Raw genomic sequence first — 67,175 nt, forward strand, 5'->3', positions numbered from 1 at the left:
TGTGTGTTTTTATATGGGCACAGGGAGGGTAGTGTGTGTTTTTATATGGGCACAGGGAGGGTAGTGTGTGTTTTTATATGGGCACAGAGAGGGTAGTGTGTGTTTTTATATGGGCACAGGGAGGGTAGTGTGTGTTTTTATATGGGCACAGGGAGGGTAGTGTGTGTTTTTATATGGGCACAGGGAGGGTAGTGTGTGTTTTTATATGGGCACAGGGAGGGTAGTGTGTGTTTTTATATGGGCACAGGGAGGGTAGTGTGTGTTTTTATATGGGCACAGGGAGGGTAGTGTGTGTTTTTATATGGGCACAGGGAGGGTAGTGTGTGTTTTTATATGGGCACAGGGAGGGTAGTGTGTGTTTTTATATGGGCACAGGGAGGGTAGTGTGTGTTTTTATATGGGCACAGGGAGGGTAGTGTGTGTTTTTATATGGGCACAGGGAGGGTAGTGTGTGTTTTTATATGGGCACAGGGAGGGTAGTGTGTGTTTTTATATGGGCACAGAGAGGGTAGTGTGTGTTTTTATATGGGCACAGGGAGGGTAGTGTGTGTTTTTATATGGGCACAGGGAGGGTAGTGTGTGTTTTTATATGGGCACAGGGAGGGTAGTGTGTGTTTTTATATGGGCACAGGGAGGGTAGTGTGTGTTTTTATATGGGCACAGGGAGGGTAGTGTGTGTTTTTATATGGGCACAGGGAGGGTAGTGTGTTTTTATATGGGCACAGGGAGGGTAGTGTGTGTTTTTATATGGGCACAGGGAGGGTAGTGTGTGTTTTTATATGGGCACAGGGAGGGTAGTGTGTGTTTTTATATGGGCACAGAGAGGGTAGTGTGTGTTTTTATATGGGCACAGGGAGGGTAGTGTGTGTTTTTATATGGGCACAGAGAGGGTAGTGTGTGCTTTTATATGGGCACAGGGAGGGTAGTGTGTGTTTTTATATGGGCACAGGGAGGGTAGTGCGTTTTTTTCATGATTTACATTCGCCATTTTGCAGGTTTTACTATATAATGTCTTCCATAAAGCCACATTTCTAGAGGTGGAAAAAGTACTCAATTGTCATACATGAGTAAAAGTAAAGATACCTTAATGTAAAATGACTCAAGTGAAAGTCACCCAGTAAAGTACTACTTGAGTAAAAGTCTAAAAGTATTTGGTTTTAAATATACTTAAGTATCGAAAGTATAAATCATTTCAAGTTCTTTATATTAGGCAAACCAGACGAGACAATCTTAAAACATTTTTTATTGATGGATAGCCAGGGGCACACTCAGACATAATTTACAAACTGAAGCATGTGTTTAGTGAGTCTGCCAGATCAGAGGCAGTAGGGATGACCAGGGATGTTCTCTTGATAAGTGTGTGAATTGGACCATTTTCTTGTCAAAATGTAACGAGTACTTTTGGGTTTCAGGGAAAATGTATGGAGTAAAAAGTACATTGTCTTCTTTACGAATGTAGTGAAGTGTTGTGTCTTTGGCTTTGCCGGATTAAGTGATATGACATGCTATTCTATAGAATAATTTCTCCATAATTAATATCACCTGATTGAGCTAATCATGTAAATGTAATTAACTAGAGAGTCGGGCACCACAAAATAATATTTATAGAGCTGTTATCTTCCGAATAAACTCTTAAAGACCTAGTAATATTTTACATCAATAGCAGTCAATATTAAACCTCATCTTAATTCAGTCTCATCTCAAAGTTGAAAATTCTTGGTTATCTGCGCGAACCCTGGCTAACATTTTGAATCAGCAATACAACATTGGGTTAAATGATTTATTTACTAAATACCTAACTAATCACACAGAATTACACATACACATAATTAAATCATAACTTGATTACAAATTACGTCATAAAGGAAAACATCCCTAGTGGGCGGAACAGATATGACAGCTTGTTACACAAAGGAAAAGGGCTGGGTTTGAGTGAAAGAGCGGGAAGACTGAGGGACACAGGGAGAAGCTGTGCTATCGTAAATACAGTATCTGATGCATTCTAAATTACCGCCCATTTGGAAAATGAAAATGCAATAAATATTTACTCTGAGCTGCGCTTCAGTAGGTTGGTGGTAGATGGAAGGCCGTGTTGCCAAACCGAGTCCTTTGAAGAATGTCTCTGGTTGTCAATTGGATACGTTGCAGTAATGTCGTTGGGTGATAGACGGATTACGTCGTTGGGTGATAAACGGGATACTCTGTCTGTTATTCCTAACCCTCGTTGCATCTGCTGTTGCTAACTCAACGGCTAGGAGGTATCACTTCTGTAGTGAATAAGAGTTCAAAGTTCATACCATTCGCAACCAAAGCTCACGCTGATGTTGGCTTCGTTCTGTAGTTATTATCTGAACCATTCTGACATATAGATCTAGTGTCAAAATTGTGAAATCTGAAAATCTAAATTCCCCCCAGCTGATCATTGTCTGCAGCCAGTGCCACAAAACCATGTGGTAGTGGAAATGTCGATATCCACGTTTATAACCACATGTTTGCTACAGTTATTGTTATTTATGGTGGTAATCATTATTTTTGGAGTTCATTTTATAAGGGTGGAGGGTGTGTAAATAATTTTACAGTACAAGGTGAGGGTCATGTGAACATATTTTTACGCTGGGGGTTGTTTTAAAAAAAAGTTGTATTTACTGGAATTATCCACAGACAGTTGGAGAGCTGAGGCTAGGTTTACTTACTGGAATACACACTAAGACCTTTGACCTTTTTGGTCTAAGCTGTTGCAAAATAAACTGTACTAGCTACGAGTGGTTTTTCAAAGTATAAATCATTTTCATAAAATAAAGCTGATAGATAATTCTCAGTCACAGGCTCGGATTTAAAAAACGTATATATATATATATATATTTGTAGAAGTATGGCAAGTTTTTGGACATTTTGTGAGTGTGTGTTTGTTTCTCATTGTAGGTCATTGATCTTCTTTTATTTGACTTTAGGTTAACCAGTGACGGCAAGCTTTTAGTCATACCTTCCCCCTTGTCCTTCCTACCTTCTCCATATAAACATGCACCCTTCTGCAGATTGTTTTACTTTTTGACCTGTGAGCCACCATGGAGTTGTCTGTTCTCTGGGGTTTGTCTGTAGCACTGCTGATATGTCCTCTTTATATGGGTGAGTGTCTTGACATGGCTTTTATATTCAAACTGCTGTTGTTGGCTTTTCTTACCTTTCAGAAACATTTGTCCCATATGCTCCTGTATTCTGGATAGTATAAACAATGGATGGAAAATAAAATGTATGTACTCAACATAAACAGGAAGGATTTGTTTTTAACCACTTGTGTTGTTTCTGATAGGATTCACCGTCAGTCCTTTTTAACTGGGTGTTCATCAACGTGAGGCTTTATGTTTGGGGTGATTGTATTAACATTGTTGAATATCATAATATTCAACATAAAGTATAATTAGGGTCTTAAATTTCACTCGTGTACCTACACACACACGTTCAGCTTTGACTCCATCCATTAGGGTTCTGTGTACTATTAAGAATTCTGGGTTGGTAAAACTCGGATGTGTTCTGGTATTCTAGCCAGAACCCCAACATGGCCGAGGCCATTCATACAGGCATGTATGTGTAAAAATAAATGGACCTTTCCCCACACTGACCCCACAGGTGTAGGTGTTCTGTGTGAAGTCACCTGTAATGAGGAGAGAATGGGCATGGAAGGAGGTAGTTACACTCTCACTAAGAAGCTTGAGTACGGCAGCATTATGATATACCACTGTCCAGAAGGGTACTATCCACATCCTGCTTTAACTCGCTCGTGCCTGAAAAGCGGAACTTGGAAGCCACCACCAAAAAGAAGACCTCCTCAACAGTGCAAAAGTAAGTGACGATGCCTGATATCTTCCACGGAGACAGTATTTGAAATAAGAGAAATGCTACGGAAACAGGACCATCCATTTTGTTTTCTTCTTCTTTAGTGATCGAATGCCCCAACCCCTTGGTTTTAGAAAGTGGTTCTGTCTTGCCTGTACAATCGCAATATTTTGTCAACAATAAGACCACGTATGAGTGTTATTCGGGATACTCACTGCGCGGCTCAGCCTCCCGTGTGTGCCAAGCCAATGGGAAGTGGAGTGGGGGCACACCCATATGCAGCCGTGACTGTGAGTAGAAAACTGTCAACTGTCTCTCCGTCTTTCACCTCAGGACCCTCTGGTCGGAATGACACATTATAAATGGCGTTCAGTGCCACAGCCTACACAATAACTACCTATGCAGCATGCTATACTCTCCCTGCCTCCCTGACACCCTCCCTCTCTATTTCTCTCTGACTTTCTCCCACCGTTCTCTTACAGCAGGAAGTGAAGATCGCTGTGCTGACCCTGGGATTCCAGCAGGTGCTAGGAGGTCTGGTTCCAGTTTTGGCATTGACGACATATTGTCTTACCGCTGTGACGACAACTTACATTTGTTGGGGTCAAAGACACGTGTATGTCAAGAGAGTGGCCAATGGACTGGGACTGAGCCTAAATGTTACTGTAAGGCCCAGAAAGACACCCAAAACAATAACAGTTTTCCAAGCAACACAACGCAGTCACGACTAGTCCATTGCTCAAAGATGCCAAAAGATTGTCATGTACAGTCCACTGTGAAAAATAGAGATTTATCCTGTGGTTGTCTGGTTCTTTTGTTCTTGTTGCAGACAAGCACACGTATGACACTGCGCTGGAGGTCACGGAGGCCTTCGGCAGTGCTATCAGAGAGAGCCTTCAGATGGCAGCGCCCGTTGGTAGGTCTTCATAACACCTAATATATCATCAATTGTTTATTTGTTGAAGTCTTTATTCCATTTTCATTATCACCATAACTTCATCGGTATACAGTGCATTCAGAAAGTATTCAGACCCCTTGACGTTTTCCACATTTTGTTACGTTATAACCTTAATCTAAAATAGATTAAATTGTTTTTCCTCATTAATACACCGAATACACCATAATGACAGAGAAAAAACAGTTTACAGATTTTTTTCAAATGTATTACACGTAAAAAACTGAAATATCACATCATTATTCAGACTCTTTACTCAGTACTTTGTTGAAGCACCTTTGGCAGCGATTACAGCCTTGAGTCTTCTTGGGTATTACACTACAAACTTGGCACGACTGTATTTGGGGAGTTTCACCCATTCTTCTCTGCAGAGCTTCTCAAGCTCTGTGAGGTTGGAGGTGGAGCGTCTCTGCACAGCTATTTTCAGGGCTCTCCAGAGATGTTAGATCAGGTTCAAGTCCGGGCTCTGGCTGGGCCACTCAAGGATATTCAGAGACTTGTCCCGAAGCCACTTCTGCATTGTCTTGGCTGTGTGCTTAGGGTCATTGTCCTGTTGGAAGGTGAACCTTCGCCCCAGTTTAAGTTCCTGAGCGCTCTGGATCATGTTTTTTTTTATCAAGGATCACTCTGTACTTTGCTCCGTTCATCTTTCCCTCGATCTTAACTAGTCTCCCAGTCCCTGCCACTGAAAAACATCCCCACAGCATGATGCTGCCACACCATGCTTCACCGTGACAGTTGGCATTCAGGCCAAAGAGTTCAATCTTGGTTTCATCAGACCAGATCAGATTCTTGTTTCTCATGGTCTAAGAGTCTTTAGGTGCCTTTTGGCCAATTCCAAGCGGGCTGTGCCTTTCGATAGAGTGGCTTCCGTGGCTTCCGTCTGGCCACTCTATCATAAAGGCCTGATTGGTGAAGTGCTGCAGAGATGGTTGTCCTTCTGGAAGGTTCTCCCATCTCCACAGAGCTCTGTCAGAGTGACCATCAGGTTCTTGGTCACCTCCCTGATCAAGACTCTTCTCCCCCGATTGCTCAGTTTGGGCGGGCGGCCAGCTCTAGGGAGAGTCTTGGTGGTTCCAAACTTCTTCCATTTAAGAAAGCCACCGTGTTCTTGGGGACCTTCAATGCTGCAGACATTTTTTGGTACCCTTCCCCAGATCTGTGCCTCAGCACAATCCTGTCTCAGAGCTCTTCGGACAATTCCCGTCGACCTCATGGCTTGGTTTTTGCTCTGACATGCACGGTCAACTGTGGCACCTGATATAGACAGTAGTGTGCCTTTCCAAATCATGTCCAGTCAATTGAATTTACCACAGGAGGACTCCAATCAAGTTGTAAAAACATCTCAAGGATGATTAACGGAAACAGGATGCACCGGAGCTCAATTTCGAGTCTCATAGCAAAGGGTCTGAAGTCGGAAGTTTACATACACTTAGGTTGGAGTCATTAAAACTTGTTTTTCAACCACTCCATACATTTCTTGTTAACAAACTATAGTTTTGGCAAGTTGGTTAGGACATCTACTTTGTGCATGACACAAGTCATTTTTCCAATAATTGTTTACAGACAGATTATTTCACTTATAATTCACTGTATCACAATTCCAGTGCGTCAGAAGTTTACATACACTAAGTTGACCCTGCCTTTTAAAAAGCTTGGAAAATTCCAGAAAATTATGTCATGGCTTCAGAAGCTTTTGATAGCACAAATTACATAACTTTAGTCAATTGGAGGTGTACTTGTGGATGCATTTCAAGGTGTACCTTCAAACTCAGTGCCTCTTTGCTTGACATCATGGGAAAATCTAAAGAAATCAGCCAAGACCTCAGAAACTAAATTGTAGACCTCCACAAGTCTGGTTCATCCTTGGGAACAATTTCCAAACGCCCGAAGGTACCACGTTCATCTGTACCAACAATAGTATGCAAGTATAAACACCATGGGACCATGCAGCCGTCATACCGCTCAGGAAGGAAAAACGAGTCCTATATCCACATAACCTGAAAGGCCGCTCAGCAAGGAAGAAGCCACTGCTCCAAAACCGCCATAAAAATGACAGACTACGGTTTGCAACTGCACATGGGGACAAAGATCGTACCTTTTGGAGAAATGTCCTCTGGTCTGATGTAACAAAAATAGAACTGTTTGGCCATAATGGCCATCGTTATGTTTGGAGGAAAAGTGGGAGGCTTGCAAGCCTAAGAACACCATCCCAACCATGAAGCACGGGGGTGGCAGCATCATTTTGTAGGTGTGCTTTGCTGCAGGAGGGACTGGTGCACTTCACAAAATACATGTCTTCATGAGGAGGTAAACATCTCAAGACATCAGTCAGGAAGTTAAAGTTTGGTCACAAATGGGTCTTCCAAATGGACAAAGGCCCCAAGCATACTTCCAAAGTTGTGGCAAAATGGCTTAAGGACAACAAAGTCAAGGTATTGGAGTGGCCATCACAAAGCCCGGACCTCAATCCTATAGAGAATTTGTGGGCAGAATTGGAAAAGGAAAGCGAGCAAAGAGAACTACAAACCTGACTTCGTTACACCAGCTCTGTCAGGGGGAATGGGCCAAAATTCACCCAACTTATTGTGGGAAGGTTGTGGAAGGCTACCCAAGTTAAACAATTTAAAGGCAATGCTACCAGATACACTCAATTAGTATGTAAACCTCTGACCCACTGGGAATGTGATGAAAGAAATAAAAGCTGAAATAAATCACTCTCTACTATTATTCTGACATCTCACATTCTTAAAATAAAGGTGGTGACCCTAACTGACCTAAGATAGGGAATTTTTACTCTGATTAAATGTCAGGAATTGTGAAAAACTGACTTCAACTGTAAATAAGATATTTCTGTTTTTTATTTTTAATACATTTGCAACCATTTCTAAAAACCTGTTTTTGCTTTGTTATTATGTGTGTAGATTGATGAGAACTGTTTTTATTTAATCCATTTTAGAATAAGGCTGTAACATAACAAATTGTGGAAAGAAATGAAGGGGTCTGAATACTTTCCGAATGCACTGTGTTTGCTAAACATTTCACATATCCTCAAATATCCTCCTTTTCCACCTGTGATTGTCAAAGTAATATATCCTGCCGGTGCCTTTCAGATGACACCGATCAGGAAGGAAAGAAGATCACAATAGATAAAGGTGGAAAGCTTAACATATACATTGCTATGGACATCTCTGACAGCATTGCGGAGGAAGACTTTAACAGTGCAAGAAATGCTGTCAAGAAACTGATCACAAAGGTATGTCACGAGTCACTCACAAAGTATGTTATGTAGCTGATAGAAATGTCTGACAATGTGGAATCAGTTATTGATTTACCACAGTATTCCTCTCACATTCTTTGACAGATCATTAAACATTATCCTGTTTTGTGTCTTCACCTTTCACAGGTTAGCTCCTTTTCAGTCAGCCCAAATTACGAAATAATTTTCTTCGCCTCTGACGTATTAGAGGTTGTCAACATAATAGATTTTTCTGGAGATAAAAGAAAACCACTTGTGGATGTCTTGGCTGAATTGAACAACTTTAAATATGATGGTGGGCAAAACATTTACCATATACTGTATGTACTTACATCATCATTGCCCAAACAATACACTTATCCAGTGGCTAGGTCAAATGTAATGTGACAAACAGTGTGTTTATGTGTGTGCGCATATACTTTTTTCACAGCTAGAGATAATGTTGGGACCAATCTCAACCTTGCATTTAAAACCATCCTGGAACGCATGGCTATCCAAAAAAAACGAAATGAAATGCTATTCATGGAGATCCACCATGTCCTCATCTTCTTCACAGATGGTACTGTATTGCTATTATTCATGTATATTTGTATGGAAAGTATTTGAATGTATTGCAGTTCGTAGCTTCTTTTTTTTAAAAAGCTTTTGTTCACCTTTGGTCAGCTCAGTAATAATCCCTTGAATCTCTTTACTTGCAGGTGCTTACAACATGGGGGGTAGCCCTGAAAACACAATGGCCAAAATTAGGGAATCGGTGTACATGAATAACAAGACAAAACGGGAAAAATATCTTGGTGAGGTCAAAACTTTTGAGTGGTCATAACATTTAACAACAACCTGACATTCTACTCTCAACTATTCTCCTCCTTTTGAAGGCCCTCAGATCAATTTACTCCAAAAATATTTTAGGAACTGTCACAATCGTTGGAATAAATGGACCAAGGCGCAGCGTGCGCAGAGTTCCACATGTTTTAATAAATGAAACTCACCAAAAACAATACCGAACAAACAAAACGTGAAGTAAATGCAGTGTTCACAGGCACTACACAAAAACAAGATCCCACAAACAACAGGTGGGAAAAGGCTGCCTAAATATGATCCCCAATCAGAGACAACGATAAACAGCTGCCTCTGATTGGGAACCATACCAGGCCAACAAAGAAATAGAAAACATAGATTGCCCACCCTAGTCACACCCTGACCTAACCAAATAGAGAATTAAAAGGATCTCTAAGGTCAGGGTGTGACAGGAACTGTCAGGATCTTAACTTACTGTTCCGAGTTAAAAATAGTAGAATACACAAGGTGGAATTTGTTTGTGCATCAGCAGTTTGTCTTGTTATGTCAGTCACTGATAGTCAATTAGCCCACTCCCAATAAAGTTGCCCATCCCTGGTGGCTTTCTAGCTATAGACTGAGCAAGGCCAAACACACACACACACACACACACACACACACACACACCAGTTTGCCCAGGAATAAATCAACCATTTCTGAACAAAGATTTGTGGCACTCAGCACTCAGTACAATATTCAAATTCAAGCCAGCTATTGTCTCAAGTAGGTTATCGTTCTTGATTCATCTCATGCCTAATGTTTTTGCCACTTCCTCTTGTTGTTGTTTTTAGATGTTTATGTTTTTGGTGTCGGAAGTGACATTTTTGATGAAGATATCATGCCACTAGTGACAAAAAGGAACGGCGAGAGGCATTATTTTAAACTAAAGAATGTTATTGATTTGGAAAGAACCTTTGATGATATAATTGGTAAGAGTCCTAATTAAACAACAATATAGAAGAATGTGTAGATTTCTATGCGTCTCTGCATGGATATTATTCTGTATTTTAGTGTCTTTGTATCAGTGTGTTGAGTCACCTCTCTCCTCCACATAGATGAAAGCGAGGTTGTGGGTGTTTGCGGACTCCATAAAAACTATGATGACAATACCCCAAGCACCATACGTCAAAGATACCCCTGGATGGCACGGATTGACAACACAGTAACAACACAGTGCCTGATTTTCACCCTTGATTATTTCATCAATGACCCAGTGGCCTTTCTGTGGCCTTCATGTTCAGATTTGATTTAGTGTGCACTGTCATTACCAATACATGACAGATATACTAACTTACAATTGATTCGATTTCATTTAAATGATAATATTTAAGTCAGAATTTGATTTGATCGCTAACAGTATACAGTAGACCTCGCCTGTCATTTAAGTCCTGAATTCAATCATCACTCGTAGTGTGTTTCTGCAAAGCAATGTTTCAGGTTATTTGTGCTATGGGAGTGATAAATGGCTGACACACACCTCCCATACTCTATCTCATCCCAGTGCACAAAAAAAATGAAATCTTGTTGACATTTAAATTAGATATTGATGCAAATGCCTGCCTGTTGTCATTTACTGTATGTATGTTCAACCTCTCTCTCCTGATACCATAGCATGAGGATGGAAAAGCTAGTAAATGCATGGGGTCTCTGGTCACTCGCCGCTTCATCTTGACTGCTGCTCACTGCTTCAAGTTCGATGACATGGCAGACAATATCCGTATTACAATGGGGGAAAATAAAGGTATAACCAGCCCCCCCCCCCTCCCCCTTCAAAAACATTTGCACTTACACCTAAACAATTTTTTGTTGAATAATCTTGTTTTTTTAAGTGATTATCATTACCAGGAAATATGTCCGCATGCCACATTTACTTGAACAAGTAACCTGGTGATATTGTAAGTTGTAAGCAACATGTTTGTTGAATTACACTCTAGTCCTGCCTCTTAACAGTTATAAAGGGAGCATCACGTATAATATTACATCCTGATTATAATATCAACGGTAAAAAGAATGACGGGATAAACGAGTTCTATGATTACGACGTAGCTCTCATCAAACTGAAGAATGATGTAGATGTCTCTATCCACATAAGGTAAGACTTCTGATATTATGCTGAAGGTAACCAGATTGAATGTGATGACACAGCCCTTCAGATCTGAATCTAAATCATCTCTGTAGTAACGTGTGAAGCACACGTTGTTTCCTTGACGCGTTCTTGCTTCACTGTGTTCCTCAGACCAATTTGCATCCCTTGCACAAAGGAAACAAGTGGCGCTTTAAGACTGGTAGGAGAGGCTATCACCTGCAAGCAACAAGGTACAGTTACAGCACACATAGCCTATCCACCAAGATACAAGGTTCATCTAGGCACTGTATGTTGCCTTGCCTCATATATTGTTATCCTTGCAGAACAGCTATTGTTCAAAAATTCAGTTGAAGAAGTCAGTTTCATTTCATATGATAAAAAGGAACAAATGGATCAACGTAGCGATGCCAAACTAAAGCTTCAGGATCAGGTGAGTGCTTGTATGATGTCTGACCACACACACACACACACCAATGGATGATGCCCGTATGTGCGCCTCTCATATATTTTTTCTCTTTAGTTGAGGGACAATTGTATCGAAATGGCTGTTACTGAGGTAGAAGGCATAACACCACTTAATCTAAAGGATATTGTGACTGATAACTTCCTGTGCACGGGTGGGAAACAACCTACTAGAGATAATGTTGCCTGCAAAGGTATGTTAACAGTTCATGGAACATTAGATGAGGAACTCACTGTTTGTTTATATCTGTTCTCAATGTAATGCGAACCTTGTGATTTGAATTAGTATTATTGTAATAGAAGTATTGTAACTTGTTAAAGATGAAAAGGGTTCTCTATTACTTTGTCCTACCTTTTCATTTGTTTGCATGTGTGTACTTGTGTGTGCAGGTGACTCCGGTGGAGCTGTGTTTATGGACTATGATAAACACCGCACCATCCAGGTGAGACATTCTGGCCATATCTACAGTACATACAGCAGAGAAACAGGCTCTAGCAAAGTGGCAACTTTCTATCTACTTTCCACATACCTTTTGTGCTTTTTTCTACAATGATTATTCCATATTTATTTCTGTAAAATGTATTTGCAAACCTCTGGGGTCTTCGTAATCTACAGGTGATTAGTACTGTACTGACACCTCTTCCATTGTTCATAGGTTGGTGTAATCAGCTGGGGAACCAAGGACCTGTGCCCTGGTGGTAACAGTGATATCAAACAGGAGTCTAGTGAAAAGTCCAGAGATTTCCACATCAACCTCTTTAAAGTTGTGCCGTTTCTGAAGAAGTATTTGGGGAATGATACAGAAGATTATCAACCTCTTGAGTTTTTAGAGAATTGAAGAGTTTCATTCCAAAACACTCTATTTTCAGAAATGTTGGTTAAGTATATTTTCTGTTTAAAGAACTTGTACAAGAGATTGGTGTGTTTTTTCACTCTAAATATGGCATGGGGTTGTTCAATGACAGGTATTTGTTTCAAATCGATCACTTGATGGTTTCATTTCAGAGAAACAAATGATCATGTTTTTTTGGCAAAACTTTTTTTTGTTACACAGTCAAATGTAAACACAAGAACTGTACAAATGAAACATTTGTAACATCAATATAAAAATGAAAAAAAAGATTCAAAACAGTAATATGAGATCTATATGTAAAACATTTACATTTGACATTTAGTGGATGCTCATATCCATAGTGACTCAGTCATCTTAAGATAGCTAGGTGAGACAACCACATTGCATAGTCAAATTGAGTAAACAAACATTCCATTCCAACTAAACAATGGATATACAATCTATTAATAAAAAATATCTGATAACAGTAATATTTTACACACACACACACACACGAAAGTACCCATACGCAATCATTTCTAGTGAAAAAAACACAAATGTGAAAAATGTGTATACAACGTTTAAGAAATAGAGACCGTGATAAAGATGTCTTAACAAAAGTTGATTTACAATCATGTATCTACTGCACTGAACAGACATGCCTTACAAAAATAGGTTGTTGAATCGAACTCTAGTTATCAATGAAAGTGTTCTTAACTAATGATAATTAATAAACTCATTACCTGAAAGAATTTCCTTTCTGTAGTCCATCCATGTATAATGCCTGGTTTTAAAGCCTCTTGGTCTTTTCTCATTTGAAAAAAAGTCCGTCCTCCACCCTCTCTCTCTCTCGCTCGCTCTTCTGTCCTCTCTCCTCCATGACCCAGAAACCAATCAGTGTTTGAGTAGTATGAGGCCTTTTCTCTTTTGGGAATAGTCCGTCCTCTCTCCTCCATGACCCAGAAACCAATCAGTTGTTGAATGGTCGAGGAGTGTGTCAATTCGTTGTTAATATTGAGTTACCTGACCTTTTGCCGTCAGAACAGCCTCAATTCATCGGGACATGGACTCGACAAGGTGTCGAAAGCGTTCCACAGGGTTGTTGACTCCAATTGCTTCCCACACTTGTGTCAAGTTAGCTGAATGTTGTTGAGCGTGAAAACCCAGCAGTGTTTCAGTTCTTGACACTCTCAAACCAAGGCAAATAAATATTTTGTCTTGCCCATTCACCGTCTGAATGCACACATAGACAATCCATGTCTTCTCCACTTCATCTATACTGATTGAAGTGGAGGTAGGGGATCATAGCTTTCACCTGGTCAGTTTGTCATGGAACGAGCAGGTGTTCCTAATGTTTTGTGCACTCAGTGTATACGATCAAAGACCGAGACGTCACAGTGGCCATTTAATAAGCAGAACTATTTATTGAGGAATTGGCTATTGATGATATCTGCGTTTTCTGGGAAAAAGAAGGTGAGAATCTGTCTCACTTGTTCTTTGAATGTAAATTTGTGTCCGAATTTTGGGAAAACCTTGCAAAGTACTTATTTACCATTATGAATACTGCCTATAATTTTAACATAAAATATATAATATGTTACTATTGCAATGATAACAAAACCACTGAAATGATTGTTAATTTTTTAATTCTTGTTGCCAAATACTTTATACACAAACAAAAATTCCAAAATTCTATACCAAAATTACACATTTTTCTGATTGAATTTAATTATCTTATTAAAACACTAACCCTAGTGAATAACAAAAATAATAACATCTTCATGAATCATTATAATAAGATATTTTCAGAGTGAATATAATTGCACTTCAATTGTTTATTTTTTGTATTTTATTAATGTATTTTGTATGTTTGAGCATTGTTAATAACTGTGTTTGGTTTGCTAGACATGTTTGATGTAGCAATGTAAGTTGATTTTTGTATTATGAATAATAAAAAATAAAAATAAAAAACTATTTATTGAGGAATCTTTTCTCTGTTGCTCCTTCCTTGCTGCCATAGAAACGGGAAAGCCGATCTGATTAATGCTAACGTAAACAAACAGGCGAGCTAACGTTAACCAGCTAGCTACCTCAGTGGCACAAAATATCCTTGCAATATTAATTGAGGAATATCATATTGGACATGTCTTCTGTCTCACAGATGAAAGAAAAGTAAGTTACATTAGCTAGCTACAGGAACGCAAACCTTTCAGCTGACGTTACGTTAACTAGCTACGTCTAGCAATCAAGCAAGCCAGCTAGCAAACGTTAGCAGGATATCAAGCAGGCCAACTTTGTTATCGCTAACGTTAGCTAGCTAATCGCATTAGCTAAAAAAAACTGGGAGAATCCATGTTTCCACATAATTTCAACCTCAAAACATCTATATAATGACGTTGAATCAACGTAGAAAACTGATTAGATTTGCAAAAAGTCAAACATTTAAGTGAATTTCGTCTTTTCACCCAACTTTGACCTAAATCTTATGATATAACGTTAGTGACCTGTTTTGTCGAATTCACATTCAACGAAATGTAAGTCAACACTAAGTTAGACGTTGAAATTACGTCTGTGCCCAGTAGGTAAGTTAACTAACGTTATTTGACTGATTTTCTATATACGCCCAGCAACACAAACGTTAGCTAGGCTAAATTCTGGAGTAAAAATTGTTGCCTTGCTTCAAAACAAATAACTTTACTCTGTCTCTTATTAACAGCTCTGAGACCAGTAAATGGTTAGATGCACACTACGATCCAGTGGCCAATCTCTATACTTTTTCATCTTGCATTGGTAAGATTTCACCTTAGCTACCACCAATTTCTCATTTCTGTCACTAGTCTTGTTAAATATACATTTGCTCAAGTTTTGTGGATATATATTTATTAACAAATGGCTATTTCCTCAGACAATGAATTTACCCGGGCCTGTGTATTTATTTTACAGCTCTTGCAGACCTGCATGGGGATGGTGAGAATAAGGTAAGAATAATGTTGCTACACTTGCTATCAGCGATTTCTTAATCTGCCACTAATCCTTTTTCTCATAGGAAGAAGCTCTTTATGCATGTTTTTTGGTTGACTCCTTTTGTTCTGTGGGTGCGTGTACGTGTGGTGTTTGATTAGTATGCCTTTGATTTCTGTGTACAAGATGAACATTCTCCTTCTTTCTGTTCTAGTTGGTGGTGGGGGACCTGGGAACTGGTTCATGCAACATGAAGCTGAAGGTGTACCGTGGAACTGGCCTGATGAGTGAGAACACGTTGCTCGATCTGCCCACTGGCTTGGTTTCTTTCCTCATGGACCAGCATGAGCCACGCACGCCTGCCATCGCTGTGGCTTCCGGCCCCTTCATCTATGTCTATAAAAACTTGCGGCCCTATTTCAAGTTCACTCTCCCTCCGTTAGAGGTCAATGCTCTGGAACAGGACGTCTGGAACCAGGCAAGGGAGGTGAGTGGAGCTGCAAAGATTTCAGCAAATAAAAAACCAAAAAATATATATAATTTCCCTCTATACTGTTAGAGCAACAACTTTTGAGATGTTTTCAATTTTTGACTTGCTGTACTTTTTTTTATCTGAATTGGCGGGTTTTATGCACCAGCCAAGCTTCTGGGAGAGCACCATGATTCTCTTCTGATTGGCCTGCTGTACTAACCCTTCTCTTTTCACAAGGACATGATTGACCCATTGAGCTTGAAGGAAATGTTGGAGGGCATCCGGTACGTTCCTGCTAATAGCATGCGTCGAGTTATGTTCCCAATTGACTGTTGATTTTATTTAATTGCCTATGCTTGATTTTCTGACCGTCTTACAAAGATATATATGAAACCATTCAAAAGACTGTACCATGATCAAAACTGGTTACTCTGACAAAATGGCATTATGATCATGGATTATGATCAGGGTCATGGTAATAATTAGTGCTACTCTCCTGCCTTCACCTAGAGACAAAGCTGATGTTCCACTCTCCGTCAGATCTTTGAGGTAACAACTCAGTTATATAAGTAACTGCGGCTGTTTGTGTGAGTGAAGTGTCATCACCAATGATCCCTTCTATTTGTCAAGGTTCCTCATGTTGGACCCACAAGACACGGAGGCTTTTGTGAACCTTCATAAGGCGCAGCCAATACGAAGACAGGTAGCCTTCCTCACAGCAGTGATTGACTTGAGCAATGTGACACACACACACACACACACACAGTCAACTGTTTGTATGTGCTCTTAGACTGTTATTACATGCATCGGCACCCTGAAGAAGAACATGGCTGATGAGGATGCAGTCAGCTGTCTGGTTATTGGCACTGAGAGTAAAGATGTCTATATCCTGGACCCTGAGGCCTTCACCATCCTCTCGAAGGTCTGTTCAATGCATAAAGAGTCATTTACAATGAAGGCTCAATCATTGGTTCGATGTGATCTGGGAGGAAGAGCATGACAGTGGCTAGTGTAAGAGGGGCTTTTGCTTCAATTCCATACGGAGATTTGTATGAGACTTAACTTTTTTGTTGTTGAATTATCCAGATCCAGTCATGTTGTTGAATTCATATGGTTTACTCTCCCATTCCCTCTGTTGACATCCATATTCTTGTTGCCACAGATGTCCGTCCCCAGTGCTCCCACTCAAATGGATGTGACTGGTCAGTTTGATGTGGAGTTCCGGATCACTGTGGCCTGTCGCAATGGGAATATCTACATCCTCCGCAGGTATGGCAACCACTAACCAAAATATACCTTTGTCTCTATCCTTTACAGACAGACTGTACAGTATGTTGCCTGTAAAAATAAATCTGGCAATGTTTTCTTAGAACCCAATTAATACAGTCCCATTTGACCACATTATTGCTGGGATAAGCCTTTTATATATCCTGTGCACATGCCAGCAAGTTTAGGAGTGGGAGCATAGCTGCGAGAAGTAAGGGTGCTGCAGCACCCCCTGAAAAGTCTACAGAATATAATAATATATACAATACATTTAAAAAAAATCCTCACAAAAGTAGTGCACTGGGCCTTTACTAGTCCAATATTAGTGGAAGGATATAGCTGTCTGTAGCACGGGTCAGTTCTTATTTTTCCCTACACTTTGAGTATCTTCATTATGATACCAATAGAAAATAATAGCAATATATATTTTCAAAACATGTGAGTCTCGTGTTCATATTTCACAACCTCCGCAGGTTTTTGGAGTTGCTTATACGTAATCGAGCAATATAATAGGCCTACACTTGATTTAGGCTACATTGTTGCATGCTAAATGTTTCTGATCGATGATAGATGACCCAACTAATAGATGAGCTACCACCTCTACTTATTTGTCCAGCCAGAGAATTAACCAAATATACACATAGATTGATTAAGACAAGTCACAGGCTTTTTGGTTGGGAGTAGGCTTAGGGTACTAAGTGACTACAAGTGAAAAGCAAAATAATCCCCTTGTTAATTAAACTACATACAGTGACATGCTGGCAAAATGTTCTGCTCAGTGTTATTAAATGAGCCAACTAGACCAGAGGATCATGAGCAGCACTCACCTCAACTTAGCTAACATTTCAACAGTCTAATTGTAGCCTAATATCCAAAGAGAGAGAGAGAGATTTAGTGAAAAGAAAAATGTGACAAATATTTATCAAGAGTCCCCACACTTGTCTCAAAACAGTGCTAAAATTGTTGAACACGCGTTGGGTTTGCCTACTTTATTCTGATATTTTCGTCATTCAGTTATATTTATTCCCACACTAATTCTTTCTGGATCCATCCAGTAGTGGTTAGAAAACAGTGCATGTGGTGGGCAGACAAAGTTTACAACTGCCAGGATAGTGGTAACGGGCGCTGCCTAGCAACCATCAAGAGCGTAATGCATGCCAATTCCACCTCAGCATTACTAAGTTGTAGGCAGAACTTTACCTCAATCATGACTAGGTCGGTTTGCGGAAATAAAAGTTTTGGCTTTGATACCGACAACATTTTTGAGATATAAAGAAAAGGTGGGAAAATGTCTGGGTTTGAAAGTTGTATATGTTTTGAGGATGAAATCACACATTGGCCTGTCATAGGGATGACCCTCCCCCAAAACTTGAAGTTTAAACGTATTACATCTGGCCTGAGTGTATTATTGCCAGCCAATGTTTCTTTTCAGAGGATTCAGAGGAAATCGCTGGATATCATTTTGTTGTGCTCTGTGTTTGCAGGGACTCCCCCAAGCCCAAGTACTGTATTGAGCTGTCTTCTCACCCTGTGGGGCTGGTGAGGATGGGGAAGAGTGTGGTGGTGGGATGTGCCCAGGAGACCCTGCAGGGCTTCACACAGAAGGTAGGTAGCACCCTCTCTCACCTACACTCAGTCAATTCAGTAGAAACTGCAGCTGTGTGACGTGATAGTTGGAAGAGGCCTGTGTGTGTGTCTTGTCCTGTCCTCTGTGTCCAGGGGAAGAAGCTGTGGACGGCTTGCCTGCCAGCCCCTGTCACTACCATGGGCGTGATGGACCTCCCCACCAGGGGCTTCCAGGCTGTGTTAGTGGGCCTGGCTAACTGTGAGGTCCACCTCTACAGAGACAAAAACCTCATCAGCACCATCAAGACTCCGGTAAGACACCATGGCTAGACAGGCCAATAGGTTACCAATAGGTTAGTAGCTACTTGATTCTGATGAAACACTCTTTAGAAACAAATTCCCATGCTTATTTCCTGCTTGTTTTAGACTTGGCACACAAAAGAGATGTGGGAATGTTTTTGGAAAGATGATTTAGGTTTGCTAGGTTTGTACCCCACTGCCATGATTAGTTGTGACTGTCAGTTCTCTGTGTTCCAGGATGTAGTGACCAGCATTTGTTTTGGGAGATATGGACGAGAAGACGGAACCCTTATAATGACCACCAAAGGTACGGATCACCTGTTCATTTAGGATAGAATCTTGGGATTGGAAGTATTATTTAAAAGAGAGTCCTCTAGTCTAGGATGCTCAGTACAATGGACAGATGTTGAAATGAAGTCCCCTGCCTGATTTCAGCGTGTGTCCCTGTGTTTTGTAGGAGGTGGTCTGATAGTAAAGATCCTGAAGAGGACAGCTGTGTTTGATGACAGGGACTCTGCCCCAGGTCCCCCTCTGGCACAAAGCATCCGCCTCAATATCCCCAAGAAGACCAAGCTGTACGTGGACCAAACCATGAGGGAACGGGAGAATGCTGTGGGTACGTATGTCCAACCAGAACTAAACAATGGTTTGCTTGTTTCTCTGCAGTTTTTGGAGAGAGTTTTGGGTTTCTTGGGTTTGTGGGTCAATTTGTGTAATGTTCGGTTTGGGCCGTGTGCTTTCCAGCAATGCACAGGGCCTTCCAGATGGACCTGAGTCGTCTGCGTCTGGCTGCAGCGAGGGCCTACGTTAAAGCCCTGGAGTCCAGCCTTACACCCATGTCCTCCAGCCTGTCTGAGCCTCTCAAGATGAACGCAGTGGTGAGTCTGGTGTCTGAGGGAACGTCAGTGTCTCCAGTAGAATCACAGCCACGGTTTAGCGCACAGTCAGAACTCCTGGTTGGGTCTCTCTCGTCCTGTCTGTGTTTTAGGTGCAGGGCCTGGGCCCGTCCTTCAAGCTAACTCTGAACATCCAGAACACAGCCGCATGCCGTCCTGTCATGCACTTGGCCATCAGCTTTCTGTATGATGAGAGCCTGTATAGTATGAGGACAGCCTTCTTTAAGGTGACCTTTCTTTTTAACCCATCATATATCATCACATGACCAGTGATATTTACTGTACACCTCACTAATGTCGCTGGTATATCTCACTAGTCACCCCCAAAGCCAATTCCTCCTTTGGCCGCCTTTCCTTCCAGTTCTCTGCTGCCAATGACTGGAACGAACTGCAAAAATCACTGACGCTGGAAACTCATATCTCCCTCACTAGCTTTAAGCACCAGCTGTCAGAGCAGCTCACACATCACTGCACCTGTACATAGCCCATCTGTAAACAGCCCATCTATCTACCTACCTCATCCCCATACTGTATTTATTTATTTATCTTGCTATTTTGCAACCCAGTATCTCTACTTGCACATTCATCTTCTGCACATCAATCACTCTAGTGTTTAATTGGTATATTGTAATTACTTCGCTACCGTGGCCTATTTATTGCCTTACCTTCCTTATCTTACCTCATTTGCACACACTGTATATAGTCAATAATACAGTAGAAAAAGTATGTTTATTCCATGTGTAACTCTGTGTTATGTGTCAAACTGCTTTGCTTTCTTGGCCAGGTCGCAGTTGTAAATGAGAACTTGTTCTCAACTAGCCTACCTGGTTAAATAAAGGTGAAATAAATCAAATAAAATGTTTTGTTCACTTTGGCTAATTGCCTGAATATTATTGAATGTGTTCACTCTCCACAGATCCCCCTACTGGTTCCTGGGCTCAACTATCCTATTGACACATTTGTGGAGTGCCTGAGTGATAAAGGAATCTCTGACATCATTAAAGTATGCATTTCATTTCTCTGTTACTCTATTTTTCTTCACTGTGTAGCCATTTCAGTGCCTCCTTGAACATAAAACCAATGTGAAAGTAGAAGGTAAGCTGTTGTTGACACGCGTTGTGTAATTCCAGGTGTTTGTGCTGCGAGAGGGCAAGAGTGCACCCCTGCTGACTGCCCATATCAACATGCCCGTCAGTGAGGGACTGGCACTCAACTGAGAGAGGGAGAGCGAGCGAGCAGCATCTTTAGGCCCTGGGCTGGCCTCTATGCTCTCACCCTGTGCTTCTAGCCCCCTCTAGTGGCAGGGCTGACTCGAGGTGACTGGGACGTTAACAGGATCAGCTTGTGTTGGCCCCAGAGGTGGTTAAAAGCCATGTGTAGCATACGTACGGTAGGACAGGAAGTAGGGCTATTTGTCCTTAGAGAGAACTCCATAGAGAGAAATGGGTTTATGATTGTATCACAGGATTTAAAATCCAAACGTAAGTGAACTTGTAAGCTGTGTGTTGGTGGATAGAGATGTCAGGACAATTATCGTAATTATGAATACAAGTGTATAAAGTCATTATATATATATATATCTCAGCATTATTTATTGCTCTTTAAAGTTTGTTAAATAATTGCCGGGAAAAAAACAGATGTGCTGCTAATTTTTTAATGTTCAGATCATTCATTGCACTTTATTTTCAAAAATGAAAGCTAACAAAAATCCATACATTCCTGAGTTGTGCAGCAGTATCCAGAAAGAGTTGGCTTTTCAAACAAATGTATTTAATAAAACCTTTAAATGACTTTTATTTTCACTCCACATTTCAAGGCGCTTTTTGTTATTTAGGTTAGAATCTGTTTTTTTTATTCTCTTCAAACTAAGGCTTTACATTATTGACTTGTGTCAGAATATAAATCCAACAGCTTGTTTCAAAAATAAAAATCACTGATCACTGTTTTTTTTATTCTCTTCAAATTAAGGCTTTACATTATTGACTTGTGTCAGAATATAAATCCAACAGCTTGTTTCAAAAATAAAAATCACTGATCACTGTTTTTTTAAATATTTTTATAAAATGAAAGTCAAGCACAGGCAACATTCAAAAGCATTTGTGTTCTCCTCTACCTGTTTTAGAACCACAACTTTGTCACATTTAAGACCATATTCTATGGCCGTTGGAGTCGGGGTGACGCCACCAACACAAGCAGTAGCAGGCCAAGGCCATCCATCTGTCTAGGCAAACATGGTGAGGGAGATCCACTAAAGGAAAGAGAGCAAGGACTTCAACACCTCATAACACATTTAACAGCTTAAAGTAGTCACACTTCGATGACACCACTAAAACATTGATAAAGGAACTGTTGTGTCTGGGCTCAAAAGCAGTGTTTGATGTTAACACTCCACAAGCTGCTCTCCCTGAAAATAAGAAGGCTGTGTTTCTGATGGTGGTGACATACCTGGAAGAAGCTGAAGGAAACCACCCCATCTACATCAGTGTCCATTTCTTTAAAGGTCTCTGGGATGGCGGACAGAGAGCGGTTTGTTCAGTCTACTGGTGTTAGTAGCATTATGACATGTATCACTGCTGTATTCAAGGTGAAGTCCACTCACTGAACATGGTCTCCAGACGGATGAGACAGTTGACAAAGTTATCAAAGTCCACATTCAGGTCTTCCTTTGCGTAGCGTAGGATGATGAGTTGGAACAAGTGGTTGGTCAACTTGAAGCCTGATGTAGAGAAAGGGAGAGTGTGTGAACAGCAACTAGTCTTGTCAGCCAAACAGTTTTAGGCTTTTTGCCTGCTTACACATAGGGGTAGCTTGTCATGGTAGTACTAGGTAGAGACTTGTCTCCTGTTGGATAAAGTGACCAGAGGCAGAGCTGGTCATGTTATTGTGCACTTAAAAGGGCTCTAGTCAATACATATTGCGGATGTTCAACGTTACAGTTTGATTGAAATTGAAAGGCAATGTTCTCACGTTAGAGGAGACTGCATTCACATAAACACACTGTAAACTCTGCGCTTTATACATTTTGTGAGGATACTACTAGAACAGGAATAAAATGGTACCAGCTGATTCCAGTGCCATCCGCATTTCATAGGAGCTCATGGTGCCAGATTTATCCAGGTCAAACTTCCTGAACACAGTCTGAAGTGGTAGAGAAGAGTGGAGAGGGGTTATTTACAAATGTTGGCAACAGCAAGCATGGTGTGGAAATCATACCCAACAATAGCTTGAAAATCTCAGAGGTCTATTTAGAAGAGTAGGACATGTTTGACTCACCAGGTACCGTTTGATCTTCTCCCACAGCACATGGAACTCTGTCAAGCCCAGCTTCCCAGTGCCGGTGGTCTGTCAAATCAATGTCAAGGACAGACAGAGGAATAAAGAGGAAGCACAGTGATAGTTGACACACATCAGGGTGGGTATAAAGAAGGTGTAGTTAAGGATACATCCATGAGAGTTATCATGCAACGACACGCCTCCTTGCCAAAGCCGTCTGTCTTCAGGTCCTTATCTGTGACATAAAAAGTGACAGTGAACACACCATACAAGTGTTACCTCACATGCCTTTCCCTTTAACCAAAAGAGATGCCAGTATAACAGACTCACGCTTGCTGATGATTCTGTTTAGGATGGTCTGAAGCTTGGTGGCACTGATCTCCATTTCCTGTGAGAATAAAATAAAGTAAGAAAGGACTACAAGTACCATGTATCCCACCAAAAATGTAGTTTTCTCTCACCGCTCCAGCAAGCTGTCTGAAGAGACCCTTGAAGCCTGCATCAATCTGGCTCTCGTCCAGCTCTACCTGCAGCAGACACACACAGACAGTTTAGTTGTCTGTCACCTGTACAACTGTGGTATACTGATTAGTCAATAGATTAATATTGGTTTGAATTAGTTCAAAATCATTTCTCACCTCCTCAGGCAGATCAGCTGTGATGTCATCATCCAATTCCCTGTTAGGAGAGGATCAAGTCTTTAGCCAGTTTCATTGGCTTGAGCTTTTCATATGTCTCTCTCTCCCTCTGTCCTACCCAACCCACCCCACCACCATTCACTCACTGGGAGTCAGCTGGCTTTTCAGAGAACACCCTGAGCACAAAGTCTCCGTCCTTCTGGGGCTCAAAGGTGGAGGGGATGACGATATACTCTCCCTGGGGCAGGCAGAAGCGGGTGCTGACCTCTCTCAGATTGATGAAGAGCTCTGACCGGGCACTGGAGCCGTGGGTCAGGAAGAAGTCCCTCTTTAGATGCACCCCGGCCCGACCCGTAAACTGTCCAGGAGAGAGGAGGAGAGGAAAGGAACAGTGAAAGGAAAGAAGGAAAGAGGATGATAGGAGATAGTACAGAAATGAGAGGACCAATATTTGAGGGTAGAGATTGCTGTTATGGTCTCATGAAGAGATGGACTCCTAGCATTACCAGAATGTGTCATACCTCTTCTGGAACCTAGAAGAGAGAAAGAAAGGTATTTAAGTCACAGCATTCTTACAGATTCTTAACTTCACTGTTACCAAATACAAACAATTACTGAAGTAAATATCTTGCCTCATAGATGGTGAATCCAATGGTCTCCATGTCTTTCCCCTCACGCCGTTGCCGACGACGATCCTTCTGCATCAGCGCCACCAGGAAGCTGCAACCTGATTGGCCATCTGTGTCTGGGTGCTGAAGGGCCACTTTGAATTGAGGGTTGAGCCAGAACGTTGCTGTAGAGAAGATGGGAAAACATAAAAACCCTAATCTATTACTCCTTGTACCCCTTCTCTCAATTCATTATCCTAATGTACCTGGGTAGTTCCTGCAGCCCCCTGCAGTGCTGCCTCTCCTCCACTCTCCAGGGTAGAGCGTTGAGCTCCACTTCTTCACTTGGCTGGCCTGCAGGGCGTCTGCTGTCAGATTACAGATCTCCAAACGGCTAAACTCACGCAGAAAGTCACGGAAGGACATCCTGTGTGGGGGGGTTTATGGGAGAGGCAGAGAGACTGGTTTTGAGGGTACTATTGGCTTAATATTGTGTTAGTATTAAAATATAAAATATTTAAAAACTCTTGACAAACTACTTACCAGAACTCGCCATCTTCGCTACGGTTGTACAATCTAGCTCTGACCGATGGGTCAACTCCAGCCCACTCTCTTGAACTGAAACCACAAAGAAAGACTGACACATCTCTTAAAATACATGTCACCAGCCCAAGTTGACTCAAGACTGAACTTTTCCTGAACTAACTCTTACCCAATTTTCCTCCACCTCATTCCCCTCTAGTTATCTCACCTCTTATCTCTCCCTCCCCCTCTTCTCTCACTTGTCACTCCAGGCTCCGGTCCACTCCACCTCTCCCCAGGGGTTCCTGATCCGCAGGAGCTTGGTGGGACTTCCTTTAAACTCCACCTAGCCAATAAGAATGAGTTGCTGTCTGTGATATAACTATATGTGTATTGTTAATCAAAACTTTCATTATCCAGGTCATTCTCTCACCTCCTCCACACCTGTCACAGAGTAGGCATGGCCTTTCACCAGCTTCTTGAATGTCATCGCCTCCATCTCGAAAACACCAGAGATCTGAAAGAATTAGAGAATTATTTTTTCTATATCGCACAAAGAAGTTGTTTCTTAAAGAAAAGTGTGTGTGTGTTTGTGTGGTATGTGTGTGTTTATGTAGAAGGCCAGCATCCCGGAGTCGCCTCTTTACTGTTGACGTTGAGACTGGTGTTTTGCAGGTACTGTTTAATGAAGATGCCAATTGAGGACTTGTTGAGGCATCTGTTTCTCAAACTAGACACTCTAATGTACTTGTCCTCTTGCTCAGTTTTGCACCGGGGCCTCCCATTTCTCTTTCTATTCTGGTTAGAGCCAGTTTCCTCTGTTCTGTGAAGGGAGTAGTATGCAGCGTTGTACGAGATCTTCAGTTTCTTGGCAATTTCTCGCATGGAATAAATACCCTTAATTTCTCAGAACAAGAATAGGCTGACAAGTTTCAGAAGAAAGTTCTTTGTTTCTGGCCATTTTGAGCCTGTAATCGAACCCACAAATGCTGATGCTCCAGATACTCAATAGTCTAAAGAAGGCCAGTTTTATTGCTTCTTTAATCAGAACAACAGTTTTCAGCTGTGTTAACATCATTGTTAACATCATTTTCTAATGATCAATCAGCATTTTCTAATGATTAACTTGGATTAGCTAACACAACGTGCCATTGGAACACAGGAGTGATGGTTACTGATAATGGGCCTTTGTATGCCTATATAGATATTCCATTAAAAATCAGCCGTTTCCAGCTACAATAGTCATTTACAACATTAACAATGTCTGCACTGTATTTCTGATCAATCTGATGTTATTCTAGTGGACAAAAAAAAAGACGTTTTTCTTTCAAAAACAAGGACATTTCTAAGTGACCCCAAACTCTTGAACGGTAGTGTATGTGAATGCGTTTTAACTATACTTGTGGGGATCAGAAGTCCCCACAAGAATAATAAACAAACACATTTGACCATCTGGGGACATTTTGGTAGTCCCCACAAGGTCAAATGCTATTTCTAGGGGGTTAAGGTTAGAATTAGTGTTAGGGTTAGAATTAGGTTTAGGGTTAGACGCTAGGGTTAAGGTTAGTTTTTCAGTTTAGGGTTAGGGAAAATAGGATTTTGAAGGGGACTGAATTGTATGTCCCCACAAGGTTAGTTATACAAGACTGTGCATGCGTGCGTGTGGTGTGTGTTGCTAACATCTATGGAGCATCCCAGCAGGGAACCTCGCTCCACTGCTCTACTGATTATGCTGAACAGGTCTGGATGGGCCTTCTTCAGCTCAAACATCTCTGTCACGCCCCCTGTGAAGTCCTCAAACCCCTCTGATGTACTGCCCCCTGAGAGGGCCTCGTAACAGCCATTGAGCCTGCAACACAGACAGACAGACAGTGGCGTCTCGTAGCAGCCATACAGTTCTGTTATAACAATTTGTTATGTTGTGTCTGTACAGTAAATTGTCTTTCTCTCGCCATCCATTGTCCTTACTTTGCGTAGGCCTTCTCCAGCAGGGCGCTCCAGAACTCAGCCCCCTCTGCTGAGTGGAGAAACAGCAGCTTCCCATCCTTCACTGGCAGCCTGTCATCAATCACCACATCCATCCACTCCCCAAACTGCCAGAACTACACACCAGGTGCACATGGGAAACGAGCAAAACTGCTACAAAATAGTCTTTGGTATACACAGCATATAAATGCAGTAATGTACAACTTCTGTGATTTAAGGATGGTTGTGTTTATTATGCTGCATTCATTGCTGGGAGAGGCTCTGCTGCAGACCTTTCTGCATACTGCAGTGCACAGAGTCAGGTTGCCAGGGACAGAGGAGATTGCTTGGCAACAAGACAATTGCAGTTCAACAGACTCCCCAGAGTGTTTGTCCAAAACCAAAGAGGTAAACCCCGCTGTGCTCTTTCAGTTATGAGTGCATTGCCTCTGGTGCTAAGTGAGTGCCCCAGATCTTTATCATTGTCCCTCTCTTTGGGTGGCATACTAAAGGGGCTAGGCTGGCTGGTGGACTGTGGCCTGGTGCTCCTTGTAGGAATCTGGCAGCAGGGTGCTTTAGCAGCCCTTCCCTGCTTTTCTGAGTGACACTCTGTTTACGTCCACCTATAAATACGGGCAGTAATTATAGCAACATGCATGCAGCCTGTGGGTACAAGACTGACTGGAGGAGTTGGGGGATGTGGGGCAGTGGCACTCCCAACACTGCTGGGTAGTGGGGAATTTAGGGTGGAGGGCCAGATCAGTTACAATAGATAGTATATTGTAAAGGTCTGTGCATTTGGGTGTACAGTCTACTGAAATAAAGGGCATTAAGTCACAGCAGAGAAACTGGATATTGAGCTGGAGATGGGTCAAATATTTCAATATGTGGGAAAACAGGAGTAGCTCTGGACAGGACAGATATAGCCGGGTAAAAGTGGTAAGGACTGATAGGAGTGGTACGGGGGAAGGTAGTGAAGTGTAGAAGTACCTGGAAGTGAAAGATCCCAGCATACTGTTGGTGGAAGCTCTGCCCATGGGGCACCACCCGATGTAGTAGAGTCTCATTCAGTGTAAGTGAAGCAATCGCTGCCAGCAGCCAACAGTCACCTGGCCCACAAAATATACCACATGACATTATGTTAGGTGTGCCTAAATAACTTAGCTATGATAATCAAATCATGGTTTGAGAAAACTCAACTTTGAGAAGAGTAGGGTTATTGTCATCATGTAAGTCTCCGTCTCTCTGTTTATCTATCAGTTCATGTCCTTTCGTCACCATTGCACACAAGAGTCCCAAAGCCCAGCTCCATAGCACAGTAGGGCAGAGGTTGGGCACATTGTGGGCAATCTGAACTCACCCAGAGCTCCCTGGCAGACGTCTGTGCGAGTGGCTCCGTCTACGATGAAGTGAGGGTCAGAGCAGAACTCCTGAGGAACACAGAGAGTTTCTACGGGTGAGACAAATATCAAGATGGATAGGAGCATCTCTGCTGTAGAAAGTCAAACATGTAGATCTATCTCTCCCTCACCGTGGGGCGCATCCATCGGACCCCCTGTGTCTTTGTAGAGCGTGACCCCAGCTCCTTGAAGCCCAGCGACGAGATCTGAGCAGGGAATGCATCATCCTCAAACAGCCGTCTGCTCTGCAGACTGTGGGACCGGAGATATTCAAAGTCTTGGCCTAAGAACTTCAGGGCCTTGTCATTCTGACCGATGCCCTCATTGCGGTCCCACTGGCTCCTCAAACGAGCAGCCACTCCAGAGGCAAACACACGTTCAATAACCTGCTCCATCACCTGCTCCATAGCTTCCTCCTCAACTCCACTCAAAAAAAAGCTGAATAAGGCAAAAATTGACAATATGTTATAATTGATAAGACAGTGCTTACGCACACACACATTCACAGAGAGAGAGAGAGAGTAACAAAACAGTTATACTCATATTATAGCTCATGTATTTTTTAACACGTTGGGTAAATCTCAGGCAAATCCTATAAAGTGTTCACCACTTATTGACTGAATGCATCAGATTATTGATAACAAAAGCGACTCAATGCATTTTTGCGAGTGTACGAACACAAATGCATCTATCCATTCCTATTTGTCATATATTACAAAAACAATATATATTTTTTAAATACCTTACAGACGTGTTTACGCCGAGATTTTTTGACCGCCACGGTGAAATGCCTCGCCGTGCTTCATTGAACTAAAAGCTGGGTTGGTTTTCTGGCTGCCACCCAGATTCTCCCACCGACCGTCCCATAGAAGATTCCTCTAGGCCTGCGCAACGCATTTTGCATTACTCAGCACATATCTTGCGAATTCAACAAAAGAAAACGTGTTTGATGAGAGGTGCTTTTCCATACACACACCAAATTATATTATATAGCCCAAGTATAATCTAAGATATGAGATGCAATTTAGCAGGTGGCTTAACTTGATTTGAAACGGATTTGTCAGTCCAATTAATCTAATTAAGGCCACTGAATAAGCATGGACCACGTAAAGATATGAAGTCGTTTTAATGTACATGTTTCTGTGAATCCCCTCTTTGCTGTTTACAACATAACTTCACAAAAGTGGCATCAGCTGAGTTGTTTTACTGTAACAATGCCTCCATCTAGTGGCAATAGATCAGTCATACAGTAACACGAAAACCAAGTAGGCCTACACTGTAAAAGGTTGTTATTTTGACACAATAAATCGAACAGTAAAGTACCATATTCATTATTTACAGTAAATTGCAATGTGTGATTTTAGCCGTAAATAGTGCATGACACCGTACATTCTAAAGATGTACACTCCTACCCATATAGGCCTACTGGTTGAAAAGGCAAGTCAGTTAAGAACACATTCTTATTTTCAATGACGGCCTACAGGGGAACAGTGGGTTAACTGCCTTGTTCAGGGGCAGAACGACAGATTTTGTACCTTGTCAGCTCGGGGATTCGAACTTGCAACCTTTCGGTTAATAGTCCTCTAACCACTAGGCTACCTGCCGCCCCAAACATGGAGTTTGAACAGTAAATGACGTCAGAGCTCAGGCCGCGTTTCAAAGCTCTGTGTTGGTTTTAACTGTCTGACTGACAGCAGTTCTGAATTTGAGCAGCGCGCGATAAGAAGATCTTTCCTATCCCTTCTGGTAATTGGGCAACTTTTGCAAACGTTTTCTTGTCTGAGTGAGGGAAAGGCTGTAAATTAAAATGACTTGATATATTTTGAAAGATGAGACGTTGAAGAATAATAAATAACGCGTTGATGTCATTCAAGCAAGCCTTCACATTTCCATATCATAAAACTCATGTCATATACAGTGTCAGCGTTTATGATCACTATGTTTGATGCACAGTTACAAGGCGACATGGTATCACCCTGGGTTGTTATGAACAAATGAACAAATAAGTCTATGATTGTTTATTGTGAAGAACATTTGCAGCGGCACACGCACCTGAATGCATTCTTGACTCCTTTCTGTGCGCACCATAATTACGATTTGTTTCTTTGAATTGCCTTGTGTAAGCATAACACTGTAAGATCGTATTTTATAACTTAGCTAGTGATGTTGCCAATAGAATAACATTTAAAATCATGCCCACCTGACCCAGACTACGATTTTTTAGTGGATCGTTTTTGGATTGCGTAAACAACAACAGTAATTGTGTGATGGCGGGATGCAAGGCTGTGTTGTAAACAAAACAACTACAAGTGTGCTTGCTCTAGTTCTTCAAAGGCAAAGCTAGAAGTAAAAGTACCCAATAATTGAAGACTTCTTTGAGTCATAAAAGTGCATTAAAATTACTTAGGAACTGTGCACACTCTGGAGAGGTGTGTGGCCACTAGGAGACACCAGTTAGTCTTCTAACTCAAACCCTTGTTATTTTTTGTCTTATGTTGTACCTACCTCACATTTTCCAGGAATAGTCTTATCATGTTACTGAATGTATCCAGAGTATTTTGTTATCAACAAATGCATTGAAAAGTACAGTAAATGTAAAATGCATATAAAAACAACAGTGTAATGTTTGGATTCGGTCTTGTGTCAGGTGAACTGTTGTGTCCTCACCTTTGGTCTAATCATTTCCCCATTAGCTCCAAACGGTTCCCTTTCAATTGCTACCATAGTTATGCATATTCTTTAAATATTTCTTCTGTAAGAAACATTTCAATTTAGCCCTATCCATATAGGCCAATTCCAACAAGAGTGAAGGGAAGTAGAGTACATTACTGTAACCGCACATCATTATGGGATGGGCAACTGGCAACTTCTTCAACATTCTGAGTGATAGGATGGAGTGACATCAATGTCGGAAGTGAACAAACCAAACAAGGTGTCTACATTTATTTATATGATTTACAAAGCGAATTACACTGAAAATTACTCTGCTATGGAAAATTGTGATTTATACAGTAAATGTGTACATTTATCAACACTAAATTACTGTAAAGCATTATTCTGCAGCATGCACAAAATGATGGTGCACTGGGAAAATTAAATAATTGCTGTATTTCGAAAGATACTGTAATTCCACCCCACAGTACCATACCCTATTTTTGGAGTGTCAATAACATTTTGACCACTAGTTGTTGTGTGGTATTGTTGTGTCTGGCTTATTAACATATTTTGAGACGTGCGTTGTGACAGGCTACATTTGTGCCACCCGTTACTGAGAGTACTATACCAATTTATTGTAGGTGTACTGTAGTTGTGCCACAACAATTAAATGTGTATAGGGGACAGATTGGAGAGGCAGCAAGTCTCAAACCATTAGGGATAGTTCACCCAAATTACACAATTATCCTGTAAGCAGTCTATGGACAAGGTATGACAGCAATCCATGCTTTGGTTTACTTTCTCTGGCACTGTTTCTAAATCATCAAAAAGTATCTAAAATTGATTGTGAAGTGCACCAAAGTAACTTATAGATGATTTGAACATGATATGCAGAAAATGCTAATTTCAGTCCCATAACTTGAATGGGATTTGTGTCAACAAATGCTAAAACATTAGCATTTGGAAACAGTGCCAAGGAAACTAAACCAAAGCATGGATTGCTGTCATACCTTGTACATAGACTGCTTACAGGGTAAGGAAACCAATGTGTCATCTTGTAATTTGGGTGAACTATTCCTTTAATGGTTCAGTATTTGCCATGTCCTTTGGTCTGTTTTGCCCTGTAGTCACTGCTAGTTTTTAAGCCTTTGTTAAGGCCTCTCGAAGTGCGTTAGAGTCCTTTACAAAGGCTTCCAAACTGGCATTCATTGATATTCTGTAATATATAAAAACATGACCTACAAGCCAACCTTGCTTATACAAACAGGCTTATATTTTGGGTTCTATTGGGGTATGACAGTTGACCTAAGCTCATGAGCATTTATAAGTTATATTCTTCAAGAATCAATGGGTTTATATCATCAATTTAAAAGTAAAAAAATGCATGTAGCAATCGCAGATTGCCCCTTATATAGGAAGAGAACATTCAACTCTATAAGGAAAAACAACATTTGGGGACCATGGTCATGAAGAAGAAGCATCATGAGGTGCAAAATCATGACTGACCAGGATGTAAAGGGTCCAGATCAACATATCCCTGAGCAGTTGGGCAGGCAGGGTGCCATAGACAGCTGCTCCTAAACCCCACAGGAAGACAACATGCTGTCAGAATAAATAATTATACAGCACATACTGAGTAGAAGCAACATAAACGATTGGCTAATTACTTCTGCCTACGTGCGCCTACTGAGTACGGACTGCTGCTGAGCTGAGCCTACACTTCCATTATGAATAACAGATTATGGCAATGTTACATTTATGAATATTGTTAAATGTATTGCTCTTCTTTTTAAAATAGCAGTTTGTAATGATTTGGGTGAATTCACTATTCTAAAACCTTGACCTTGTGTAACCTCCTATACCAAGACATGATGTACTCAGGGATACATCCTCTGCTGATACCTACTAAGTCTCCTGATGTATTCACTACAGTGCTACAAAACAACACTAGTGTGACTGTCACATAGCTAGCCTGTCAAACTAAAAATTACTTTACCATCTGGTTAAATCTCTCTTACTACACTGTAAGATCCATTACAAGTTTAAGGTAAGCAATAGCTGATGGAACCCAGAGTAATCAGGTTTGTCATTCCAGTTCATATAGTCTGCAGATGTGTTCTCTTGCATCTCCCAGTATCAGGTTACACTGAATGTAACAGAGACCTACCGTCGGATGCACAATGAGAACCAAGTAGAACAAAAGGCATGTAACTCAATAGAAGCTAGGCTCCTCTTGGTGGCAGTTCATTACAATCCAGGCTACTACCACATTCATCCCTGTCACTCTGAACATTTTACAGCCTATTCTGTCGGTGCTTGTAGAAGCTTGTAGTTCTTAGCTCACACATTATTTTTATCGTCTGTATATCCTGTTTATCATCTGTCTGTATATCCTGTTTATCGTCTGTATATCCGATTTATCGTCTGTATATCTTATGTATCGTCTGTCTGTATATCCTGTTTATCGTCTGTCTTTATATTCTGTTTATTGTCTGTATATCCTGTTTATCATCTGTATATCCTATTTATCGTCTGTCTGTATATCCTGTTTATCGTCTGTCTTTATATTATGTTGTCTGTATATCCTATTTATTGTCTGTATATCCTATTTATCGTCTGTCTTTATATTATGTTTATTGTCTGTATATCCTGTTTATCATCTGTATATCCTATTTATCGTCTCTCTGTATATCCTGTTTATCGTCTGTCTTTATATTATGTTGTCTGTATATCCTATTTATTGTCTGTATATCCTATTTATCGTCTGTCTTTATATTCTGTTTATTGTCTGTATATCCTATTTATCGTCTGCATATCCTATTTATCATCTGTCTGTATATCCTGTTTATCGTCTGTATATTCTGTTTATCAACTCAAATTGTATTAATCACATGCACCGAATAAAACAGTGAAATGCTTACTTACAAGCCCCTAACCAACAATGTAGTTTAAAAAATACAAATAAGAATAAGAAATAAAAGGAACAAGTAATTAAAGAGCAGCAGTAAAATAAAAATAGTGAGACTATATACATGGGGGTACCGATACAGAGTCAATGTGCGGGGGCACCAGTAATTGAGGTAGTTTGTACATGTAGGTAGAGTTATTAAAGTGACTATGCATTGATAATAACAGAGAGTAGCAGCGGCATACAAGTAAAAGAGGGCGGGGGGGTAATGCAAACAGTCTGTGTAGCCATTTGATTAGATGGGGGAAGAAGCTGTTTAGAAGCCTCTTGGACCTAGACTTGGCGTTCCGGTACCGCTTGCCGTACGGTAGCAGAGAGAACAGTCTAAGACTAGGGTGGCTGGAGTCTTTGATCATTTTTAGGGCCTTCCTCTGACACTGCCTGGTATAGAGGTCCTGGATGGCAGGAAGCTTGGCCCCAGTGATGTACTGGGCCGTACGCACTACCCTCTGTAGTTCCTTGCGGGTCGGAGGCCGAGCAGTTGCCATACCAGGCAGTGATGCAACTAGTCATAATGCTCTCAATGGTGCAGCTGTAGAACCTTTTGAGGATCTGAGCACCCATGCCAAATCTTTTCAATCTCCTGAGGGGGAATAGGTTTGTCGTGCGCTCGTGCTCTCTCTTGCTTTCTGTCTTGGTGTACTTGGACCATGTTCGTTTGTTGGTGATGTGGACACCAAGGATCTTGAAGCTCTCAACCTGCTCCACTACAGTCCTGTCGATGAGAATGGGGGCGTGCTCGGTCCTCCTTTTCCTGTAGTCCACAATCATCTTCTTTGTCTTGATTACGCTGAGGCTTTGTTCTTGTCCTGGCACCACACGGCCAGGTCTCTGACCTCCTCCCTATAGGCTGTCTCGTATTTGTTTGTGATCAGGCCTACCACTATTGTGTCATCAGCAAACTTAATGATGGTGTTGGAGTCATGCCTGGCCGTGCAGTCATGAGTGAACACGGAGTACAGTAGGGGACTGAGCACTCACCCCTGAGGAGCCCCTGTGTTGAGGATCCACGTGGCGGATGTGTGGTTACCTACCCTTACCACCTGGGGGCGGCCCATCCGGAAGTCCAGGATCCAGTTGCAGAGTGAGGTGTTTAGTCCCAGGGGTTTTAGCTTATTGGTGAGCTTTGAGGGCACAATGGTGATGAATGCTGAGCTGTAGTCAATGAATAGCATTCTCACATAGGTGTTCCTTTTGTCCAGGTGGGAAAGGGCAGTGTGGAGTGCAATAGCGATTGCATCATCTGTGGATCTGTTGGGGCGGTATGAAAATTGGAGTGGGTCTAGGGATTCTGGGATAATGGTGTTGATGTGACCATGACCAGCCTTTTAAAGCACTTCATGGCTACAGACGTGGGTGCTACAGGTCTGTAGTCATTTAGGCAGGTTGCCTTAGTATTCTTGGGCACAAGGACTGTGGTGGTCTGCTTAAAACATGTTGGTATTACAAACTTGGACAGGGAGAGGTTGAAAATGTCAGTGAAGACACTTGCCAGTTGGTCAGTGCATGCTCACAGTACACGTCCTGGTAATCTGTCTGGCCCTGCGGCCTTGTGAATGTTGACCTGTTAAAGGTCTTACTCACATTGGCTGAGGAGAGCGTGATCCCACAGTATGTATGTCCTGTTTATCGTCTGGATATCCTGTTTATCGTCTGTATATTCTGTTTATCGTTGGTATATCCTGTTTATCGTCTGTCTGTATATCCTGTTTATCGTCTGTATATCCTGTTTATCATCTGTCTGTGTATGCCGTTTATCGTCTGTATATCCTGTTTATCATCTGTATATCCTGTTTATCATCTGTCTGTGTATCCTGTTTATCGTCTGTATGTCCTGTTTATCGTCTGTATATCCTGTTTATCGTCTGTCTGTATATGCCGTTTATCGTCTGTATATCCTGTTTATCGTCTGTCTGTGTATCCTGTTTATCGCCTGTCTGTATATCCTTTTTATCATCTGTATATCCTGTTTATCGTCTGTCTGTATATCCTTTTTATAATCTGTATATCCTGTTTATCATCAGTATATCCTGTTTGTCATCTGTCTGTATATCCTATTTATCATCTGTCTGTATATCCTGTTTATCGTCTGCATATCCTGTTTATCATCTGTCTGTATATCCTGTTTTGTGTCTGTATGTATATCCTGTTTATCGTCTGTATATCCTGTTTATCGTCTGTATATCCTGTTTATCGTCAGTATATCCTGTTTATCGTCTGTCTGTATATTCTGTTTATTGTGACAGCACCATTTCAACAAGTCAAATTCATATATGCAAATGTGTTTGCCAAATAAAGGTGATTCTGATCCGATAAAGTAAGTTTTGCTTTTCCGGATCATTCATTTTCTTAATCTAACACAGCCACTGCTTTAAAGTTCCACAATCACATGTTGGCTATCTCAACCTTATAAGCAATAGATATCATAAAAAGATTTGTAGGTTTCTATTGGGTGAAACCTTGTTTTATTAAAATTACATGAAACATCGAATATCTTATAAGATGTCTACGGGGTCATAATGAGCATTGTAAGATGTAGGCTATAATTATCAACGAGTAGGATACACTGATGTTCCAATTGGGATGACTCTGCTGGTATCATGCCTCCTCTCCTTTCCTTAGTGTGTGTGGCAGCTCTGAGACGCTGGCGTTACAATAATAGCTCTCTATGCGGGCGTGTGTGAGAGAGAGAACGCACGCACGCAAACCATATGCACCTGCTCTGACGCCCTAACTCTCACATTAATATTATTGAGAAGAACTGTTGCCAGGACTGGAGTGCATCTTTAACGAGAGGCGTAGCTATTCAGTTGTGCTCCCCGGAGAAGAAATTTCCGCTTCCTGCTATGAAAAACATCGAACTTTTGACATAATCGCATCAAATGTGGACTGCAGAACAGAAAAACAAACAAGAAGTAATGGAATTCTGTATATGAAAGCGCAATTTAAAGCATCCGAGTGTGCTGAAAATATCGGTATGCACAATTCGGGAAACTGAATGAAAGGTATTTTTCTTCCACATCTAAAACACCTTCAATATGTCGGAGAGAGGGGGTCTCCCGCGGATTGGGGGCACGCCATCTCCACATATGCAGCCGTCCAAGACAGTAACTATCTCCCCGAACCGTCCGGTTCAAATGAACCTGTATGCAACCTGGGAAATTGATCGCTCATCTCCAAGCTGTGTGCCCAGGTATGACCGTCTAAAAACTTGGCGTTTTGAAGTGCCCTGATAACATCTGATTCTGACAGTCAAGGTTTTCAATCGTAATCGGATGACATTATTATAAAGAAGTTGCTACATAGCATCGGCTTCTGCGGTCAGACGTAGTCTAGGTATACCGTTGAATCAGTGGGACGAAGTCACCTGTTTCCCCACCACGAGAGAAGTTATGTAGACCTAGGTAGAATACAAGTTCAACAAATTAATGCGTTCATGAAAATAACATCAAATAATAATATTATTCAAGTTAAAATAACAGCAGAGGCCTATTTCTGTATTTGATTTGGAATAATGCAACTTGCAGTGCTGCAATTGACTGTAAATATGAATATTCAGGTGACTTGCCTGCCTAAATAAAATGAAAACGACTGCAAAGTGTAGTAGTCACATTGATACAATTAGCGGGTTGTGGTAGGCTGCTGGTAGTGAATATTAGGGAGTGTCTTTTAAAGGGGAAATCCTAAATTCAAACCATAATAAAGTGAACACCCCACCATTGTTTTGGAAAACAGTAGAGGGATGGGGCTCAAGTTCATAGACCGCTATGGATGCAAGGACTTATCATCCATGAGAACAAAATGATAGGTTTAACTCTGCTTTGAGGCTATACATTGTTAGTTCACAATTACATTGTTTACAAACAATAGAATAAGCAGGCTTATATTTTGGGTTCTGATAGAATATGACAGTTGAGATAAGCTCATGAGGCATTTGAGTTATTCTTCAACACAAGACTCAATGGGTTAATACTGTGCAGTGCATTTGGAAAGTATTCAGCCCCCTTGACTTTTTTCACATTTTGTTACATTACATTACATTACAGGAATTTTTTAAAATCAATCTACACACAATACCCCATAATGACATAGCAAAAATGTTTTTTAGAAATGTTTGCTAATTTTATTACAAAAAAATACCTTTACTTACCAAAGTATTTAGACCCTTTGGTATGAGACTCGAAATTGAGCTCAGGTGCATCCTGTTTCCATTTATCATCCTTGAGATGTTTCTACAACTTGATAGGAGTCCACCTGTGGTAAATTAAATTGATTGGATATGATTTGGAAACGCACACACCTGTCTATATAAGGTCCCTCCAGTTGACAGTGCATGTCAGAGCAAAAACCAAGCCATGAGGTCGAAGGAAATGCTAGACAGGATTGTGTCAAGGCATAGATCTGTGGAAAGGTACAAAACAAGTTCTGCAGCATTGAAGGTCTCCAAGAACACAGTGGCCTCAATCATTCTTAAATGGAAGAAGTTCGGAACCACCTAGACTCTTCCTAGAGCTGACCGCCCAGCCAAACTGAGCAATTGGGGGAGAAGGGCCTTGGTCAGGGAGGTGACCAAGAACCCGATGGTCACTCCGACAGAGCTCCAGAGTTCCTCTGTGGAGATGGGAGAACCTTCCAGAAGGACAACCATCTCTGCAGCACTTCACCAATCAGGCCTTTATGGTAGAGTGGCCAGATGGAAGAAACTCCTCAGTAAAAGACAAATGACAGCCCGCTTGGAGTTCGCCAAAAGGCACCTAAAGACTCTCAGACCATGAGAAACAAGATTCTCTGGTCGGATGAAACCAAGATTGAACACTGGCACCATCCCTACTGTGAAGTATGGTGTTGGCAGCATCATGCTGTGGGGATGTTTTTCAGCGGGAGGGACTGGAATACTAGTCAGGATAGAGGGAAAGATGAACAGAGCAAAGTACAGAGAGATCCTTGATGAAAATCTGCTCCAGAGCGCTCAGGACTTCAGACTGGGGCGAAGGTTCACCTTCCAACAGGAGTTATGACCCTAAGCACACAGCCAAGACAACACAGGAGTGGCTTCGGGACAAGTCTCGGGACAAGTCTCTGAATGTCCTTGAGTGGCCCAACCCGAGCCCGGACAGCTCTAGAGAGACCTGAAAATAGCTGTGCAGCGACGCTCCCCATCCAACCACACAGAGCTGGAGAGGATCTGCAGAGAAGAATGGGAGAAACTCCCCAAATACAGGTGTTCCAAGCTTCATACCCAAGAACACTTGAGGCTGTAATCGCTGCCAAAGGTGCTTCAACAAAGTACTGAGTAAAGGGTCTGAATACTTATTTAAATGCGATTTATTTTTAATAAACTAGCAAACATTTCTAAACCTGTTTTTGCTTTGTCATTATGGGGTATTGTGTGTAGATTGATGAGAGAAAAAAATGATTGAATCCATTTTAGAGTAAGGCTGTAATGTAACCAAGTGTGGAAAAAGTCAAGGGGTCTGAATGCACTGTATATCATTGATTTAAAAGACTAGAAATGTATATAGAAGTGGCAGATCGACCCTTTTTAAAGGAAGAGAACATTCAACTGTATAATGAAAAACAATGTTTGGAGGATCATGAAGAAGGAGTCCAAGACCTTAACTGACCAGGATGTAAAGGGTCCAGATCAACATATCCCTGAGCAGTTGGGCAGGCAGGGTGCCATAGACAGCTGCTCCTAAACCCCACAGGAAGACAACATGCTGTCAGAATAAATAATTATACAGCACATACTGAGTAGAAGCAACATAACCGATTGGCTAATTACTACTTCCTACATGTATACGCCTACAGACTGTTGCTAAGCAGAGCCTACTCGTCCATTACGACGTCTAACAAATGATTTAAATGTTACCAATGCTACACATTTTTTCTGATACTGCTTTTTGTCTTGTAGCAATAGAGAAGAGGGGGTAGGAGTGGGGGTGGTGTGTGGACTGTAGACGGACCCCTCTGAAGGGTCAAGGCTGCCTGCGGGGTTGCTCTCTGGCAGGGAAAATGGAGAGAGGATGTGTGTGGATTTGAAGAAGAGCTGGATGAAAATGATTTGTTTCTCTTAAAATGGTCCGTACACTCTGTATAGTATGTTGAAATGTTTTTCTTTCATGTATAGAACCTTGAAGCTGGGCTTTTGGCCTTGACTTGATGCTGGGGTAACTCTTGTTTCCTCCCTCTAGTTCTGATTCTCAGTAAAGTCCTTATTTAAAGGAGAATGCACCTCGTCATATGTTATCTATTTGTACAAATGCAATTAAGAAGGAGCCTGGGTGGCTTATAATCACTTTATCTATTTATATTTAGCCTCCAGTGCCATGTCTTTGGCATGGTTTTAGTAAATATATAAATTATTACCCAGACATCTCCTAACCCAATCAGCTGTTCACTGGTAACCCTCACCAGTCTCTCTGTCTCTCTCTCTCTCTCTCTCTCTCTCTCTCTCTAATGCTTTAGTGAGTAAAAAAACACGTGTCATTGTCAAAGACTAGACTGATACTTTCTTCCCTCATGTAGTTGGTTCAGACTAAACGGATAAATATGAATATCCCCTTTTCTCCAAACCCAGGCTCTTCACTGTTACCCTGAAGAAGCTGCTGATGCTTCAGGAGCTGGACAGAGACCTAACCTCTGTTGTCATTGCAGTCAAACTCCAGGTGACCCTCTTCACATTCCCCCTTCCACAAAGTATACATAGATGTACAGTAGTAGGATGTTTTGCAGAAGTACTTTCTTTAGTTTTTATAACTCTACACAAGTGACTGGTCAGAACTTGTTGATCCATGGAGATGTATAAGGAGATGTATAAGGATGTATAAGGATGTATAAGGAGATGTATAAGGAGATGTATAAGGAGATGTATAAGGAGATGTATAAGGATGTATAAGGAGATGTATAAGGAGATGTATAAGGAGATGTATAAGGAGATGTATAACGTGTGGAATATCCTCTTAGGGATCAAAGCGCATTTTACGTTCCAATGAGATCCTGTTGGCATCGGCTGGACTTACTGAGACTGATCTTCAGCTGACATTCTCCTTGCAAGTGAGTTACCCTGGGGGTTTTGCACAGACAGTTATGCGTATGCAAATGGTGTGTGGACGAGAGGCAGATGCTTTTTAAAATTTCCAAAGACTATATTTCCAGTGCCTCTCTGATTCTGTCAACCTCACCATCTTTACTCCCTCCAGTATCCACATTTTTTGAAACGAGATGCCAACAGACTACAGATCATGTTGCAGAGGAGGAAGAGGTACAAGAACCGCACCATTCTGGGCTATAAGACCCTGGCTCTGGGCCTTATCAACATGGCAGAGGTAAGAGGGCTTCACCTCACCCCAGCTGTTAGCTGCAATAATTACGATCATTGAGGCTTTTGTTTGTATAAAACGCCATCCTGCATCTACACTACTGTCTCTTTCGTCTCTTGTCGTTTCCCCCACTCCCCCTCTTTTGTAATTGTTACCCCCCCATTGTCTCTCTCTCTTCTCCCCCCACCTCCTCCCCAGGTGATGCAGCATCCCAGTGAGGGAGCCCGTGTGTTGGCTCTCCACACCACAGTGAAGGACACGGCTGTGACTGTGGCTGAGATGAGGGTCTACTCGCTCTCCAGCCAGCCCATCGACTACGAGGTGTCCAAGGCCAAACTGTCAGGTAAGGTAAGGGAGACCCAAAGGCCTTCAACATGGACCCAAGAAAGGTTTTTAACAATGGGCAATGTGCTTGTATAGAATTGTTTGTAAGTATCCACAATGTCAGTGTATTGAACAGTTCAACATGTAGGTGGTACCAGTACCACACCATGGTCAGTGAGTGGAATCATCCAATCAGCCACGGCCTTACCCACGTAACACCAGGTTTAACCATCCAATCAGCCACTGCCTTACTCACGTAACACCAGGTTTAACCATCCAATCAGCCACTGCCTTACCCGCGTAACACCAGGTTTAACCATCCAATCAGCCACTGCCTTACTCACGTAACACCAGGTTTAACCATCCAATCAGCCACTGGCTTACTCACGTAACACCAGGCTTAACCATCCAATCAGCCACTGGCTTACTCACGTAACACCAGGTTTAACCCTCCAATCAGCTACTGCCTTACCCACGAAACACCAGGTTTACATACTATTCTCATCATAATGTATTCACGTCCCCTCCCCCTCATAATTTTCTCCTCCCCCTTCTTCCCCGCCCCTCATCTCCTTATCCTACACCTATACATTACGTATCTCTTCTCTGGCTCCCTGTAACTCACAGACCGCTCCCCTGACATTGACAACTACTCGGAGGAAGAGGAAGAGAGCTATTCATCAGAGCAGGACGGGAGTGATGACCCTGCTCACATCCAGGTGAGGAGGAGGGAGAGGAGGGGGGATGGGTTTGGATGGAGTGTCTGTCCAGTTTGATGGGGTGTCTGTCCAGTTTGATTGGGTGTCTGTCCAGTTTGATGGGGTGTCTGTCCAGTTTGATGGGGTGTCTGTCCAGTTTGATGGGGTGTCTGTCCAGTTTCATGGGGTGTCTGTCCAGTTTGATGGGGTGTCTGTCCAGTTTGATGGGGTGTCTGTCCAGTTTGATGGGGTGTCTGTCCAGTTTGATGAGGTGCCTGTCCAGGTTGATGGGGTGCCTGTCCAGTTTGATGGGGTGCCTGTCCAGTTTGATGGGGTGCCTGTCCAGTTTGACCACTAAGTTGATCCTCCCTCTGTTTCAGTATCTGTTCGACGAAGAAGATGACATGAGGAAGAAGAAGCACAGACGCAAACTCACCTCTGCAGCCTCCATCACCAGAGGTCATGTAAGCATTAAGTCTACTGATCTGTCTGTCTTTGCTGTTGTGACTACCTGCCACTCTTCTAGTCACACCGTTTCATATCTATGTGCTCCTTTAACCCGGCAGCCCAACATCAAGCAGAAGTTTGTGGCCTTGTTGAAGAGGTTTAAAGTGTCTGATGAGGTGGACTTTGGCCTGAAGGACGTGTCCCAAGAGCACATCCGTGATGTGGAGGAGGACCTGGATGAGCTCTATGACAGTCTAGAGATGTACAACCACAGTGACAGCGGCCCAGAGATGGAGGAGACGGACAGCATCCTCAGCACACCCAAACCCAAGCTCAGGTCATGACACACCGGACTTATCTGTAGCTAACACATGTATGTTCTCACAAACATCCACCTAACAGAACTCTGGTGACCTCTACTCTCTCTGATCGTCCAGGCCCTTCTTTGAGGGCATATCCCAGTCCAGCTCGCAGACCGAGTTTGGCAGTCTGAACAGCAGGTGCAGTCTGCCCAAAGACACCCTGAGCCCAGTGAGTACAGTTGGAGCAGAGTACAGTTGGAGCAGAGTACAGTTGGAGCAGAGTACAGTTGGAGCAGAGTACAGTTGGAGCAGAGTACAGTTGGAGCAGAGTACAGTTGGAGCAGAGTACAGTTGGAGCAGAGTATGAGTACAGTTGGAGCAGAGTATGAGCACAGTTGGAGCAGGGTAGAGTACAGTTGGAGCAGAGTAGGGTATAGTACAGTTGGAGCACAGGTAGAGTAGAGCACAGGTAGAGTAGAGCACAGGTAGAGTAGAGCACAGGTAGAGTAGAGCACAGGTAGAGTAGAGCACAGGTAGAGTACAGTTGGAGCAGAGTAGGGTATAGTACAGTTGGAGCACAGGTAGAGTAGAGCACAGTTGGAGTAGGAGCAGAGCACGAGTAGAGTACAGTTGGAGCACAGGTAGAGTAGAGCACAGGTAGAGCACAGTTGGAGTAGAGCACAGTTGGAGTAGAGCACAGTTGGAGTAGAGTACAGGTAGAGCAGAGTACAGGTAGAGCAGAGTACAGGTAGAGTACGAGTAGAGTAGAGTAGTGTATAGTTAGAGTTGGAGCAAAGTACAGTTAGCTGGTCATCTAAGTCCACTCCCAATGACCACTGTTTTCCTGCTGTCTGACCACTGTTTTCTTGCTGTCTGACTTGCAGCAAGGAGATCAGCCCCAATCAGGCAAGATGAACTGCACTCGCTCCCGCAACCTGGATGACTCTAAGACAGACACTCAGGTGAGACCATCCAACTCCCCACACACACTCTTTTTCTCTGCTCTCTTACTCTCCCTCTCTCATTGGTGTCCTGTGCATTTCAGTGTTATGTGTTGCTGTCTGTCTGTCTGTCTGTCTGTCTGTCTATTGGTTGTCTATTGGTTGTCTGTCTGGCTATCTGTTGTAGTGATGTGCAGTTCGCAAACAACTCTTTTTTTTTTTTACCGGACTCTAGTCATGATTAGTTTTTTTGGAGTGACTTTCATTATAGTAGTTAGTTTGATTTTCTAGTTGTACAGCAGGGTTAATACACGCTCCTCCGACAGCAGCTCCAGAGACCTGCTCCTACCATCAGCTGTCTGTCATAGATGCACAGAAAAAGAGATCATGAGCATAGAGAAGAAAAATCCATGTTAAGAACTGATCATTGATCGCATGGTGCAAGAATTACTTCAAATATTTGATTATTGAATGTTATGAGGGACACAGCTTTGTAAAACCGAAACATACACAGCCTCTGCTCAACAAGAACATGAGAACAAATATTTTGGGGGGCTGCAATTTGCATTCCACCAAGAGTCTAGACCTTGTTTTAAATGCATCTTGAAATCATCTGATCACAAATGACAGCTCCAACAAAGCCCCCTATGGTGAACAACATGTGAACGAGCGGCTCGTATTTCATCGTAGGTGTCCAGTATGTCCAACAAGATTACCTTTAAAATGGTATAAGATACTTGTAAGATACTTGTATGTATGAATTTTAATTATGAGATTTCTGTTGTCTGAATTTGGCGCCCTGCACATTCACTGGCTGTTGTCATATCGATCCCGTTAACGGGATCTCAGCCCTAAGAAGTAATGACTCAAATGAACGAAATGAGTCGAAAGATCTGTTCTTTTGACTGAATGAGTTGAAAAGGCCGGAGTCAGTACAGAGCCGAACTTCCCATCACTAGTCTGTTGGTTTGTTTAGGAGCTGATTGATCCGAAGGGGTTACTGGAGACAACCGCCTGCATCACTGTCTCTGTCCCAGAGAAGCTACCCAGGACCCCGACGAGGGAACTGAGGAGCAGCAACAGTGAGAGCCACACCACCATGCCCTCCCCCAGGTCAGTCTAAAATCTTCCACATGCTTTGGTTCGCAGGCGCCTAAAACTGAACGAGTGTGCTCGCATACTCCCTTAAAATACGTTCACCTGAAATTTTTGAAAAAAGTGTCAATAGTACTGTTTGTCCATCAAGTAATCTGTCATTCATTTTGAAGTTTTTGCAGAGGAGATCGTAGTCGCACAATTTTACATCTAACTAAGATGTTTGGTACAGTATTTCTTAATGAAAAAATGTGCATGAAAACGAGTCGTCTCGAGTTGAATGACAACAAAGACTTTATTGAAGAATCCCTACTGTTGACCAATGACTGACGGAGGGGCGTCAACTTTGGTTTCTGAAAAAAACATTGCTGGAGACCAAAACAAACAAAAACGTAACAAAATGTCATCTTAATATATGCACCAAACTGTTCCAAACTCTTTTGGATGGGAAGCATGTGGAGACACACACACACACACACACACACTACCTGTCAGTGCCACACATGCACTCCACACTTTGTCATAGTGTCTGTGTGGGCACTGACTGTGTGTGTGTTCCAGGTTGAATGGTGGGCACACACCCAGGCAGAGACGTGGGACGCCAATGAAGGAGAGGCGAGCGCTGTCCAAACCACTGAGCGAACGCACCAACAGCTCTGACAGCGAGAGGTCACCAGAGCTCAGCCGCACCCCACAGGTGACCCCTAACCAGAGCCAGTCCACTAGTCCGTACCCATACTCACCCTGGAGTCTTTAAGTCTTTAAATGGGGATTCTCTGTTTGCAGGGGGTGATTCTGACTGGTAGTGATTCTGTTGTGTTGATCTATTTCATTGAAGCATGTGTGCACCCAGTATTTGACTGGTGAATGTGTGTGTGTGTGTGTGTGTGTGTGTGTGTTGGTAGGTGCCCAGGAAGGCTGTGTATGACCAGCTGAATCTGGTCTTCTCCTCAGACACTGCCCTACCAGACAGCCTAGTCCTGGTCAACACCAGTGATTGGCAGGGACAGGTATTCTCCATTCACTCCTTCATTTCTATCTTCAGCATTGTCCCTCACTTCTCCACTCCCTGTGGACATATTTACTTGCATATTTGTGTTAATATGTGTCTGTATGTTTGTGTCCTCTGGTAAACGTGTGCAGTATGTGTCCGAGGTGCTACTGGCCCAGAAGCAACCAGTAGTGTGTACCTGCTGTGGGGTGGAAATTCAGGCTGTCCTCACCACTCTCCTCACACGCATCCAGAAGTTGTGAGTAGCCAAAGAATCAATACTCGCTGGTTCAATTTCGACACACTTTGTGTGTGTTGAATTAATTGTGTAGTAATGGTGACCTATGATGAGCCTCTTCTATACATGTGCTCCAGTAACCTGACCCCTTCCTGCAGCTGTAACTGTAACTCGTCCACGCCGCCGCCGGTCAAGGTGGTGGTGGCAGGGGGACAGAGCTACCTGGGGGCCATCCTACACTTCTTTGTCAGTCAGCTGGCCAACAAAACATCCGATTGGCTCAGCCTCATCCACTTCCTGGTTGTCCCCCTGGGTAAGAGAGAGAGATGTATAACACATTGCTTGGGTCTAGAAGATATACAATGTGACTGCTGTGAGACACCGTATGGTAAATATCTAGAGTTATATTTATGAAATGCTTAATTATAAGCCTATTCAGGTGACGCATAAACAAAGATTTACAAAAACACCCACTCTCATGTTCTGATAACTCCTCCTGACAGTGAGTTGCTTCACTCATTATGCCCCATGCAGCTGAAGCTCAGTACAGTGGGCTGCTCAGTGCTGCAGTACAGTGGGCTGCTCAGTGCTGCAGTACTGAGAGGATTGGGTGTATGAACCGTGACTCACTGTGTGGCTACCTCTACTCTGCCTCCAGGCTGTCACCCTGTAGCCAAGCACCTGGCCTCCCTGGACCCTCGCTACAGTTCTGTGTTCCTGGACAATGCCTGGAAAGATCTGTTCAGCGGCCTGGAGCCCCCTCGCTCCAGTAAATCTCTCTCTTTGTCTCTCTCTCTCTGCACAACACTTGTCCTACTGAGCTGGTAGTATTCAAGCATGTGCCTTTGGGAACTTGATCAACATATCAATTACACTAGAAAACAAGTGCAAGCTGCCCCACATCTTCTTTAGCTTGGGGACAGTTGAGATCCAGTCAGGCTTGCTCTCAGCCTTACTGTCTGTTCCCCTCCCGTCGGCTCCAGCTGCAGACGGAGTGGACGTGGCAGCAAGGATCAGGCAGTACATCAGCAGCGTCTCTGTCACACACCAGTTACCTATCGCTGAGGCCATGCTCACCTGCGAGAACAAGAGGTGGGTGGACTTATATGTACTTATATGACCTTAATGTTAACCAGGAAGAACATATTTTATTGGCCATTATTTTCACCCTGCCAGATATGACGAAGACTCTTACCAGAAGTTTGTTCCCTTCGTTGGGGTAAGTAAATCAGTACTGATGGTTTTCGGCGATACTGATGTTGAGACAGTCTATTTTGCAAATAATGCCTGTAGCCTGAATTTTTTATTTAAGCAATGTAAAGCAACAGATAAGGGATATCCAAAATATTCTCAAGTCATCCCTGGAGTGGTAGGCTGATTCTAACTAACTGGTCCCTGTGTGTGAGACAGGTGGTGAAAGTAGGGTTGATTGAACCGACTCTGGCGTATTCAGGTGGGTTCATATTTCTGGACTACCTATTTAAGTAATAAGGCCTGAAGGCCAATATACCACGGCTAAGGGCTGTTCTTACACACAACACAACGCGTCGTCCCTGGATACAGTCCTTAGCCGTGGTATATTGGCCATATACCACAAACCCCTGAGCTGCCTTATTGCTATTATAAACTGGTTACCAACGTAATTAGAGCAGTAAAAATAAATGTTTTGTAATACCCGTGGTATACAGTCTGATATACCACGGCTGTCAGCCAATCAGCACTCAGGGCTCGAACCACCCAGTTTATAATGTCTGTTAATGTTTAACTTTCTCTCCCCAGACTGTCCCTGGGCAGTTTTAAGGACCGTGTTGATTTGGGCCTACAGGTGGAGACACTGAGGAGGCTGTTAGTGTTAGCTTGGCTGTTCCCTCTACCTCTCCACAATCTCATGGATCTCCCACAGGGATGCCCAGAGAGGCTGCCACACCCCCATCTCCCTCCCTGAGCAGCGGACTGGTGTAAGACAACCACAGCATACAACAGTCAGACATGAACAGTTCCTTACCATCCCTGCTGTTAAACCCACGTCTTTAGTACATTGTTGAACAAGAGTTGTTTCTTACACTCTCTGCCTCTCGCTCTCTCTCAACCAGGAGCCCTAATATGTCACATGGGGTGGACACCATTGGGCTGACGGTGGATTATTGGGTAGCAACATGCTCAGAGCGGAAGAAGGATGGGGAGCGGTGTGACAAGGGCTCCAAGAACACGCTGAAGAGTGCCTTCTGCTCCCTACAGGTCAGCAGGCTGCCAGGAGGGGGCTCCACTGAGAACCATCCCCAGGCCAACACCATGGCCATGACCATGGTCACCAAGGAGAAGAACAAGAAAGGTGAGGAGAACGGCTGGACTAGGGGTAGGGAAATAGCGGACTGTCCACCACATGCAGTTTGTCCAAATCAAATTTTATTTGTCACATACAGATGTTAATGCGAGTGTAGCTAAATGCTTGTGCATCTAGTTCCGACAATGCAGTAATAACCAACGAGTAATCTAACAATTTCACAACAAATACCTTATACACACACAAGTGTGAAGGGATGAAGAATATGTACATAAAAATATATGAATGACTGATACAGAACGGCATAGGCAAGATGCAGTAGATGGTATCGAGTACAGTATATACAGTGGGGAGAACAAGCATTTGATACACTGCTGATTTTGCAGGTTTTCCTACTTACAAAGCATGTAGAGGTCTGTAATTTGTATCATAGGTACACTTCAACTGTGAGAGACGGAATCTAAAAATCCCAAAATCCAGAAAATCACATTGTATGATTTAAGTAATTCATTTGCATTTTATTGCATGACATAAGTATTTGATACATCAGAAAAGCAGAACTTAATATTTGATACAGAAACCTTTGTTTGCAATTAGAGATCATACATTTCCTGTAGTTCTTCACCAGGTTTGCACACACTGCAGCAGGGATTTTGGCCCATTCCTCCATACAAACCTCCAGATCCTTCAGGTTTCGGGGCTGTCGCTGGGCAATACGGACTTTCAGCTCCCTCCAAAGATTTTCTATTTGGTTCAGGTCTGGAGACTGGCTAGACCACTCCAGGACCTTGAGATGCTTCTTACGGAGCCACTCGCCCTGGCTGTGTGTTTCGGGTCGTTGTCATGCTGGAAGACCCAGCCACGACCCATCTTCAATGCTCTTTCTAAGGGAAGGAGGTTGTTGGCCAAGATCTCACGATACATGGCCCCATCCATCCTCCCCTCAATACGGCGCAGTCGTCCTGTCCCCTTTGCAGAAAAGCATCCCCAAAGAATGATGTTTCCACCTCCATGTTTCACGGTTGGGATGGTGTTCTTGGGGTTGTACTCATCCTTCTTCTTCCTCCAAACACGGTGAGTGGAGTTTAGACCAAAAAGCTCTATTTTTGTCTCATCAGACCACATGACCTTCTCCCATTCCTCCTCTGGATCATCCAGATGGTCATTGGCAAACTTCAGACGGGCCTGGACATGCACTGGCTTGAGCAGGGGGACCTTGCGTGCGCTGGAGGATTTTAATCCATGACGGCGTAGTGTGTTACTAATGGTTTTCTTTGAGACTGTGGTCCCAGCGCTCTTCAGGTCATTGACCAGGTCCTGCCGTGTAGTTCTGGGCTGATCCCTCACCTCACCTCGTGGGGCATCAATGATCATGAGGAAGATCTTGCATGGATACCCAGACCGAGGGTGATTGACCGTCATCTTGAACTTCTTCCATTTTCGAATAATTGCGCCAACAGTTGTTGCCTTCTCACCAAGCTGCTTGCCTATTGTCCTGTAGCCCATCCCAGCCTTGTGCAGGTCTACAATTTTATCCCGGATGTCCTTACACAGCTCTCTGGTCTTGGCCATTGTGGAGAGGTTGGAGTCTGTTTGATTGAGTGTGTGGACAGGTGTCTTTTATACAGGTAACGAGTTCAAACAGGTGCAGTTAATACAGGTAATGAGTGGAGAACAGGAGGACTTCTTAAAGAAAAACTAACAGGTCTGTGAGAGACAGAATTCTTACTGGTTGGTAGGTGATCAAATACTTATGTTATGCAATAAAATGCAAATTAATTACTTAAAAATCATACAATGTGATTTTCTGGATTTTTTGGGGAAAACCTGCAAAATCGTCAGTGTATCAAATACTTGTTCTCCCCACTGTACATATGAGATGAGTAATGTAGGGTATGTAAACATTATATTAAGTGGCATTGTTTAAAGTGGCTAGTGATACATTTTTACATACATTTTTCCATTATTAAAGTGGCTGGAGTTGAGTCAGTGTGTTGGCAGCAGCCACTCAATGTTAGTGGTGGCTGTTTAACAGTCTGATGGCCTTGCGATAGAAGCTGTTTTTCAGTCTCTCGGTCCCTGCTTTGTTGCACCTGTACTGACCTCGCCTTCTGGATGATAGCGGGGCGAACAGGCAGTGGCTCTGGTGGTTGTTGTCTTTGATCTTTATTGCCTTCCTGTGACATCGGGTGGTGTAGGTGTCCTGGAGGGCAGGTAGTTTGCCCCCGGTGATGCATTGTGCAGACCTCACTACCCTCTGGATAGCCTTACGGTTGTGGGCAGAGCAGTTGCCGTACCAGGTGGTGATACAGCCCGACAGGATGCTCTCGATTGTGCATCTGTAAAAGTTTGAGTGCTTTTGGTGACAAGCCAAATTTCTTCAGCCTCCTGAGGTTGAAGAGACGCTGCTGCGCCACCTTCACCACGCTGTCTTTGTGGGTGGACCATTTCAGTTTGTCCATGATGTGTACGCCGAGGAACTTAAAACTTACTACCCTCTCCACTACTGTCCCGTTGATGTGGATAGGGGGGTGCTCCCTCTGCTGTTTCCTGAAGTCCACGAACATCTCCTTTGTTTTGTTGACATTGAGTGTGAGGTTATTTTCCTGACACCACACTCCGAGGGCCCTCACCTCCTCCCTGTAGGCAGTCTTGTCGTTGTTGGTAATCGAGCCTACCACTGTAGTGTCGTCTGCAAACATGATGATTGAGTTGGAGGCGTGCATGGCCACACAGTCATGGGTGAACAGGGAGTACAGGAGAGGGCTCAGAACGCACCCTTGTGGGGCCCCAGTGTTGAGGATCAGCAGGGTGGAGATGTTGTTACCTACCCTCACCACCTGGGGGCGGCCCGCCAGGAAGTCCAGTACCCAGTTGCACAGGGTGGGGTCGAGACCCAGGGTCTCGAGCTTGATGACGAGTTTGGAGAGTACTATGGTGTTAAATGCTGAGCTGTAGTCGTTGAACAGCATTCTCACATAGGTATTCCTCTTGTCCAGATGGGTTAGGGCAGTGTGGTTGCGATTGCGTCGTCTGTGGACCTATTGGGGCGGTAAGCAAATTGGAGTGGGTCTAGGTTGTCAGGTGGAGGTGATATGGTCCTTGACTAGTCTCTCAAAGCACTTCATGATGACGGAAGAAAGTGCTATGGGGCGGTAGTTGTTTAGCTCAGTTACCTTAGCTTTCTTGAGAACAGGAACAATGGTGGCCCTCTTGAAACATGTGGGAACAGCAGACTGGGATAAGGATTGATTGAATATGTCCGTAAACACACCAGCACCTTATGTAGTGTAGAAAATGTAATAACTAACTACAATGAGAACCTTGCAATTGATACATGCTGTTAAGTGTTTTGGTTTGACCCCCCCCCCCCCCCCCCCCCCCCCCCCGCCCCCCCTCTGTGTGTTAATGTCTTCCATATCCACAGTCTCCACCATATTCCTGGGCAAGAAGCCCAAAGAGAGGGATGTAGACTGTAAAAGCCAGGTGGTTGAGGGCATCACCAGACTCATCTGTTCTACCAAGCAGCAGCAGACCAGCCTAAAAGGTACGCTGAACCCATCTAGGGTCAGCTTCAACATTATTGGTTGTTTTTAGGTGCTTGTAGATGGGAGTCGTGGAACTATTGGTTATTTTTCAGTGTCTGTTGACGGTGTGGAGTGGACCGATGTCAAGTTCTTCCAGCTGGCTGCCCAGTGGCCCACCCATGTGAAGTACCTGCCAGTGGGTCTGTTTGGTTACAACAAGACCGCCACCTAGAGGCCAACCCAGACAAGACCGCCACCTAGAGGCCAACCCAGACAAGACCGCCACCTAGAGGCCAACCCAGACAAGGAGAGTTGTTACAGGACCAAGGAGAGTTGTTACAGGACCAAGGAGAGTTGTTACAGGACCAAGGAGAGTTGTTACAAGATGATATGGATTGACGCCACTTAGAAGAGGCCATAATCTCTGTTATTTGATGCTGGAGGGATGAGGAGTTTCTCTTCTTCCTCTTGCCATGATCCTAATAGTTGGACCTGTTTTCAGAAAGCCTTACTTTCTATATTGATTCATAATTTTTCTGTGAGATACTTTTTTGTGTGTGTGGCACAAGCGTGTGTGTGAGCACCCCAAACTCTTGTGAATTTATGTGCATATAGGCATGGGTTGTCATAGAAACAAACACTTAAAACACTACAGAAATCTAAAATATTTAGTCTACTTCAAAGCTTGTGGTGGTCAAACACGTATTTTTATAATGGTACATGTACTATAGTGTGAGCGCTGCAATGTCATTTTGTTACTGATATGCTTGAAATGGAGCTTCGGTGTCATCCATCATTTTGAGGTAATCTTTAAAAAATATTGACATGTCCTTTTGACCTGAAGAAATAAATTATCACAACTTATACACTTGTTTTCCTATTGTTTCTTGGACTATTGTTTAACGATGACTCATTGTGAGAGATGGAAGACTGTCTAGTCATTTAAAGCTTAAAAGTTGGAAACTTGCAAGGAGTTCAAGACAAGGAATTGTGACTAATCACGTCAATAAATCAAATGCATCCTTGTATCTACTAGTCGAAAACGTGTCTGATGACAAGTGGGTCTTACTTACACTGTGGTCGAGGACACGGATGGGGTCAGATGATATCTTCAGAGCCAAACACCTCATGCTCTTGTTGAAGCCTTGCACCAGAGGCAATCCCATGACCTTTCCTTTCCACGTTATCTTCAGAAGACTGAGGGGGTGGGCTCGTTTAAAAAATAATAATAATTTTTAAACCGGTAAGATTCAAACTACTACCAAGGATCAATGTCAAGTATCTGTTAAAGAGGAATGAGTACTGCAAAAGAGGCAGAGAAGTGTGTACGATGCATGGGTTGGGAAAATGGAAGCTATTGTATAGGTGGGAGATTATGGGCAAGCATTGAATGACCGCAACTAACAGTAAGTACAGTAAGAGTAAGAACCAGGAGAACATGAAAACAGTTGTGCTCAAACACTTTATTCAGTGAGATGCCTATCACTCTGCATCTCCATCTGTACATTTCTCCAACTTTCTGCTACTCACAACCAAACCATTCCACATGCTATTTGGCATGCATATGACACTAACGTGATGAATTGAGCTTTATCTCATTGTCCCTCTTTATCCCATATGTTCTAATATGGTAATGTTCTACCAGATGCTGAACCTCTCAACTTACACCCTCTCCTACAGCCTGCTCTATTCTTCTCCACAGTTGGATTTGACCAGTGGAGGAAGAACAATATCTAATGTAGTACTTCATAATTTAGTCTCCTCTAGCCTCAGTTCCCCCCCACACTGTCTTGGCCAGAACACACTAATACATTCATTTATTCTCTTCTAGACTCAGTTCCCCCCCACACTGTCTTGGCCAGAACACACTAATACATTAATTTATTCTCTTCTAGACTCCGTTCCCCCCACGATGTCTTGGCCAGAACACACTAATACATTCATTCAGTCTCCTCTAGCCTCAGTTCCACCCACACTGTCTTGGCCAGAACACACTAATACATAAATTTAGTCTCCTCTAGCCTCAGTTCCCCCCCACGCTGTCTTGGCCAGAACACACTAATACATTCATTTAGTCTCCTCTAGACTCAGTTCCCCCCCCCACACTGTCTTGGCCAGAACACACTAATACATTCATTCAGTCTCCTCTAGCCTCAGTTCCCCCCACGATATCTTGGCCAGAACACTCTAATACATTAATTTAGTCTCCTCTAGCCTCAGTTCCCCCCACGATGTCTTGGCCAGAACACACTAATACATTCATTTAGTCTCCTCTAGACTCAGTTCCCCCCCCCCCCCCCCACGCTGTCTTGGCCAGAACACTCTAATACATTAATTTAGTCTCCTCTAGCCTCAGTTCCCCCCACGATGTCTTGGCCAGAACACACTAATACATTCATTCAGTCTCCTCTAGACTCAGTTCCCCCCACGATGTCTTGGCCAGAACACACTAATACATTCATTTAGTCTCCTCTAGACTCAGTTCCCCCCCCCCACGCTGTCTTGGCCAGAACACTCTAATACATTCCGGACGATACCCCAAGATACTTTACATCTACAAGTAGTGAAATTTGATTTAGTGACTTGACCCCAAAAGCTGACATTTGACAGCGATGATCACACAGCTCAGTAGACAAGAGAGTTGGGGGGAACTAGTGACATAAAATAGATGGCATCTGCAACATTCACAATCAGCAACATCTGACACCAAATTCCTTCCCCAAGTACTATTTTATTTTATTTTTCCAAAACAAATGTCGCCTGAGTGGGTATGAGAGGTAGGCTTTGCTCCTTGTGCCCTAATCAATGAGAATAAAAAGCACTTTTTAAAAGTCCTGATACGAGTGCGTTAGCTTAACTACTTGTCAGTGTAGTGGAACTAGTGACCTTGTTTGACCTTATTGGGTCAAACATTGCAAATCATTAACTGCAGACAGTGATGCATATAAATTCAGCAAAAAAATAGACGTCCCTTTTTCAGGACCCTGTCTTTCAAAGATAACTGGTAAAAATCCAAATAACTTCACAGATCTTCATTGTAAAGGGTTTAAACACTGTTTCCCATGTTTGTTCAATGAACCATAAACAATTAATGAACATGCACCTGCGGAACAGTCGTTAAGACACTAACAGCTTACAGACCGTGGGCAATTAAGGTCACAGAAAATTTAGGACACTAAAAGAGGCCTTTCTACTGACTCTGGAAAAACACCAAAATAAAGATGCCCAGGGTCCCTGCTCATCTGAGTGAACGTGCATTAGGCATGCTGCAAGGAGGCATGAGGACTGCAGATGTGGCCAGGGCAATAAATTGAAATGTCCGTACTGTGAAATGCCTAAGACAGTGCGCCTAGGACAGCTGATCGTCCTCGCAGTGGCAGACCACATGTAACAACACCTGCACAGGATCGGTACATCTGAACCTCACACCTGCGGAACAGGTACAGGATGGCAACAACAACTGCCCGAGTTCCACCAAGAATGCTCCATCAGTACTCAGACTGTCCGCAATAGGCTGACAGAGGCTGGACTGAGGACTTGTAGGCCTGCTGTAAGGCAGGTCCTCACCAGACATCACCAGCAACAACGTCGCCTATGGGCACAAACCCACCGTCGCCGAACCAGACAGGACTGGCAAAAAGTGCTCTTCACTGACGAGTCACGGTTTTGTCTCGCCAGGGGTGATGGTCGGATTCGCATTAATCGTCGAAGGAATGAGCGTTACACCAAGGCCTGTACTCTGGAGCGGGATCGATTTGGAGGTGGAAGGTCCATCATGGTCTGGGGCGATGTGTCACAGCATCATCGGACTGAGCTTGTTGTCATTGCAGGCAATCTTAACGCTGTGCATTACATTGAAGACATCCTCCTCCCTCATGTGCTACCCTTCCTGCAGGCTCATCCTGACATTACCCTCCAGCATGACAACGCCACCAGCCATATTGATCTTTCTGTGCGTGATTCCCTGCAAGACAGGAATGTCAGTGTCCTGCATCTCAATCCCATTGAGCACATCTGGGACCTGTTGGATCGGAGGGTGAGGGTTAGTGCCATTCAAATCAAATCAAATGTATATATAAAGCCGTTTTTACATCAGCTGATATCTCAAAGTGCTGTATAGAAACCCAGCCTAAAACCCCAAACAGCAAGCAATGTAGATGTAGAAGCACGGTGGCTAGGAAAAACTCCCTAGAAAGGCCAAAACCTAGGAAGAAACCTAGAGTGGAACCAGGCTATGAGGTGGCCAGTCCTCTTCTGGCTGTGCCGGGTGGAGATTATAACAGAACATGGCCAAGATGTTCAAATGTTCATAGATGACCAGCATGGTCAAATAATAATAATCACAGTAGTTGTCGAGGGTGCAGCAAGTCAGCACCTCCGGAGTAAATGTCAGTTGGCTTTTAATAGCCGATCATTAGGAGTATCTCTACCGCTCCTGCTGTCTCTAGAGAGTTGAAAACAGCAGGTCTGGGACAGGTAGCACGTCCGGTGAACAGGTCAGGGTTCCATAGCCGCAGGCAGAACAGTTGAAACTGGAGCAGCAGCACGGCCAGGTGGACTGGGGACAGCAAGGAGTCATCATGCCAGGTAGTCCTGAGGCATGGTCCTAGGGCTCAGGTCCTCCGAGAGAGAGAAAGAAAGAGAGAATTAGAGAGAGCATACTTAAATTCACACAGGACACCAGATAAGACAGGAGAAGTACTCCAGATATAACAGACTGACCCTAGCCCCCCGACACATAAACTACTGCAGCATAAATACTGGAGGCTGAGATAGGAGGGGTCAGGAGACACTGTGGCCCCATTCGATGATACCCCCGGACAGGGCCAAACAGGAAGGATATAACCCCATTAACTTTGCCAAAGCACAGCCCCCACACCATTAGAGGGATATCTTCAACCACCAACTTACCGTCCTGAGACAAGGCCGAGTATAGCCCACAAAGATCTCCGCCACGGCACAACCGTAGGGGGGAACCAACCCAGACAGGAAGATCACGTTAGTGACTCAACCCACTCAAGTGACACACCCCTCCTAGGGACGGCATGAAAGAGCACCAGTAAACCAGTGACTCAGCCCCTGTAATAGGGTTAGAGGCAGAGAATCCCAGTGGAGAGAGGGGAACCGGCCAGGCAGAGGCAGCAAGGGCGGTTCGTTGCTCCAGAGCCTTTCCGTTCACCTTCACACTCCTGGGCCAGACTACACTCAATCATATGACCCACTGAAGAGATGAGTCTTCAGTAAAGACTCAAAGGTTGAGACCGAGTCTGCGTCTCTCACATGGGTCGGCAGACCATTCCATAAAAATTGAGCTCTATAGGAGAAAGCCCTGCCTCCAGCTGTTTGCTTAGAAATTCTAGGGACAATTAGGAGGCCTGCGTCTTGTGACCGTAGCGTATGTGTAGGTATGTACGACAGGACCAAATCGGAAAGATAGGTAGGAGCAAGCCCATGTAATGCTTTGTAGGTTAGCAGTAAAACCTTGAAATCAACCCTTGCCTTAGCAGGAAGCCAGTGTAGGGAGGCTAGCACTGGAGTAATATAATCACATTTTGTTGGTTCTAGTCAGGATTCTAGCAGCCGTATTTAGCACTAACTGAAGTTTATTTCGTGCTTTATCTGAGTAGCCGGAGAGTAGAGCATTGCAGTAGTCTAACCTAGAAGTAACAAAAGCATGGATTCATTTTTCTGCATCATTTTTGGACAGAAAGTTTCAGATTTTTGCAATGTTATGTAGATGGAAAAAAGCTGTCCTTGAAACAGTCTTGATATGTTCGTCAAAAGAGAGATCAGGGTCCAGAGTAATGCCGAGGTCCTTCATAGTTTTATTTGAGACGACTGTACAACCATTAAGATTAATTGTCAGATTCAACAGAAGATCTCTCTGTTTCTTGGGACCTAGAACAAGCATCACTGTTTTGTCCGAGTTTAAAAGTAGAAAGTTTGCAGCCATCACTTCCTTATGTCTGAAACACAGGCTTCTAGCGAGGGCAATTTTGGGGCTTCACCATGTTTCATTGAAATGTACAGCTGTGTGTCATCCGCATAGCAGTGAAAGTTAACATTATGTTTTTGAATGACATCCCCAAGAGATAAAATATATAGTGAAAACAATAGTGGTCCTAAAACAGAACCTTGAGGAACACTGAAATGTACAGTTGATTTGTCAGAGGACAAACCATTCACAGAGACAAACGGATATCTTTCCGACAGATAAGATCTAAACCAGGCCAGAACTTGTCCGTGTAGACCAATTTGGGTTTCCAATCTCTCCAAAAGAATGTGGTGATCGATGGTATCAAAAGCAGCACTAAGGTCTAGGAGCACGAGGACAGATGCAGAGCCTCGGTCTGACGCCATTAAAAGGTAATTGACCACCTTCACAAGTGCAGTCTCAGTGCTATGATGGGGTCTAAAACCAGATTGAAGCATTTTGTTTACAATGTTTGTCTTCAGGAAGGCAGTGAGTTGCTGCGCAACAGCTTTTTCTAAAAATGTTGAGAGGAATGGAAGATTCGATATAGGCCGATTTAGTATTTTATATTTTCTGGGTCAAGGTTTGGCTTTTTCAAGAGAGACTTTATTACTGCCACTTTTAGTGAGTTTGGTACACATTCGGTGGATAGAGAGACGTTTATTATGTTCAACATAGGAGGGCCGAGCACAGGAAGCAGCTCTTTCAGTAGTTGGAATTGGGTTCAGTATGCAGCTTGAAGGTTTAGAGGCCATGATTATTTTCATCATTGTGTCAAGAGATATAGTACTAAAACACTTGAGTGTCTCTCTTGATCCTAGGTCCTGGCAGAGTTGTGCAGACTCAGGACAACTGAGCTTTGGAGGAATACGCAGATTTAAAGAGGAGTCCGTAATTTTCTTTCTAATGATCATGATCTTTTCCTCAAAGAAGTTCATGAATTTATTACTGCTGAAGTGAAAGCCATCCTCTCTTGGGGATAGCTGCTTTTTAGTTAGCTTTGTGACAGTATCAAAAATAAATGTTGGATTGATCGAGGAGAGTCTGAGGGAAGGACTGAACATGCAAAGAGGAGAGTCTGAAGGAATTACTGAACATGCAGAGAGGACAGTCTGAGGGAAGGACTGAACCTATAGAGAGGACAGTCTGAGGGAAGGAGAGATAGTGATAAGGAAAAATGGAAAATGGAGAGAGAGAGAGTAAGTAAGTAAGGTTCAACTCATCATATGATGGGGAGAGATCCCTCTCTCCCTCGCCCTTCTCTGTGGCTGCAGTGTTGCTCTGACTTTTTTTGACGCCATTTCCGGTCACAACTTGCAGACTTGTTTACGTGTTGCTGTGCGTTTTGTGTGTTTTGTTGCCAACCTTTGCTACCTGACAACTTTACGGTTTTTACTTTTTAATTACCGTTTATATTTTTGGTTTTTCCTTCACTCAACTTTTTTTCATTCAACTTTTTCACTCCGGACGCTTTAGCTGGACGTGGTTCGTCAGGACCTCCACCAGCCGAAGCTAAGTAGTAACATTAACATGATGCTTTATCTGGACGTGGTTCGTCAGGACCTCCAACAGCCGAAGCTAAGTAGTAACATTAACATGATGCTTTATCTGGACATGGTTCGCCAGGACCTCCAACAGCCGAAGCTAAGTAGTAACATTAACATGATGCCTTCTAATTGCAGTCGCTGTACTCATAATATACAGGAGAATGATCGCCTTATGGCGAGGATAGCTGTGTTGCAAGCCCAGCTTCAGACGCAATCTGCATCTGTGCCACCAGTAAGTACAGATAGTAACGTTAGTATAAATCCCCTCGCACGGTCCCCGCAGCCGGACAACTTTCTCATGGTTTCTGGAGGGAAATGCTGTAGGAATGCTTAAGCAGCGAGTCGGAGTCTGAGGCCGAGCCTTCTTTTGTCTCTACTCCTCCCGTCACCATTAGCTCTGACAAATTGAAAACCCTAGTCATTGGCGACTCCATTACCCGCAGTATTAGACTTAAAACAAATCATCCAGCGATCATACACTGTTTACCTGGGGGCAGGGCTACCGACGTTAAGGCTAATCTGAAGATGGTGCTGGCTAAAGCTAAAACTGGCGAGTGTAGAGAGTATAGAGATATTGTTATCCACGTCGGCACCAATGATGTTAGGATGAAACAGTCAGAGGTCACCAAGTCAAACATAGCTCAGCGTGTAAATCGGCTAGAAAGATGTGTCGGCATCGAGTAATTGTCTCTGGCCCCCTCCCAGTTAGGGAGAGTGATGAGCTCTACAGCAGAGTTTCACAACTCAATCGCTGGTTGAAAACTGTTTTCTGCCCCTCCCAAAAGATAGAATTTGTAGATAATTGGCCCTCTTTCCGGGACTCACCCACAAACAGGACCAAGCCTGGCCTGCTGAGGAGTGACGGACTCCATCCTAGCTGGAGGGGTGCTCTTATCTTATCTACCAACATAGACAGGGCTCTAACTCCTCTAGCTCCACAATGAAATAGGGTGCAGGCCAGGCAGCAGGCTGTTAGCCAGCCTGCCAGCTTAGTGGAGTCTGCCACTAGCACAGTCAGTGTAGTCAGCTTAGCTATCACCATTGAGACCATGTCTGTGCCTCGATCTGGGTTGGGCAAAACTAAACATGGCGGTGTTCGCATTAGCACTAGGAAAAAGACCTCCTCCATTCCTGTCATTATTGAAAGAGATTGTGATACCTCACATCTCAAAATAGGGCTACTTAATGTTAGATCCCTTACTTCAAAGGCAATTATAGTCAATGAACTAATCACTGATCATAATCTTGATGTGATTGGCTTGACTGAAACATGGCTTAAGCCTGATGAATTGACTGTGTTAAATGAGGCCTCACCTCCTGGTTACATTAGTGACCATATCCCCCGTGCATCCCACAAAGGCGGAGGTGTTGCTAACATTTACGATAGCAAATTTCAATTTACAAAACAAAAAAAGACGTTTTCGTCTTTTGAGCTTCTAGTCATGAAATATATGTAGCCTACTCAATCACTTGTTATAGCTACTGTTTAAAGGCCTCCTGGGCCATATACAGTGTTCCTCATTGAGTTCCCTGAATTCCTATCGGACCTTGTAGTCATAGCAGATAATATTATAATTTTTGGTGACTTTAATATTCACATGGAAAAGTCCACAGACCCACTCCAAAAGGCTTTCGGAGCCATCATCGACTCAGTGGGTTTTGCCCATCATGTCTCTGGACCTACTCATTATCACAGTCATACTCTGGACCTAGTTTTGTCCCATGGAATAAATGTTGTGGATCTTAATGTTTTTCCTCATAATCCTGGACTATCGGACCACCATTTTATTACGTTTGCAATTGCAACAAATCATCTGCTCAGACCCCAACCAAGGAGCATCAAAAGTCGTGCTATAAATTCACAGACAACACAAAGATTCCTTGATGCCCTTCCAGACTCCCTCTGCCTATCCAAGGACGTCAGAGGACAAAAATCAGTTAACCACCTAACTGAGGAACTCAATTTAACCTTGCGCAATACCCTAGATGCAGTTGCACCCCGAAAAATAAAAACATTTCTCATAAGAAACTAGCTCCCTGGTATACAGAAAATACCCGAGCTCTGAAGCAAGCTTCCAGAAAATTGGAACAGAAATGGCGCCACACCAAACTGAAAGTCTTCCGACTAGCTTGGAAAGACAGTACCGTGCAGTATCGAAGAGCCCTTACTGCTGCTCAATCATCCTATTTTTCCAACTTAATTGAGGAAAATAAGAACAATCCGAAATGTATTTTTGATACTGTCGCAAAGCTAACTAAAAAGCAGCATTCCCCAAGTGAGGATGGCTTTCACTTCAGCAGTAATACATTCAGCAGTAATCTATCCACCGGATGTGTACCAAACTCACTAAAAGTGGCAGTAATAAAGCCTCTCTTGAAAAAGCCAAACCTTGACCCAGAAAATATAAAAAACTAAATCGGCCTATATCGAATCTTCCATTCCTCTCAAATATTTTAGAAAAAGCCTTCCTGAAGACAAACAATGTAAACTAAATGCTTCAATCTAGTTTTAGACCCCATCATAGCACTGAGACGGCACTTGTGAAGGTGGTAAATGACATTTTAATGGCATCGGACCGAGGCTCTGCATCTGTCCTCGTGCTCCTAGACCTTAGTGCTGCTTTTGATACCATCGATCACCACATTCTTTTGGAGAGATTGGAAACCCAAATTGGTCTACACGGACAAGTTCTGGCCTGGTTTAGATCTTATCTGTCGGAAAGATATCCGTTTGTCTCTGTGAATGGTTTGTCCTCTGACAAATCAACTGTACATTTCGGTGTTCCTCAAGGTTCCGTTTTAGGACCACTATTGTTTTCACTATATATTTTACCTCTTGGGGATGTCATTCGAAAACATAATGTTAACTTTCACTGCTATGCGGATGACACACAGCTGTACATTTCAATGAAACATGGTGAAGCCCCAAAATTGCCCTCGCTAGAAGCCTGTGTTTCAGACATTAGGAAGTGGATGGCTGCAAACTTTCTACTTTTAAACTCGGACAAAACAGAGATGCTTGTTCTAGGTCCCAAGAAACAGAGAGATCTTCTATTGAATCTGACAATTAATCTTAATGGTTGTACAGTCGTCTCAAATAAAACTGTGAAGGACCTCGACATTACTCTGGACCCTGATCTCTCTTTTGACGAACATATCAAGACTGTTTCAAGGACAGCTTTTTTCCATCTACGTAACTTTGCAAAAATCAGAAACTTTCTGTCCAAAAATTATGCAGAAAAATTAATCCATGCTTTTGTTTCTTCTAGATTAGACTACTGCAATGCTCTACTCTCCGGCTACTCGGATAAAGCACTAAATAAACTTCAGTTAGTGCTAAATACGGCTGCTAGAACCAAAAATTGTGATCATATTACTCCAGTGCTAGCCTCCCTACACTGGCTTCCTGTCAAGGCAAGGGATGATTTTCAAGGTTTTACTGCTAACCTACAAATCTTTACATGGGCTTGCTCCTACCGATCTCTCTGATTTGGTCCTGCCGTACATACCTACACGTACGCTATGGTCACAAGACGCAGGCCTCCTAATTGTCCCTAGAATTTCTAAGCAAACAGCTAGACTCCGGGCTTTCTCCTATAGAGCTCCATTTTTATGGAATGGTCTGCCTATCCATGTGAGAGACGCAAACTCGGTCTCAACCTTTAAGTCTTTACTGAAGACTCATCTCTTCAGTGGGTCATATGATTGAGTGTAGTCTGGCCCAGGAGTGTGAAGGTGAACAGAAAGGCTCTGGAGCAACGAACCGCCCTTGCTGTCCCTTCCTGGCTAGTTCACTCTCTCTACTGGGATTCTCTGCCTCTAACCCTATTACAGGGGCTGAATCACTGGCTTATACTGGTGCTCTTTCATGCTGTCCCTAGGAGAGGTGCGTCACTTGAGTGGGTTGAGTCACTGATGTGATCTTCCTGTCTGGGTTGGTTCCCCCCTTGGGTTGTGCGTGGCGGAGATCTTTGTGGGCTATACTCGGCCTTGTCTCAGGATGGTATGTTGGTGGTTGAAGATATCCCTCTAATGGTGTGGGGGCTGTGCTTTGGCAAAGTGGGTGGGGTTATATCCTTCCTGTTTGGCCCTGTCCGGGGGTATCATCGAATGGGGCCACAGTGTCTCCTGACCCCTCCTGTCTCAGCCTCTAGTATTTATGCTGCAGTAGTTTATGTGTTGGGGGGCTAGGGTCAGTCTGTTATATCTGGAGTACTTCTCCTGTCTTATCCGGTGTCCTGTGTGAATTTAAGTATGCTCTCTCTAATTCTCTCTTTCTTTCTCTCTCTTGGAGGACCTGAGCCCTAGGACCATGCCTCATGACTACCTGGCATGATGACTCCTTGCTGTCCCCAGTTCACCTGGACGTGCTGCTGCTCCAGTTTCAACTGTTCTGCCTGCGGCTATGGAATCCTGACCTGTTCACCAGACGTGCTACCTGTCCCAGACCTATTATTTGACCATGCTGGTCATTTATGAACATTTGAACATATTGGCCATGTTCTGTTATAATCTCCACCCGGCACAGCCAGAAGAGGACTGGCCACACCTCATAGCTTGGTTCCTCTCTAGGTTTCTTCCTAGGTTTTGGCCTTTCTAGGGAGTTGTTCCTAGCCAACGTGCTTCAACACATGCATTGCTTGCTGTTTGGGGTTTTAGGCTGGGTTTCTGTACAGCATTTTGAGATATCAGCTGATGTACGAAGGGCTTTATAAATACATTTCATTTGATATGATCGATCATAATGATCATCATAATGTTTTATTCACTTTGTAAATTGAATAACATAAAACTGGTGCTACAAAATGCCCAAGATCTCTGGAAAGAATGTTAATTTGGAATGTATGTCTTGTGCATAACAGAGGTGAAGAGCATAACAGCTAAAATTCTTAGAGAAATGAACAAGAAACAGATTTAGACCAAAGAGGCATTCATACTGGTACAACAATGCCCTATCCCTACCTAACACCAACTTTATTGTTGAGAAAACTCAAGGCAAAAGCATAACAAATGGTGAACTACTATTTTTCTGAGTAACTAATTTCCAAATTTCCATATCTATTGCACATAAAGCCACAATAACAAACAAGACAAAACTCATGTCTCAAAGAACATTGTCTGAAGGTCAAACACTAACATTATATTAACTCACATAAGACAACGTCCCACGGCAGCACACAACACCATTCAGTAACTGAGTAACTATTTCTCTAGATGAGAGTTACTGTATTAAACCATGATTATATTACTATCAGAACTAAGGTGTTAATACAACTTCCAGGCTAAAACATAATTTACAAAAAGGCTAAACTCCACCTGAAACTACGCCTGTTGCTGTCACTGACGAATATAGCTTCTCCAATGTATTAGCTAAAACCAGAGTGAACTATGAGACAAATACAGGGGCTATTATTATGGAGCCCTGTTGGCTTCATAGCATGTCTGAAGCTAAAGTTGTGCCATGTCATCCTTCCAAGTCTCATTTATCACTTGAATGTAAGGAAGCCTGGGAAACAGAGCTACGTTTGGGGGTTAAGGTCAGTGAGAGACTGTGGCCCAGAGCCTGGCACTTCCAGTTGGCTGTAGGAGACTGTGGCCTGGGCATGGGACTTCCAGGGGACTGTAGGAGACTGTGGCCTGGGCATGGGACTCCCAGGGGGCTGTGGGCTGGGCCTGGGACTTCCAGGGGACTGTAGGAGACTGTGGCCTGGGACTTCCAGGGGACTGTAGGAGACTGTGGCCTGGGCATGGGACTTCCAGGGGACTGTGGGCTTGGCCCGGGACTTCCAGGGGACTGTAGGAGATTGTGGGCTGGGCCTGGGACTTCCAGGGGACTCTAGGAGACTGTGGGCTGGGCCTGGGACTTCCAGGGGACTCTAGGAGACTGTGGGCTGGGCCTGGGACTTCCAGGGAACTGTAGGAGACTGTGGCCTGGGACTTCCAGGGGGCTGTAGGAGACTGTGGCTGGGCGTGGCACTCCCAGGGGACTGTAGGGGATTGTGGCTGGGCCTGGGACTTCCAGGGGGCTGTAGGAGACTGTGGCCTGGGTCTGAGACTCCCAGAGGGTTGTGGGAGACTGTGGCCTGGGCTGGCACTCCCAGAGGCTGTGGGCGACTTTGGCCCTGGGCTGGCACTCCTATGGGGGCTGTGCTGGCGCTGGGATTAGCACCCTCCACAGACACGCAGCACTGAGTCACTGGAACATCAGGCAGGGGCCCACCAGCTCTCTACTAACAATTGTTGTTAGTTGGCAAGAATGTGGGGCCTGCTCCCTTAACATAGTGGTATGGAACACGCAAGCCCAAGGGCTCAGACAGAGGAAATAGACAGGCATCTGCACGTGGACGCACACACACAAGAAAATTGTGATTTATGCTTACATTTCAACCAAAACACTTTAACAATGTTTTATATCATATAAAGAGCAACACAATATACTTTTGTGTCTGGCATTTAGCCAAATAACACAGATGTCACCACATACATAAAATGCATAGCTCCCATCATGCAACAAATGTATGTACTGCGACCATTTCCATGACTACCAGTTACCTTGCAGTTGGCAGCATAGACTTCTATAACAAACAGTTGCCAGTCCCTTTCTGCTTGAATTGCTTTATTTGACACCCAGCATCATAACACGTTCTGACACAGTCATAACCATGTCATAATCTGTCATAATAGCTGACATCACGTGTCATAACCTGTTATAATATGGTCATAACACTGTCATGACACATATATTTACACCTGTCGTGACATATATTGAGTTATTTTATGTCTGGTTATGACACCTACATAAGAGTGTCAAAACCCACAAAACCTATCACACAAGGCAAAACATTCTATTACACCGTAGCCTATATCAATAGTATGCTTATGTTATATAAATTGTTTTATTTAATTTACCATATTATTCATTGTAATTGTGCACACATTGATTTCAGGAGCAGTTCAAGAACCCCTCTTTTTGACTGATTTCTGATATAAGGACATGTATGCAATAGGACTATCTGGCTTATATGATGATCATAATGCTTCTTGACTGTGTCATAAAGTGCATTTTTTGGGGTCCAAGTAAAGTGACATAGGATGGTCATAATACTTGATGATAGTGTCAAAGTGTCATTTCTTAAAGTTATTTAAAATATTATGAATTAAAAAAAAAAAAAAACATTCATTACAACAACAAAGCATTTAAGAAAAACACAATTTAAAACAAAAATAAATATCTTGACAAGAAAAAACAAGTGTTGGTTTTGAGACTCTTATGTAGGTGTCATAACCAGTCATAAAATAACGCAATATATACTATTTATACAAAAGTATGTGGACACCCCTTCAAAGTAGTGTATTCATCTATTTTAGCCACACCCGTTGCTGACAGGTGTATAAAACAGAGCACACAGCCATGCAATCTCCATAGATAAACATTGGCAGTAAAATGGCCCGTACTGAAGAGATCAGTGACTTTAAAATGTGGCACCGTCATAGGATGCCACCTTTCCAACAAGTCAGTTTGTCAAATTTCTTTCCTGCTAGAGCTGCCCCGGTCAACTGTAGGGAAAGGGGGATACCTAGTCAGTTGTCCAACTGAACATATTCAACTGAAATGTGTCTTTGCATTTAACACAACCCCTCTGAATCAGAGGGGGGGGGGGCTGCCTTAATCGATATCCACATCTTCGGCACCCGGGGAACAGTGGCATTAGCTTTTTCTAAAGCAGCA

At 43.1% G+C, this 67,175-nt stretch overlaps 4 protein-coding genes across 11 annotated transcripts; 3 read left to right on the top strand and 1 right to left on the bottom strand.

Moving 5' to 3' along the window:
* The first annotated feature begins 2,981 nt into the window (after nucleotides 1–2,981).
* On the top strand, nucleotides 2,982–13,018 carry cfbl (complement factor b, like). 4 transcript variants are annotated; one of them, NM_001124595.1, is given in 20 exon segments: nucleotides 3,651–3,676; nucleotides 3,679–3,840; nucleotides 3,939–4,124; nucleotides 4,317–4,463; nucleotides 4,465–4,482; nucleotides 4,485–4,499; nucleotides 4,664–4,750; nucleotides 7,903–8,045; nucleotides 8,196–8,343; nucleotides 8,479–8,607; nucleotides 8,747–8,842; nucleotides 9,677–9,814; nucleotides 9,941–10,047; nucleotides 10,497–10,626; nucleotides 10,836–10,977; nucleotides 11,122–11,201; nucleotides 11,295–11,401; nucleotides 11,492–11,627; nucleotides 11,824–11,876; nucleotides 12,090–12,544. In NM_001124595.1, coding segments are annotated over 20 exon segments (2,226 nt in total). In that variant the 5' UTR covers nucleotides 3,651–3,657; the 3' UTR covers nucleotides 12,273–12,544.
* Nucleotides 13,019–14,287: 1,269 nt separating this feature from the next.
* Nucleotides 14,288–21,529, top strand: bbs1 (Bardet-Biedl syndrome 1). Of its 4 annotated transcripts, none has more exons than XM_036967299.1 (17): nucleotides 14,288–14,438; nucleotides 14,983–15,056; nucleotides 15,210–15,244; nucleotides 15,442–15,714; nucleotides 15,937–15,983; nucleotides 16,210–16,248; nucleotides 16,330–16,402; nucleotides 16,490–16,621; nucleotides 16,862–16,968; nucleotides 18,450–18,570; nucleotides 18,646–18,843; nucleotides 19,069–19,138; nucleotides 19,289–19,447; nucleotides 19,576–19,709; nucleotides 19,820–19,954; nucleotides 20,644–20,730; nucleotides 20,858–21,529. In XM_036967299.1, exons 1-17 carry the CDS (start codon nucleotides 14,410–14,412, stop codon nucleotides 20,942–20,944), a joined length of 1,800 nt encoding a protein of 599 aa, XP_036823194.1. In that variant the 5' UTR covers nucleotides 14,288–14,409; the 3' UTR covers nucleotides 20,945–21,529. The 4 variants fall into 4 exon arrangements, with proteins under 4 accessions (XP_036823194.1, XP_021447150.1, XP_036823195.1 ...); XM_021591475.2 differs by having other exon boundaries at nucleotides 18,685–18,843; nucleotides 20,858–21,216; XM_036967301.1 differs by lacking the exon at nucleotides 14,288–14,438 and adding an exon at nucleotides 14,508–14,848 and having other exon boundaries at nucleotides 20,858–21,216.
* A 233-nt stretch (nucleotides 21,530–21,762) lies between these two features.
* On the bottom strand, nucleotides 21,763–29,554 carry si:dkeyp-50d11.2 (calpain-1 catalytic subunit). Of its 2 annotated transcripts, none has more exons than XM_021591473.2 (22): nucleotides 28,876–29,553; nucleotides 28,265–28,571; nucleotides 28,094–28,163; nucleotides 27,724–27,842; nucleotides 26,737–26,870; nucleotides 26,449–26,617; nucleotides 25,202–25,285; nucleotides 25,029–25,114; nucleotides 24,790–24,864; nucleotides 24,513–24,673; nucleotides 24,271–24,431; nucleotides 24,160–24,171; nucleotides 23,785–23,996; nucleotides 23,639–23,678; nucleotides 23,462–23,527; nucleotides 23,331–23,388; nucleotides 23,171–23,235; nucleotides 23,001–23,069; nucleotides 22,787–22,865; nucleotides 22,327–22,443; nucleotides 22,173–22,231; nucleotides 21,763–21,975 (listed from the first exon to the last, which is right to left on the bottom strand). In XM_021591473.2, exons 2-22 carry the CDS (start codon nucleotides 28,538–28,540, stop codon nucleotides 21,949–21,951), a joined length of 2,139 nt encoding a protein of 712 aa, XP_021447148.2. In that variant the 5' UTR covers nucleotides 28,541–28,571; nucleotides 28,876–29,553; the 3' UTR covers nucleotides 21,763–21,948. The 2 variants fall into 2 exon arrangements, with proteins under 2 accessions (XP_021447148.2, XP_021447149.2); XM_021591474.2 differs by having other exon boundaries at nucleotides 21,776–21,975; nucleotides 28,881–29,554.
* Nucleotides 29,555–36,409: 6,855 nt separating this feature from the next.
* On the top strand, nucleotides 36,410–52,796 carry pacs1a (phosphofurin acidic cluster sorting protein 1a). Its single transcript, XM_036968093.1, has 23 exons — nucleotides 36,410–36,949; nucleotides 40,337–40,424; nucleotides 40,723–40,812; nucleotides 40,959–41,084; nucleotides 41,277–41,421; nucleotides 42,030–42,121; nucleotides 42,481–42,564; nucleotides 42,667–42,884; nucleotides 42,985–43,078; nucleotides 43,734–43,811; nucleotides 44,767–44,903; nucleotides 45,447–45,582; nucleotides 45,791–45,895; nucleotides 46,029–46,135; nucleotides 46,273–46,427; nucleotides 46,773–46,883; nucleotides 47,098–47,206; nucleotides 47,291–47,333; nucleotides 47,525–47,567; nucleotides 47,940–48,072; nucleotides 48,208–48,446; nucleotides 51,826–51,945; nucleotides 52,039–52,796. The coding sequence occupies exons 1-23, from the start codon at nucleotides 36,795–36,797 to the stop codon at nucleotides 52,155–52,157; spliced, it is 2,727 nt and encodes a 908-aa protein (XP_036823988.1). The 5' UTR covers nucleotides 36,410–36,794; the 3' UTR covers nucleotides 52,158–52,796.
* Nucleotides 52,797–67,175: the final 14,379 nt, after the last annotated feature.

This window comes from Oncorhynchus mykiss, chromosome Y (genome assembly GCF_013265735.2).
Source record: "Oncorhynchus mykiss isolate Arlee chromosome Y, USDA_OmykA_1.1, whole genome shotgun sequence".
NCBI classification, from domain to species: Eukaryota; Metazoa; Chordata; class Actinopteri; order Salmoniformes; family Salmonidae; genus Oncorhynchus; species Oncorhynchus mykiss.

Bases quoted from the DNA above. Each gene is read 5' to 3' on its own strand.
- cfbl (XM_036967180.1), top strand. From the start codon at position 3,066: ATGGAGTTGTCTGTTCTCTGGGGTTTGTCTGTAGCACTGCTGATATGT. The intron at 3,127-3,618 runs GTGAGTGTCTTG...TTCCCCACACTG, and splicing joins GATATGTCCTCTTTATATGG to ACCCCACAGGTGTAGGTGTT. The intron at 4,500-4,663 runs GTAAGGCCCAGA...TTCTTGTTGCAG, and splicing joins GACTGAGCCTAAATGTTACT to ACAAGCACACGTATGACACT.
- bbs1 (XM_036967299.1), top strand. From the start codon at position 14,410: ATGTCTTCTGTCTCACAGATGAAAGAAAA. The intron at 15,984-16,209 runs GTACGTTCCTGC...GCCTTCACCTAG, and splicing joins GAAATGTTGGAGGGCATCCG to AGACAAAGCTGATGTTCCAC. The intron at 19,710-19,819 runs GTGAGTCTGGTG...TCTGTGTTTTAG, and splicing joins CTCTCAAGATGAACGCAGTG to GTGCAGGGCCTGGGCCCGTC.
- si:dkeyp-50d11.2 (XM_021591473.2), bottom strand. From the start codon at position 28,540: ATGGAGCAGGTGATGGAGCAGGTTATTGAACGTGTGTTTGCCTCTGGA. The intron at 25,286-26,448 runs GTTAGCAACACA...TAATTCTTTCAG, and splicing joins TGCTGGGATGCTCCATAGAT to ATCTCTGGTGTTTTCGAGAT. The intron at 23,389-23,461 runs GTGAGAGAAAAC...TTATTCTCACAG, and splicing joins TCAGACAGCTTGCTGGAGCG to GAAATGGAGATCAGTGCCAC.
- pacs1a (XM_036968093.1), top strand. From the start codon at position 36,795: ATGTCGGAGAGAGGGGGTCTCCCGCGGATTGGGGGCACGCCATCTCCA. The intron at 40,425-40,722 runs GTGACCCTCTTC...ATATCCTCTTAG, and splicing joins TCATTGCAGTCAAACTCCAG to GGATCAAAGCGCATTTTACG. The intron at 41,422-42,029 runs GTAAGGTAAGGG...TGTAACTCACAG, and splicing joins GTCCAAGGCCAAACTGTCAG to ACCGCTCCCCTGACATTGAC.